A 72,089-nucleotide genomic window follows, 5' to 3' on the forward strand; every position below is an offset into this window, starting at 1 on the left:
AAAATTTAATTACAAAATCATTGAGTGAAATGTTTTAAAGGGTCTGCTACATTTTTCTTCTTTTTTTTATAACACTGTAATCATATACCGTGTGTGTGTGTAAGTGTATATGTATATGTGTATATATAATCAAAATCAATACATTTAAAGTTCTGTGTCAAGATGCTTGTAGTGTTTAAACTAAAACTGATAGTCTAGCTTGGAAACATAGTTTCACAATGATTTAAAGAGCTATCCAAGTTTTAATTTTAGGAACCTGATGAAGAGATAACACGATATTGTCAGCTAGTCATATTTTCTTCTTTATATTAGCTACGAGAAGTAACATTATTAAAATAAATATTCTCCCCAAATTTGTAGATCTTTTATTTCATTCCAAAATATATTAACAAATCCTTCTTAAAAAATTGGGCACAATTATTGTATAACTTAATTCACAACAAACACAAAGAAGCCATGGGAAAAGATGTTCATTCATTAGAGATCTAAAATGGAGATTGGTGCAACTTAATTTCCAGTTCTACTACTGGTAGATTATGGATGGTAGCAGAAAGAAACAAACCTTTGCTGGCTTGGTTAGCTTAGCTGTAGAGAGGAAATTCTGCCCTAATTCCTGCCCTTTTGCATTTCTCAATGTATTAGTTACTATTGAATACTAAGTAGAAATTCAGTTTTTTTACACTCACTTAGGCAGGAGACACATAAGAACTGATACTGTATCTTACTGTCATTTGCACTCTTAGAAGACAATCATTTAGTTCCACCATCCCTAAAGTATAACATTTTTAATATATGGAAATCTTCATAGGAGCCTTTACAGATTTGTATATTGACAGTGCATTTGCATCCTTTGAAAAACTGTGTCTCAGAATTATCTTACATCAAAACCTTTATCTTCTGTATGCAAAATAGAGATTTTGCTAAAATAATACTGTCTGAATGTACTAACCTTCTTTCAAGATCTACTGGTAAAATGATACTTTCTAGCTGCAATAAAGATACAGGTAATAACTCCTGGCTACACATCTTTTTTGACTCAGACAATCCAAAATATACCTGGGTCAAGATCTTAATTGTGAGAGATGTTGTCCGGTGCATGCTTCATTGGGTCACATGTTTAGAAAAGCATCTAATCCACTTTAGTAGAAACCATGTAAAAGTTATTTAACACACACAATTAACTGAAAGAGGCCTACCAGATTTTAAACTGCTGTTTATGTTTTGAATTGTTCCATTTGTTTAAGTGATAACTTCATGATAAGTCTTCCTCGTTCTTTCTTTCCCTAGTTTATTTTTTGAGTAAAATCTAGTATTTATAAATGTTACTGAGTTGTAATTTACCCATTGGAGTACAATTCTTAAAATCATTAAAATAAATTAAAAGTTAAATGAACCCAGACCAGCTGGCAGCCTAGCCAGTCCTTAGACATTCCACAGTGTATAGCAGTATTATAACCATAGCTAAGTCATCTGATATCTGAATCTAAGGTCTGGTATTGGTGATGCCTATTTTCTTTGCTGGCAGGCACACTACTGGCAAAGCAGAATAAAAGAAGCAATTGGTAACACTGGGTGGAAATAATCCATTGTAGTCAAGATGCTGAAAAAATGCAATAAGAACAGCCATTTCAATTACAGTTTATTAACAGAAGCATGTTGCTGTTCTAAAGTGATATGTGTTCAGTCTTGATTTAAATGCTTAGAAGATGCTACATGATTATATATGCCAGCAGGTTATTGCAGGATTTGGATATTTTTCAGCTAGAGGCTTAACACATGAGGTAGCTTTAGATATTATCAGAATTGAAAAGCCATGTATCTTACACTTTCAATGTTGGCTCTGGAAGTAGGATGATGGAGAGGAAACCCATCCATTTTATACATATCAGAATGGGAATTTTAAAATAATACCTTGTTAACCAATGCAAAGACTTGAGTACCAGAGCTGGATATATGTACTTCTTATTTTTATGATCCTTATTGCAAAAACCTCTGTCAACTATAGGTTAGTAATCAAATACTTAGAACAGTTTTACAATTAATAATTGTACTATTCTGATCTACTTGAAATAAATACATGAGCTAAATGTTTTGTATCTTAACCTGCACAGTGAAAAAATGCCTTAGTTTACAATATTTTTATGCTGAAAAAAAAACAGGTCACAGTGCAATAATGTGTATATGATCCATCTATCCTCCTAGTTTCTAAACCTATTTATCCAGAGCAGAGTTTCAGGGAAGCTAGAACTTATCCCAGCAAGCATTAGGTACAAGGTAGGAGCAATCCCTGGACAGGGCAACTGCCTATCACATGGTGAAAGGACACACACACATCAGGGTGATTTTAGCATCTCCAATGCACAGATAAAAGTAAACATAATGGCTACATTATAAGTGGGATAGTTAAAGCTAAAATTCAGGTCCTCCAATTTGAGAGTTGTCAGTATTCTATTTCTGTTTACAGAATTTCCTCACACTGAGGGATTTTTTTTTTTATTTTCCAACTTTAATGACGAGTGGCTCCTTTTATAATACCCCCGGAAGTGCTCTAGGTGCTCGTTGACTTACTTCCGGCAGCACTTCCGGGTGTGGCAGAAACCTCGCCCAAGAGGGCCCATCAGTTATTGTTGCAGCATTCCCTTGTGGCACCCTCAGATCCCAACAGGGCTGTAACCAAGAGGCACCACTGTCATCCAGGGGGACTGCCACCAAGCATTCAGGGGGAGGTACTGTGCTGCCCATGGCTGTTCCCCCGGAGCAAGTACAGAGGGGGCATCCTGGCCGGGCATGGGTCCCGGCCAGCCACCAATATATATGTGTATAGGGGGAGGGGGGAGGGGATTTGATAAGACGAGGTTTGGAGGGTATTAGTCAAAAGTCTTATTTATTATTTTCATGTTCTTCTTTTCAAGCCTCCATTTGCTAGGTTCATGTCCAAAGGTCTGTCAATGGTGTTTTCATTGGATATCCATGTTTCAGCCAGTTCTCTGTCACTTTTAGTATTAGCTTTAATTCCCCCATATCCACCTATCCTACCCTCCTTATTTTCTATACAGTATATTGCCTTGGTTTCCTGTAAGTCTAATCATTTTCCCCTAATGACGATTCCTGGTACTAACTGAAAACGTAGAAATGAAAGACTGTGTTAAAGATACAGGATTCATTTCATTTCCAGCAACAAACATAAATACTGTATGTATGTATGTATACCTTGTATGTATACCTCGTATACCTTGAGATACGAGTGCCCCAATGCACGAGTTTTTTGAGATATGAGCCGTCACTAGGTCGATTTTTTGTCTTGAGTTACGAGCCAAAATTCGAAACACGAGCCGTCAAAGAGCTTGTCCCCACACATTCCGAGTAACTGACGACAGAGGAGTTGACGGAACTACATATGCAGCAACATATGGAGGTTCTGCAGGAGATCAGAATCGTGGAGGAGGTTATCTCTTAAAGTGAGATAAAGGAAGTGTTTGCAATGTGGGAAAAAGTTTCAAACTTTAAAGAAAAGAAACACTCTGAAAAAATTACAACTGATCATGCAGCAGCGCTATTTAATGACATTTGCCTTATGCTTGACTTTATTGAAAAGAAACTGAACGTGCAGCCGCGCTATTTAATGTCACTTGCCTACTGCCTGACTTTACTGAAAAGAAACTGAACGTGCAGCCGCGCTATTTAATGACACTTGCCTAACGCCTGACTTTACTGAAAAGAAACTGAACGTGCAGCCGCGCTATTTAATGACACTTGCCTAACGCCTGACTTTACTGAAAGGAAACTGAACGTGCAGCCGCGCTATTTAATGACACTTGCCTAACGCCTGACTTTACTGAAAAGAAACTGAACGTGCAGCCGCGCTATTTAATGACACTTGCCTAACGCCTGACTTTACTGAAAAGAAACTGAACGTGCAGCCGCGCTATTTAATGACACTTGCCTAACTCATTTCAGAAACATTCTAAAGGGGAGCACTAAACAAAGCTCCTTGGACAGGTTTCTATTGAAACGCCCTGCGAATGAAAGTGATGAAAGCATGGCAAAAAAGAAAAAAACTAGTGAAGAAGAAAATTAAGTTAAGCAAACGTGAAGTGAAAGAAAAAAACATTACAATATGCTAATCGGGTTTGCCAACGTCTGTTTATTTCTTTAGATTCTCTTTTATGTATTAGGTTTTATTTTGTTTGTATACAATATTTGTTCATTATAAATACATTTTTCTTATGTTGAAAACATTTAACAAAAAATTGGGGTGGTTTTTTTGGGGGCTGGCATGAATTAATCTCATTTCAATTAATTTCAATGGGGAAAATTAATTTGAGATGCAAGCATTTTGACTTACGAGCTCGGTCACGGAACAAATTAAACTCTTATCTCATGGTATCACTATACATATAATGTGTGCTCATGGGACACAGCTTATGGGCTTTGGTGATAGTAATTACCTGTTGGACCAGGGGCTGGCTCTGTGTGCTAATACCTTCGCTTCTTCTCCCTGTACAGAACAGAAGACTGACAGCCACTCTATCGCTGACATAACTTCCATTGTCCGACATCCTGTATCCTCCCCTTCCTGCCTCATGACCTTGAAAACCTAGAAAATGGTCATTTTGTTCGTAATTTGAGGCTGAACTCTGGCCTGCAAAGACAACTCCGCTATTACTGCTTGTTTTTTTTTCTTTGTTGCTTATATATCCAATTTTATGGGGTCACCAAAGTGATGTCCCTCTTTATCTGTGTCTGTCATATCTTTTACAATATAATAGAGATTAATAAAAACAAACCTGAAGTTTAAGGATAGTTTAGGTAAACCCCAGTCTCCTCATTTGTTATGGGGAATAATCCTGGATTGAGATCTTCACCAGTTATATACTCTTGCAGTGAATGTCCAAATAAATTTAGTCAACCCACATAGTTTGAGAGGTTCTCTTCATTTTTCATCTCCTCTACTAGTATACTTGATTTTTTTTATTATCCATCTTGTCAATGCTGGGAAAATGTCAGGGGCAGTTTTATTATATGTACATGGGCAAAGCTCATCCTTAAAAATCTTAGTACTAGGTAAAGAATAGACTTATAGTAATGAAACTTCCTCTAAATAACTTAATTCCTTTTCAAGTCCTACTTACTCTAACTTCTTCACCATAACTGAGCCTTTGTAAATACATATTTCACTTTATCCATTCAACCTGGCAGACTTGTGTTTATGTGTGTATGTAAGTGTATATGGCAGCATGATGACACAGTGGTTAGTGATAATGTCTACAGATCTGGTGTCTTGGGTCACTTTGCCCAGTCACTGCATGTCTATGTGCATTCAGTGTGTTCTTCCCATGTTTATATGCATTTGTTCTTTTTTCCCCCATATGCCAAGGAATGGTAAGTTTGATTGCAAATGTTAAATTGGCTCTGTGTGTGAGTGTGTGTGTGTGAGTGTGCAAGGGTATGCACTGCAATGGATGGAATCACAGTTTGTCTAATGTTGCTTTCTGTCTTTTACCCACTTCTGTTGGTGTAAGATCTGTCCACAACAATCACCCCTTCCCCCCGACCCCAACCATTGAATTTAGCAGTAGTGAGAATGTTCTGGTGTACATACATACAAATGCCTTGCAAAAATATTTAGCCCCTTAGCAAAGTCTATAATTTTGGAAAAGAAATTCTAAAATTCTTTACTGAAATTATGTTTTCTGTGATATTTATTTTTTAAAATGTGACATTGTTAGAAAGAAATCATAAGAAGAAAAGTGATATATACCATTTTCATACGTGCTCAATTCACACAGTTTAATATTTTGAAGAACCAACTTCTTAAAGTCCTTTAGGGTAAGTATGTACTAGATTTGTGCACTATACACATATATAGTATCTTTTATATATATATTTATATATATATATATTTTATATATATCCTATATACATCGGACTTCCAACACAACTCGGAGTCCTGCCACATGCAAATGTTCGCTGATGACACTGCTATCGTGGGCTGCATCAGGAGTGGGCAGGAGGAGGAGTATAGGGACCTAATCAATGACTTTGTTAAATGGTGCGACTCAAACCACCTGCACCTGAACACCAGCAAAACCAAGGAGCTGGTGGTGGATTTTAGGAGGCCCAGACCCCTCATGGACCCCGTGATCATCAGAGGTGACTGTGTGCAGATGGTGCAGACCTATAAATACCTGGGAGTGCAGCTGGATGATAAATTAGACTGGACTGCCAATACTGATGCTCTGTGTAAGAAAGGACAGAGCCGGTTATACTTCCTTAGAAGGCTGGCGTCCTTCAACATCTGCAATAAGATGGTGCAGATGTTCTATCAGACGGTTGTGGCGAGCGCCCTCTTCTACGCGGTGGTGTGCTGGGGAGGCAGCATTAAGAAGAAAGACGCCTCACGCCTGGGCAAACTGGTGAGGAAGGCAGGGTCTATTGTTGGCATGGAGCTAGACAGTTTGACATCTGTGGCAGAGTGACGGGCGCTCAGCAGGCTCCTATCAATTATGGAAAATCCACTGCATCCACTAAACAGTGTCATCTCTAGACAGAAGAGCAGCTTCAGCGACAGACTGCTGTCACTGTCCTGCTCCACTGACAGACTGAGAAGATCGTTCCTCCCCCAAACTATGCGACTCTTCAATTCCACCCAGGGGTGTAAACGTTAACATTATATAAAGTTATTGTCTGTTTTTACTTGCATTATTATCAATCTTTAATTTAATATTGTTTTTTGTATCAGTAAGGTGCTGCTGGAGTATGTGAATTTCCCCTTGGGATTAATAAAGTATCTATCTATCTATCTATCTATCTATCTATCTAATTGCACACTAATCAATTCTTCCTGGAAGACTTGCTCCGGAATGTACAGGTTAACTGGATAATACTTGTGCACAGCAATTTTCAATAGTTATTGTAATAGTAATTGATTGATGTCATTATATTTCAATGTATATATGGTGTATTTTGTTGTGTGGTCAGATTTACATTTGTGCCACCCATATAACATCTCTTTTAACTTTGGCCAGAAATTTGTATATTGGTCTTATCTGACCCACAAAACCTTTTCTTACATCACCACAGCTCATTCTTATTTTATGCTTTAAGATACCTCTTCTTGAGTAATGGCTTCTTTTTTGCCAACCTTCAAAACAATCGAGTGTTATGCAAGCTCCTAATGCTCTCCAGACTGGAGAGACTCTGAAGGACTGGAAAATGACAAATATCATCCCATTATATAAAAAGGGTGACATGGCAGATCCAAATAACTATAGGCCAGTAAGCTTAACATGCATCACAGGAAAATTAATGGAAGGAATTATTAAGGATAAGATTGAGCAACACCAGGCAAGGACAGGAGTTATTCTGAACAGTCAGCATGGGTTCAGAAGAGAAGTGTTTTACTAACATGCTGGAATTCTATAAGGCAACAAAAGGATACGATCAAAGTGGAGCATATGATATTATTTATCTTGACTTTCAGAAAGCGTTTGATAAGGTGCCACATGAGAGGTTGGGCATCAAATTAAAAGAAGTCGGAGTTCAGGGTGATGTTTTTAGATGGGTGCAGAATTGGCTCAGACACAGGAAGCAGAGGGTGATGGTGCGAGGAACCTCATCAGAACTGGCCGATGTTAAGAGTGGTGTTCCACAGGGGTCAGTGTTAGGGCCAATGCTATTTTTAATATATATAAATGATTTAGATAGGAATATAAGTAACAAGGGCGGCACGGTGGCGCAGTGGGTAGCGCTGCTGCCTCGCAGTTGGGAGATCTGGGGACCTGGGTTCGATTCCCGGGTCCTCCCTGCGTGGAGTTTGCATGTTCTCCCCATGTCTGCGTGGGTTTCCTCCGGGCGCTCCGGTTTCCTTCCACAGTCCAAAGACATGCAGGTTAGGTGGATTGGCGATTCTAAATTGGCCCTAGTGTGTGCTTGGTGTGTGGGTGTGTTTGTGTGTGTCCTGCGGTGGGTTGGCACCCTGCCCAGGATTGTTTCCTGCCTTGTGCCCTGTGTTGGCTGGGATTGGCTCCAGCAGACCCCCGTGACCCTGTGTTCGGATTCAGTGGGTTGGAAAATGGATGGATGGATATAAGTAACAAGCTGGTTACGTTTGCAGATGATACCAAGATAGGCGTATTAGCATATAATTTGGAATCCGTTATATCATTACAGAAGGACTTGGATAGCATACAGGCTTGGGCAGATTTGTGGCAGATGAAATTTAATGTCAGTAAATGTAAAGTATTACACATAGGAAGTAAAAATGTTAGGTTTTAATACACAATGGGCGGTCAGAAAATCGGGAGTACACCTTATGAGAAGGATTTAGGAGTAATAGTGGACTCTAAGATATAGACTACCCGACAGTGTTCAGAAGCCATTAAGAAGGCAATCAGAATGTTAGGTTATATAACACGATGTGTGGAGTACAAGTCCAAGGAGGTTAAGCTCAACAGTTATAATGCATTACTGAGGCTTTATCTGGAATACTGTGTACAATTTTTGGCTACAAAAAGGTTAGCGGCACTAGAAAAGGTCCAGAGAAGAGCGACTAGGCTGATTCCAGGGATACAGGTGTTGAATTATGAGGAAAGCTTAAAAGAGCTGAGCCTATACAGTTTAGCAAAAGAAGATTAAGAGGTGACATGATTGGAGTGTTTAAAATTATGAAGGGAATTAGTACAGTGCAGTGGTAGTGCTGCTGCCTCGCAGTTAGGAGACCAGGTTCACTTCCTGGGTCTTCCCTGCATGGAGTTTGCATGTTCTCCCCGTGTCTGCGTGGGTTTCCTCCGGGCGCTCCGGTTTCCTCCCACAGTCCAAAGACATGCACGTTAGGTGGATTGGCGATTCTAAATTGGCCCTAGTGTGTGCTTGGTGTGTGGGTGTGTTTGTGTGTGTCCTGCGGTGGGTTGGCACCCTGCCCGGGACTGGTTCCTTCCTTGTGCCCTGTGTTGGCTGGGATTGGCTCCAGCAGACCCCCGTGACCCTGTGTTTGGATTCAGCAGGTTGGAAAATGGATGGATTAGTACAGTGGATCGAGACTGTTATTTTAAAATGAGTTCATCAAGAACACGGGGACACAGTTGGAAACTTGTTAAGGGTAAATTTCGCGCAAACTTTAGGCAGTTTTTCTTTACACAAAGAACGATAGATACTTGGAATAAACTACCAAGTAGTGTGGTAGACAGTAAGGCATTAGGGACTTTCAAAACTCAACTTGATGTTTTTTTGGAAGAAATAAGTGGATAGGACTGGCGAGCTTTGCTGGGCTGAATGGCTTGTTCTTGTCTAGAGTGTTCTAATGTTCTAATATGGTTGACTAGTGCATCTTTGTTATAGCCTCAGTTACTGAGTTCTGTTGCTCTTTCAAAGTGTTTGGTGGTCACGCTATAGCTTCCCTCACAAGTCACCTACTTGGTTGCACAGAGAGTTTTGAGGGACATCCTTTTCTAGGCTGTGCTTGCATATCTAGACACAGATTATGTTTCCTAATAATTGAACCATCAGGGCCACATAGAAAATTATAAACACTTTATACTGTTTCCTAATGCATTTGTATTCATTTATCTCTTACATCTTTAGAATGTTCTACTGAATGTGTCTTGATTCTTTGGAAAATAAATCTCTTCATTCCTTAATCAAAGTACAATGTATGAACTTTCTTCAACAGCTGGCATTTCTCTTAAACATCAATAGTCAATCTGAAGCTCCAGGGAAAGGAAAAGCTGGTGTCAGATTTAGTGGGAAACATAAATTGGTGTCATAATCAGCCAAAAATGTTCAAAGCAGCATTAGTAAAAAATAACCTGGTCCATTTTTCAAGCTATAGGCAACAAATGGAATAACTTAAAGAAATACTGGACTTTTCTAAATACAGTGCACATATCCAAGATATCCTGAATGGGTTTAACAAACAATTTAAAGAATTTGAAAGACTGAAAAACAGCATCCTGTGGTGTTAACCCTAACCCTGTGATGTTAACATTAAAGTACAACAAGCCGGCCTTAAACTTTAATCATGTGATGTGCAAGCTGATTCATTCCTTCCATTCAGGCAAGAAAAAGGTACAGATTTCTTTCAAGTGAATGCTTTCCAAACCCATGTAATGACATAAATATTTTGCAGCACATACAAATGTGAAAGTGTGTTCTCCAATTTGATGTTTGTGAAGAATTGCTACAGAAGTTGTCTCAGATTATTTTGTGCTTCACCTTCTGAGACTGGCAACTACAGAAACTGAGGTAATTATTCCGGCTTTGGTTAATGCAGCAAATTATCTGCAATTGTGACAATGATAGAAAGAAATCTTAAGAAGAAAACAGAAATATACCATTTTCATATCTGCTCAATTCCCACAATTTAATAATTTGAAGAGTCACTTTTACAGCAATAACAAGTCCTTTAGGGTAAGTAGAGTAAGTATGTACTAGCCTTTTAGAGTTTATGTTTTTCAATACACTGTATCAGTATATGCTCCTAACCTCAATACATTAAAAAGTGAGTATTTGTTAGTAAAATATATTTGAATTTGATATTTTTGAATTAGAGAAAAGCCAAGCATGGCTAACACGGTACAACACCCTAGTACTACAGACATTTTTGAATTAGAAATTGTGATATTTATTATTTCCTTTTGGTTACTTTTTGTGAATGTGTAATTCAGAAAATAACTGCACTAACCTGAACTAAAACTTTCCTGACATCAGAAATCTTGGTAAGGGTAGTTTAGGTAAAGTCTAAATTTAGTTAGAATATTTACTCATGAATTATAATATATTATTAAAATGTTTAGCAAAAAAGTCAAGTTACATAAATTCCTTTTTTTCAAAACTTGTATAAACATCTTGAAAGGCCTTAAAAGCTCATTAAAACCATCGATTCACCTAACTTATATCATTTATAGTGTGGGTAAGATGATCAACAGACTTTACAGGGCTGTTTTACTCCAAAAAGGAAGGTCCATGGGGAGCCTAAAGTGCATAGGTATCCATTACAGGAGGCTCTGTCTGTTAGATTTCAGTGTCCTGGAAAAACTAAATAAATAGAGAGACCAGAAATATTCGGGGTGTCTTTTTAAATAAATTTTAGGGCTCAGAAAAATAGATTGCAGATTGTCAATAACCAATAAGCAAATCTGGTGTTATCAATAAGTAAAATCAATACCAAAATGATCAGAAACCTCATAGTTCTAATTTTATGCTAAAATTAATGATATTTTAACTTTGAAAACACAAACACACATTCATTTTCAAATTCTTCTTTTAGATGTTGTAAAGCACTGGCTATTTAAAGAGTCATATGATGGCATCATGTATTATGACCCTCTGAACCATGTCCCTAACTATTGCTTATAGTCTCATGGTAAGTGTTATGATTTGATTATGTTATAAATTTATTACAGCTTTGTTTTTCATATTGGACATTCTGGTTTGTGTAACAGTTTTGAAGGGTGCTGAATCTTATTTTGATAACATTTTGTTGTAAACACTTTTATTTAATGTTGTTTAAAATATTTTAACATGTTTCAGCGATGCCATTTTGTTTTCTGTAGGTGCCACAAATTTGAGTTTAATGTGTGTACAGTTGCTAGCCATGTTGCTATGCAGGATGACTAGAGGTTGAAACCTGTGTCATGAATTTAATGATATAAAAGTTACCTCAAAGATTTTGTGGTTTTCTGAGTTTTGGATGTAAACCTATAGTGCTTAGTGCATTTTTTCGATCTTGTGGTTACAACTTAGTTCTTTGTTTTCTTTTGACTTCTTTTGACTCTTGATTTCAGGCATTTTTTATAAGGCATGATGACAGATCAGTTAGACATTCTGGCTTTGAACTTTGCAAGGCTTTAGAGTGTGTTTCATCTCCTGATTCTTCCTCATTAAAAATCTGCCTCAACATTTTCTGTTGTGGAATAGTAAGAGAAGCATAAAATATCTATGACCACAAAAACAAAATAGTGTTATTGTTATACAAAACATAATGATGAAAAGTATCGGTTAATGTCTAGAAACAATGCTTTTTAATAGTTAATTTCTTAGTGGTTTGAATAGAGATGGACTAATTTATTTTCTGACTGTAATAACTGTTTTTTCAGCTTGAAACTAAGCACTAATGAAAGGGAAAGCAAAGTTTTATTTAATCATTAATTAACCAAGATCAACCACTGTCACTATTTCACCAGCTGATATTATTTTTGATTATATTCTTACATCGTTTTATCTTCACTAATGTGATATATGTTCTTTTCCCATGTGAAATTGTATTGTAAAGTTAATCACTTTCTATAAATTAAAAAATATATATATATATCTTGCTTGCACTGGCGCTTTTCATTGCAGTCTATGGGGAGTTAAGGAAAAGCTTAAAAACTTAACAAATACTGAACATGCATTTTTCACCCAAGACAGTTGTCAAGTATTGATACACACACATCATTGTGTAATAGTTTATACATGTCATTTTTGAAGAAAAAAACACCAGTATTATGAGATTCAGGTATTTGAAAAGAAGACCAGCCTTACGTAGTAGCTCAGCACTTAGTATTCATGCACAACAACCTTTCACCTGCCCAGGGAGGTGTTTCCCCCTGACAGACCAAAAACAAATCACAGTAAATTTTTCATGCCACATGATTGGTTTTGTTTTGAGTTAATTCCATATTTACATGAGAAAATTAATGATTATTTCTAGATCCCTTTTGTTGTCACAAACATGTATCAGAAACATGGAAGGCACGGATCAATACTCGACAACTGTCCTGGCTTGAAAAATGGATGTATTTGGTAAGTTTTTAAGCTTTTCCTTTGTGTCCTATACCATTCGTTGTAAAGTGCCAGAATTTAAAAGTAAGCACTTAACCTTAGAATACAATTTCATGTGGGAAATGCAAATATACCATTTTTGTGAAGAAATAACTTCAAATAAATTAATCTTGAAAAATACCAAACTTATTCTTTAAAATTGTACAATTCATGCTGTAGGTGTATTAAAATAAACAAAACAATTATACCTAGAACAACCAAGCAAAGTTTAACTTTGAATTGTAATAACTCACAGGTTGCCAGACAATACTATAGATCATTAAAGATGTCACATTCTTAATACAGGTTTCTTCTTTTGGCTTTGGTTTTTCATTCTTTTATGGCTAGGAAAGAGTTTTATTGCTTTCTCGCACCATGTTCTGGCAAAAAAGAAAAATTAGGAGGTGCTATATTGGTTGCAACTATCCCCTATATGGAAATACAATAACACTACAATGTTAAAAAAGGAAAAAGCACATGTGTGACATGAAAGAACTGGATCACAGATGCATAGTTCTCAGAAAAGATTTGGGTATGTTCTCCTCCACTCCATTGATAGAAGAAGAAACCATGTTAAAGACTGTCTTTTCACTCCCCCTGTGCACTCTTAAATTTTTCCATGTAAGAGTTTCACTATGCTTGTTTGTTTCACACAATATTTCTTTGATACTGGGAGAGCTATATGTTATTCATTTTAAGGATAAAAGTTACCTTTATCATTATGGTGTAAGGTACATAACTGAAACAGAAGAACAGGTTCTGTGGAAAGACCAAATCATACAGAACGTTGTTCAAGTATAATAAATGGATGTGCGTGAGTATAGCTATTTTTTGAAGGATGCCAATGCCCAAATTTTGTTATTTAATCAGATACGTATTAGGTTGATTATGATTATGAATAATTCTTGCTGTAAAGATTATAAATACATTCAACTTACACCTCTTTCTTAACAATGCACTGTAAAAATATAGCTGTTAATTTTACACTGTAAAAGTTTTAAATAGTGAAGGTAAACAATTAAAAAGTAAAACGAAGTACTCAGTAACACAGAAACAATGAAATGAAACTTATAGACTGATATAATATTTTTTACATTGTTAACCTGCAAAATAATAGTAACCCTGAGATTATGCTGTTAGAAAGAAATTTTTAGTCTACATTCCATTCTGCGGCACCAAGCTGTTTAAAGAACAGTTGCTATTTCTTTAAATAGTTGTTGTTGCGTGTATATATATATATATATATATAGAGAGAGAGAGAGAGAGAGAGAGAGAGAGAGAGACCCTGTGACCCTGTGTTCGGATTCAGCGGGTTGGATAATGGATGGATGGATATATATAGAGAGAGAGAGAGACAGACAGACAGACAGACAGACAGACAGACAGCGAGAGAGAGTACATACAATTTTTTTGCAGAAAATAAGTGGTTAAAACTCTTAGTCTCCTCTGATTTGATACACTGTAAAAAATTCCTGTAAAAAATACATTACACAAACCATATATTTTCACAGTAGAAAAACTGTAATGTAATAAATTGTTAAAGCAATAATTGTATGTACAGTATATTCAAATTTAAGCAGTATTTTAATTGTCAATTATGAATTGTTCCAATATGCAATGGAATTTTATGATTAATTGTTGTATTGTGGTAAAATTACAGTGATGCTTCATCAAAACATTAAGGTTAACATTAACAATTCAACTTACCTCAATTTACTCCAAAAATGACTCCATGAAGTTAACTTTAAACAGCTACCTTTTATTAATTTAACTCAAAATGATCATAGTGGCTTTATGTGCCTATTTCTTCAATATTACTTTAAATTAATGTGCTCTCTTGGTAAAATAAGCTTGCGTGATTGCTCTATAAAGTATGATGACATTTTTCAGAACTTTTTCAACATTTTCTGGTTTTGTTTTCTTGGCACCATTTCTAATTTGCATACAGTTACAAAATTTGCATAAGGGAACTCCCCTTTTTACCATATTGTTCTTGGTGACCTGCACACCTTTGCACAGTGGGGAAAAAACTTAAACAGAGTTAGCAAACTTATTTTTCCCCAAGTGCTGAAGGTTTTTTTGAGGGTGTGGAAGCTGATTATTGGTGGGATAGTTATGATAAACTGGCACACTTTCCTTCTCCATCAGACAACATGACATACAGTAACTTCTTTAAACATTGAATTATTTTTAGTGTATAATAGTTGATAGTTTAACTCATTCTGTAGGTGGTAATTAAACTATAAAACAAGCCGTGTTCATAAAAGTGAGAACCAAAGAGAAGTATTTTTGTAGGTTCTGGATTAATTTTATCTCAGTACAGAGTGATCTATTTACAATTAAGAAGGTATGTTGGCCTACTGTTCCTCAGAAATTATGTTAAAAAATTTGAAGACTAGTTCACCTCTTGATAAATTTTGGGAAAAAAATCATAGTGAATGTGGACTTTCAAGTGAAAAAACATTTAGGATATCATTTTGCTTCCATATGCTTATGTTTGGGGTAAGGTAACAATGTGATCTTCACAGGTGGCACTTTGGCCAGGGAGGCATTTTCATGCTACCATATTTTTTTCAAATTTATGAAGTAATCTTCTTCTTCTTGTTTTAGCTGCTCCCATTAGGGGTTACCACAGTGGATCATCTTCTTCCATATCTTCGTGTCCTCTATATCTTGCTCTGTCATTCCCACCACCTTCATGTCTTCTCTCACCACACCCATAAACCTTCTCTTAGGCCTTTCTCTTTTCCTCTTGCCTGGCAGTTCTATCTTTAACATCCTTTCCCAATATATCCAAATTTATGAATTAATAGTAGAAAAAATAATTATGGACCTTAAAAATTTTATACACACCTGGTTCCTTTTGTATATACTACCTTTAAAAACTGTAATATATATTTTCAATTTAAAACTTTCAAATTTCCAATAATGCAGTTCACAAAGTCTCAATACTTTATAAGCTTTCAAAAATCAAAATAGTGCATGTGCATTTTTGATGAAGCCTGTATCACAATACAATATGTATTACATGTGGATTAAATGTGGCATGTCATGCCTAGTAAAGACATTTAGAGGCTCTGCAAAAATGTACCTTGCCTTAGGAGTCATTATTTAAAGTGCTGGTCCTGATAATGTGAATGCAGATTATTCCTTGTTAATGCCACCAAAACAAAATATTAAAATAGGCTAAATATGAATACTACTTTAAGACTTTAACAAACTTTGTACCACATATTGATGATTTGTGTTCTTCTCATTACTTTCCTGCATCCGGCGCCGCCGTGAGTGGCAGCCTTTTCAGCAGCTTGTGAATTTCCCATTGGGATTAATAAAGTATCTATCTATCTATCTATCTATCTATCTATCTATCTATCTATCTATCTATCTATCTATCTATCTATCTATCTATCTATCTATCTATCTATCTATCTATCTATCTATCTATCTATCTATCTATCTATCATTAAGATTGTCCTTTTACAATTATCATGTCAGAAACCTAAAACAGTTGCATTATTAAATTATTTTACATTATACATTTATACATTATGTGGTTTGCACGTACCCCATATAGTTGACTTCACAATGCCTCTCTTCTCCCACAGTGAAAATTATTTATACACCTAATAAGTATGTTTGCAGGGGTCGACAATTTTATCACTGTGGTGTTTCAAAGTTTTCATTTTGATGCCATTTAGATCTATGTTTTCTATTACATTTCATGTGTACTTAATTTATTGTAGTATTTTCCATATTGATGTTTTTAGTGCCCTAATTATTTAATTTTTAAATTTATATTGCTTCACACCTGGTCCCTGTTTAAAACTGCTATCTTCATCAAAGGTTTAGATGATCACACATCTTAAAGATCAGGTTTTAATAGATAGATTTGGATGTGGCTTCTTTTCACCAGGATGAGTTTTTTCATCCTGCATATCTTCATGTAAGCTTGGAAGAAAGAGCTTGGTGAGAAACTAGTGAGAACAGCACTAGTGAATCACTGCTCATTATGAAGTATCTGGAGCTATGTCTGGCTTCAAAATAACAGGTATAACTCTGCTCTCATTGTGTTAAATTCACTCTTGTTGGAAGTTTGTATTTCTTCCTGTTCTGCCATATAAACAAAAGGTGACAAGCCGACAGAGAGAGTAAAAAAGGAGGACCAAGAGACAAGCATGAAAGAATGAGCATGGGTCAAAACTGGGAAGTCAGTTTTTAGGCAACCAAAACCAAATATTAGGCTAAAAGAAAAGAAAATAAAGTCAGCTTATGATCAAAAACCTAGAATTTTAAAGGTTTCAAAGAGTTTATCCAACAATCTAGGTTCTTGTAGATATTTTGATGCTGGCTTTTATACTATTGGGATAGTGACACAACATTTGAAACCACTTACAGAATTACATATAAAAGCTTATTTAAGGAGAAATACGTTTTTTAAAGTAAGTTAACTCATAATGCCTCCTTTGACATTCACCTGTCTTGCATTGTGACCTCTCTTCTGTCTGCATGTGTTGTAAATATATCTTTAATGACACCTCTTCATCATCTAAAAACCCAAACTATCACCTCATTCACTTTAAATGTGTTCATTGTCTGTCTTACTCCTCATAAATTGTATTCTATATATCTAGCTATTGATTCCAACTGTCATGTCCATCCCTTAAATTACCCCTAATTAATTTCTTTGCATGTGTTGGGATTGTCATCTATTTTCTTTTTTCTGACTTGTTGTCTTCCATTTTGTCTATTAATATTCCTGGACCGCTTTACTCATTCACAGTCTTTCCCAATTCGTAGCACAGTGGGCATATCAATGTATCATCCAACCCCAATATAGTTTTCTGTCTAGCTAGTTGGGAGCTGATTGGATGATGACTGGTGTCTTGATCATAATGGCTTTTAAGGGGCATTCTTCTTTATTTTTTCTATGCCACATCTATGTTGCGTCTCTCCCTCGTCTGTACTTGCTTTCAGTAATTCTAGATCTGTTGGCCATCTCTTTAAACTGGGCTAGGACAATGGAGAGTGAATATAAAGAAGAATGGAACAGGGTGGATAAGGGCAAGGTACTGTGGGACAGTGGTTTGACTTTGACTTTTTTCTTGTAAATTTGACAAATACTAATGTTTGCTGTTCATATTCTTATTTTTGTGTAATCTACATATTTAAAATCTGACAACAAAACATACATTTATGTTTTTTGTTAAATTGATAGGGTGCTTTAATATATAAATAATACAGTATATACTCGAAGGTAAAAATTATCCAGAGCATATTTAATTTGCACACTTTTCATTATGCTTAAATCAGCTTTGAATACTTTCAGCTCACTGTCAACCATCTTTTAAATTATCCTGAAGGAGTTGTCATGCTCTTGTTTTTCATCAAATGCTTTTAATAAGTAACAAGAAATAGGCACTTGTCTTTCTCTCATTGATCAACTTTATTATAAAAATAAATCTGTCTACAGTAGTTAATGCATTGATTTTAGCTTTCTTTCTATGATGTTCTGTTTCTGATTCTTTGTGTGTTAAAATCTTTCTAAAAGTCAATGTATCTAGACATTTGCTTTGAATAATTAATTTTGAATTTTAAAAAGCTCAAGAAAATCTATATTTGTTGTGATGTACCGAACCATGCTTTCTGCATAAAATCTGCCTAAAATCTCAAGTTTCAGTCAAAGACCCAGTACTGTACAACCTAGACATCTGACAATGTGCAAATGATGTTCAGTGTAACTAACTAACAGAGGTTCAACCAACATGTAAATTATTCAGATTGGGCAAGTAGGGTTTATAAGTGACATTCAAACAAATTTTACTTTTACCACTTACATACTGACCAGTGACATGCGGTGAAGTTCATAGCTGGTGAGGCACTGACTCCTTCAGAGTGAGATTTACAAATATATGAACCCAAAAGAGTAGCTTATTCACTATGCAGTTGGCAGCATGCACATTGATTACTGGTTATGTTTCATATATCATCAGTATTCTTTACACACACATAGGTAAGGTAAATATTTGTCTGGGAAAGAATGTTACATTTATAGTGGTGAGAGAGAGTGGAGATAATGCATTTGCTCTGCACCGTCCATGTGTTCTAAATTTACCGTTGCAATTCCACAATTCATACTCATTCAATACAAATGAAATAATAGAGTAGTGTACCAAAAAAAAAAAAAAAAAGGATTTCAATTTTGACCTTAAAACCGTTTATGGTCTTACCTTTATTTGTAAATGAAGTCCATGCACCTATCCGAAAAAATCTCCCTAATTTCTTGTAAAAGTCCTCCTTATTTTCCTTTAGTTTTAAAAATCTTAATCTTCCATTTTGGCAGTCAGCCGGAACAAAAAATAAAAATAAATGGACTGCTGCAGTGCACTTGACTATCTGATATCTCTTAACTTATTGGCGCCCAGACCATCTGCATAGAAGAATAGCAGAAACGGGCACCTGTTGGGTTCACATCCTCTCCCTTCAGTGCATCATGGTACTGTCTGCCTCACCTTGTGCCTTTTCACTGCGGTTTAATGTCCAATCAGCAAAACTGAATATGTCACACACATTCATTAAAGATATTAGCCAGACTGTGGAAAGTCAGGGTATATAATAAACGTGTCTGCACACATTATTTTGGTGACATACACAGAGAGAGAGACAGCAACTGGTACGTGCCAATTGCAGGCATCAACCCAGTGTGTGAGGTATAGTGCAGTCTAAGGTGAGGCTCGGCTTGTTGCTACCGCACCTTGCGTTTCTATCTTATATTTGAACAGGAAATGCTCCAATTCAGCAACTTTGACTATAAAAATTATTAAAGTTATTGGAATCATACAGAAAACAAACTTACAGCACAGACCAGTGGACACATTTATTTTATGTTATCATTATTAGTTTTTGTTACTTTTCATGATGACTCACCTGCCTCCCTTGACGGTACGTCCCTGATCCTGACTATAACAGCATGAAAAAGTTTCTGTCTCAACCATGCTAAGTCAACTGAAGTGGAGGAATTTGTTAGTAAAACAATCACACAATAGTTGGTATACAGATAAGCAAGTGAGCATGCAGTATTTAAAGGACAGTTGTTGTCAGAACAGAAAAAATAAACAGTAGAAAAACAGCAGTGAGGGCAAAATACCGCCTGAATACAAGGAACATTAAATTTAACCTCTGGTAAGGTGATCCACCATCTCCTTTAAATGTTTTCCTGATTTCCAATAAGCTAATAAGATATTGCTATAAATTTTGGGCCTGCTTCTTAATATCAATCTCAGTCAGGCTTTTTCACTTTCATTAAATTAGTCACTCCTCATGACTCACTTATTTCTTTTTTCCAAATGATTATAGTATTATATTTTGGCTAAGTGGCTCAATGGTCAGTGGTGCTGATTAAGACTATAAAGTCATGAGGTTCATGAACGTTGTTTTTCTTCCACATCTCAAAGATGTGATGATGACCATGAATAGACCTGGTTTGAATGAATTTTGCCATGCATCCAAGAGCATCAGAATTTGCTCCATACCATAAATTGGATTGTATGGGTTCAAAAGTGAAAACAGTGTCCTCCATAATGTTTGGGATAAAGACACATTTCTCCTCAATTTACCCCTCTTTTCCACAATTTAAAATTACAAATCAAACAATTCAGATATAAGATTAAAGTACACATTGCAGACATTAATTTAAGGGTAATTGTATGCATTTCGGGCTTACCATGTACAGATGACAATACTTTTAATACATGGTCCAACCATTTCATGGGACCATAATGTTTGGGACATAGCCATGGTTGGTATATTAAAGCAGTCATATTTACTCCTTTGTTGCATATCCTTTGCATGCAATGACTGCTTGAAGTCTGCGATTCACAGACATCACCATGTGCTGAGTATCTTCTCTGGTGATGCTCTGCTAAGCCTCTAAAGCTGCCACCTTCAGCTCTTGCTTGCAAACATTATAGAGGACACAGTATATGGCACCCTTGAAATCTGGGAGTGAGAAAGACTGAAAATAAACACAATGAAATAGTTAAATACATCCTTGTTAAAGGTAATTTTACCACACTAGGTTCCCTAAACACAATATTATTATCAAGCATCTGCGAGTGCAGGTTTTACCTTAAAATATCTGAAAATATTGGGCTGTTGTTTTTGTCAGGGGCACATCAAAGAAAATATTCATAGCATCAGAGTCAGTGAAGTTTGCCCAAACACAACTTCCAGCTTTACAACAACTTCTTAGAGATACTAATAACTGGCACTGTATGTTTTAATGTGGAACTTTTTCTATAGAAATGGTGATGAAAATGGCCCTTTTCACTTCAGTAGCAGTGGAGCATCATGCCACGCCATTGCTTATGTTCCCAATGGATGAGCTGTCCTGCAATCTCCCTTTATTGCATGTGTAATTTGTAAAACACAATGCAACTTGTCTTGAAAAGATAAGTCAACTTTTTCAGATGTATTCACTGTACATAGGTATCCACAGACACACAGGCACACCATGCTCAAATCAGTTTTTCTGAATTTAACTTGAATTTAATTTCTGAGCCCATGACAGTGAATTTCTTAGCCCATCACCAAACTTCCATTTAATAAAAAATATAATGAAATAAACTGAAATAAATCTAATATAAATTAATTAAATTAAACAAAATGTGAAAAACACAACAAAGGCAAGGGCCATAAAGACTAGCAAAAAACTAAGAAAAAAAGACTTCATATTTAAATACTTAAAGGGAACAGAATCATAAACAATGAAAAACTGAACAAAATTCCTTAGACACAGCAAACTGTTAATAACAAAAGCAAAGACAAAGCCACTGGAAACTTTGAGACAAAACCCTCTGTAGGGTTCAAAATACTAAGCAATGTTCTCAAAAAAGTTAAGCACTACCAATAGAAAACTACATGTCCCCCAAGTGATAAGTACCATAATGGAAAACTAAATTTCTCAATTGAGATAAAGTCCTAAATATAATACTTAATGTTTTAGGAGAAGCACCAAGAAGTATAGTGCCCAATAGTACAGTAGTGAATGCTAACTAATGCAACAACGAAAATAAACGAGTGCTTTTACAAAAATCTCCGGTGACTATGTCCCTAATGACTGCAGCAACTTAGAGTTCTAATTTAGCATGAGGCCCTGCCTCTTCAAGCAAAGACCATAAATGAAAGTAATTAGTAAAAACAGGGCCAGAGAATAACTTAAACCACAAAGAACATGAATTTAAGAGAAAGGAACTTCCTAACTGGCAGATCACAGTATGTACAGTCTGGCAGCATCACCTCCTTCACTCTGACCCTTACATTGGCAGTCCACAGGTTAGTGCACTGAGCCCCCATCTGTACTCCTTGTTCATCTATAAAGCTCCAGCTCCATCTTTTAATTTAATGATGACACCACTACCATAAACCTGATTACCAACAATGATGGGTCAGCCTGTAGAGAAAATGTTTACCTGCTAACTCAGTGGTGCCAGGACAACAATCTCATCCTTAAATGTCATCAAAAATCATGGAGCTAGTCATAGGCTTTAGATAGCACAAGACAGAGCACACATTGGAGAAGTGCTCTGAAGATTGTTTCCCTTTTTAAATTTCTTGGAGTACTCATCACTGATGAACTGAAGTGGATGTAACACATTTTGGCTATTATCCTAAAAACATACCCATGCACTTACTTTTAGAAACATCTGAGGAAAACTCAGATTTCTACATCTGTTCTCACAAACCTCTACAGGTGCACAGTCGAGTCCATCCTCACATCACACCACAAGCACAGGATCTGGTTGCCTCAAGGTCATAAAGCACTGAAGTGGGTAGTTAAAGTGGCAAAGAACAATACCAGTACCTGGCTCTTTGTCTTTAGGATATCTAAAACATTTGCCTTTGAAGGTAAACGGTTAAATTGAAGACCTCAGCCATCCTGCACAGCCATTTTTCTCATCTCCTCCTTTCTGGCAAACAGTACAGGGTCATTCACACTTGCCCCAATAAATTCATAAAGTGTTTCTATCCACAGGGTGTATGATTACCAAAGAGTCAGTTATAATAACAAATTTTGTACACATGCTTTGTAAATACAGTATATAATGTATACATGTGTATAGTAGACAGTATATGTATAATTTTACATATGTTGCACTCTATGCCTGCTTATTTATTTATTTATTTACTTATTTATGATGTATGTGAATGTGCATTAATTTTTGCTGGAATTGTATCACCATCACTATTTAAGGGAGACAAGCATGTGAGAACTTCATTGTGCACATAATAATAAACTTGAATTTGGAGTGTTAATCTTAAAATGCAGCTGACCTATGAACACAGCATTCTAGACTTTAAAAACTAAGAAAAACTCTGAATGTGTGTGTATTTCTTTGTATATAGTTTGCAATATTCTTCTATATATGTTGCATGCCTTTTAACATTCAACATTCTGAAACCTGCTTAATACAACTCAGGGTTGCAAGGGACCACTGCCTATCCTTAATAAGATGTCTTACATGTCCCACTGGACACATTTTGTTTAGAAAACAAGGACATTTTTATTTAGGAGCAAAACAAACAAATTAAGATCATAGCACCAAATTTGCTAATGTATTTGTCATCATCTTTAAAGAGAAAATCCAAGTGTAGTCATAATAAAACAAAAGTTAATACCAGTATTCTTTTCAAAATGTACTATTGTTGATTGCTTGAGTGCAAATCTCTCAAAAGATTTTTCCTTTAATAGGTTAAAATTTCAGATGCTGCTAACACCATACATATGCTATTATGGCTGCCATGATGTTACCAATCATATGGAACATGCATCATGTGCCTAGCAATCACACTGCATCACAGTGACTGAACATACAAAGGGTGGCAGCCATGAAATCTAGAATCACAAAATGGCAGTGTATATGCAAACAAATACATAAAATGCTGATGTAATGATGTCACCAAAATAGCAATAAAAAACACAAAGAAGTGGGAAATAAAAATGAATGACATGTGAAAAATGAACATTTTCCTAACAGTCACAGTAGTGTTACAATTCAGCCTGATCACTACCCATGGCTTCATATTTTTTGACTTTTTCTTTTATTTTGTTCAGTAAATCTTTCTTCCTTACATGTCTGGTTGCTGAAGGCACAGACTAAGCAGATACAGTATAGTGGTTAATAACTCCTTACCAATATGTTGGTCACTAGAAGAGAGCTAATAAAAGAGACAGTCCTGCAGCACTGCAAACCTCTGGCTTTGCCTTATGCCCCTTTCAGGGTTTAGGCTCTGCTCTTCCAATTATCTCTGCATTTGTGAATTTAGGCTTTTGTATTTTAGTCTCTGGTTTTGGATTTTTTTTTAACTCAAGATATTACGTCTTACTTAATGGTCCTTAGATTTTGTTTTTAAATTTGATTTGGTTTTGAACATTTCATGGTTATGCCAGAATTTGTTTTTTCACTCTCAGTATTTCCTTCAAGTATGTAGAAATTAACTTATTGCTTTATTTTATTATTTTATTATATTTTTGGGCTTCTGTTTAAAGATTGGATTTATACTTAATTACATTTTAATTTAGTGATATTTGGTTCGTCATCATTTCTTTGTTAATTTTATAATAAATTATCCCTGAATTTTCTTTCTGCTCTCTTATTTTGTGGAATGAAAGTAATTTCTTTTTAATATACTAAACATTAAAATGTGAATGGTGTTTTCTAATTAAGTACTTCAATATTATGATTAGTTTTTTAAAGACCTTAAGAATAAGTAGTACATTTTTTTATTAATTTCTTCTGGAAGTTTCTTCAGATGATCTTGTGGCATCACACAAAAGGTAGACTCTAACCCTAGATGAGACCTTAGTTCATCATAAGATGTTCTAACAGAGACATCCGCACAAGACTCAAATAGAACTAACACATGTTTTGGGGAAGAAATAGGAAAACTGTAGGACATAGAGACAAATCACTGAAGTCAGAGACAGAGAGAGAGTAAAAGAACATACATTTTTCACAACACAAAATGACCAGGAGCTCAATTCAGGTTAGGATGCTAGATCTATGAGGTAGAAGCACTGACCATTGTGCTTTTGTGAACTGGTGAGAAAAACATGAGATGAACAAGCCAGGCCAGGATCTTTACTGGCTTGTCTAGAGATAGAACAGCCTGAACCCAAACTCTACAGGCAGGCTTTGGCCATCACAGACCCAAGAAGGAGTAGTGGCTTTGAGACCTCAGCACAAATACTTTAAATATTCCAAATACATGAAAATGCTCCTCAAGGGAGAGGATGACCAAACACTTCTGGCTTAATCAAACAAAGATGAACAAATAATTTTATAAATTAAGAGTGTAAATATAAAAACAAAAGAAGAGCAAAACAGGGGAAAACAAGACAAAAATAAGGTAAAAGGATATGCCTAAAAAAACAATATAAGGCAAACTAGCGCAAATTGAAATCCAATAATTAAATTCCAGAAATCAGAAGCAAAATAATCATAAAACGGAAAAATTCAAAGAAAAATACTCAGAAACAAAAAGAACTCCATGACAATCATTGAACCTCTACTGGGACAAATTCTTCCAGCAGCCATGATGGCCCGGCCTCTTGTGGTTATACCCACAAAAAAGTAGGAACATATTTAACCATATAATACATTCAGTCGATCCTAAATAATACCTGAACATAATGATATGAACAAAGTTTACATAAATACAAAAATACAACAATAACAATAAAATGGATAACACATAAACCAGGAAACAAAAGGAGGCTGATATATAACATGTGCAGCAATGTCTATTAGCCATACTATATTTGTACCCACTGTACAGTAGGGTTTTGCAGTATACTGGTATTAGAAAAGTACCCAAACCCAAAAAACCCAAATTTTAAAACTGCATGTAACATACATTTTGAGATTTTTGGTGTTGGAAGTAAGCATCAGTTTTCTCCTCAAAGCGAGGGAGGTGAGCAAATGTGCAGCACACCAGGGAGGCTGGAGTATGATAGGGTGGGGGTGGGGAGGTGTGGGGGATTATTTGTTATTTGCTTTAATTTTGGTGTCGGTACTGACGACTGAAAGCTGGTATTGATACCAAAATCTAAATTTTTGTACGAATACAATACTACTGTTCAGTGCACTGGGCTCTTAAGGGAAAAAAACAACATTTAATAAAAATAAACTGAATAAGATTTCACAAAGCAAACAATAATCTTATAGATTATCCAATTGAGGACAAATTACAAATAAAGAAAACTTAAAGGAGACTAAAAATTTTATAGTTGATAGAATACTGGATTAGCAGTAATAATTTTAAAATAGTCACCAGTAGTTAGAAATCCTTATTTTTTCCTAATTTGTAATTAAAAACAGACAAACTGTGACTTTCTTGATTTGTTCAGTAACTAGAATTATTAATAGTTGTGGTGGGCAGCTGGGAGCTGTGCCCAGCCGGGACGCCTAGAAGGATCGGGAGAGGGACTACGCCTCCCCCGGACCACGAGAGGGCAGCCACCCTGGTTTGTATGGGGGCCACGGGAACTGAGCATGGAAGCTCAACCCTATAGGGGTCTGTGGTCACTGCCAGGGGGCGCCCAGAAGATTGTGAAGCCCTGGACATCAGCACTTCCGCCACACCCAGAGGTGCTGCAGGAAGCTCATCAGGAGACACCTGGAGCACATCCGGGTGGGAATAAAAGGGGCCGCCTCCCTTCAGTCAGTAGCTGGAATCGGGTGGAAGCAGACGAAGCTTGGTGGAGAGGAGTGGAGGCGGGGAAGGAAGGCTGTACATTGAAGAGGCCCGGACTGAGGGTGTGTGGTGTAGAGGCACTGGGTTGTGTGCGGGACTGATTATTTGTAAATAGTTTTAATAAATGTGCATGGTGTTTGGAACATTGGTGTCTGCCTGTCTGTGCCGAGGCTGATCTTCCACATAGTGTACCTGTGTTGTAACTGGAATCTGCTCCACCATACTGGCTGAAGAACACTTACATGATAGATAGAAAAAACCCTGTGGTATTTCTGCCTCAAAGTAAACTCAGTGATAGGTTTAGAAAAAGATCATATACAAGCTGGAAAGATGAGATCATCAAGTTGTTTATGAAGAAGTGTGTATTTATACTGTCATGTCCTCATTAGGTGCAATATACAGTTGTGTATGTACAAATAGTTGGCCTTGCCTAACTCCCACCATATGGAAAATAAGGAGACCTTTTTATGTAAAATTCAAATAAATATATTTTGTCACACATGTGTGAATAGGGGTCCCAGTCAAGGAAGGTGATACCACTCTTGAAGAAGAGCCCCAATTAGGGTGAAACATGCGTTGTGTACTCTTTGTATTGTTTGGCAGGTACTCTGTAACATGCCTACAATCTGCTTCTTGCAGCTGAGAGGGCGTGGTGTGACTGATGTTTACCGACTGGCCATCCAATCACAAGTGTGACCTGGTAGGTGACCGCCCAAATAATCACATTGTGAACAAACCTATGAATATATATATGTGTATATATATTTATATATTTAGTTAGGTCCATTAGTATTTGAACAGTGACACAATTTTCATTATTTTCGCTCTGTACACACCCACAATGGATTTGAAATTAAGAAATCCTTATGTGATTAAAATGTAGGCTTTCAACTTTAATTTAACGGGTTTTACCAAAAATATCATATGAGCTGTTTAGGAATGATAGACATTTTTATATATGGTCCCCCTATTTTCAGGGGCTCAAAAGTTTTTGAACATTTGACTGACAAGCTATTCCATAGGCAAGTGTAAGCAGCTCTCTCATTATTTCATTAAATATTAAGCTGATAAAAGGCCTGGAATTTATTCCAAGTGTGGAATTTGTATTTGGAAGCTGTCAGTGTGAACTCTTAATATGAGGTCCAAAGAGCTGTCCATACACGTAAAAACAAGCCATCATTAGACTGAAAACAAAACAAACCCGTTAGAGAGATAGCAGAAACTCCATGAGTGGTCAAATCAACCATTAGGTACATTCTTATAAAGAAGAAACACACTGATGAACTCTGCCACACCAGAAGGTCTGGAAAACCACAGCAGACCACTGTTCTGGATGATTGCATAATTTTATCCTTGGTCAAGAAGAACCCTTTCACAACATTTAGCCAAACCAAGAACACCCTCTGAGAGGTAGGCCTATCATTGCCAAATTCTATAGTCAAGAGATGTCTTCATGAAATTAAAAACAGAGGGTTTACCACAAGGTGCAAAACAAATGGTAATCCTTAAGAGTAGGAAGGACAGCTTAGACTTTGCCAGAAAACATTTTTTTTAAAGCCTGCCCAGTTCTGGAACAAATTTCTTTGGACAAAGGAAACTAAGTTCAATATACACAGTACCAGAATGTTGGAAAGAGAAGAGTGTGGAGAAGAGAAGAAATGGTTTATGATCCAATGAATACCACATGATCTGTGAAACATGGTGAAGCTAGTGTGCCTTGTCTGTTGTCTCGGTGTATGCGCCAGCCGCAGTGAGTGATGTCTCCGTGAGTGAGACATTTTAGTCAAAACTTCGCTCGGTGGTTGATGGGTGCCTGTGAGGTCACACTCCTCTGGTCATGGGTGACTTCAATGCAACCACTGGCACTGACAGGGCTGTCTATGAGGATTGCCTCCATCCCCATGGGTCTGGTGACTGTGGTGAAAGTGGCTCCATGTTCCTTGACTTTGCAAAATGTCAGGGGCTGCGAATCACTGGATCCTGGTTCCAGCACCCTGAGCCGCATCATTGGACTTGGTACTCCAATACTGGTGGGGCAGTGAAGGAGATCGATAAAATCCTATTGGGCAGATGCTGGAGGCTCTTGCAAAACTGCAGGATGTACAGAAGTGCCCAGTTTGTGAATTCTGACCACAGACTTGTTGTTGCTACTCTGAAGATCCAGCTTAGGTGCAGTAGGTTACCACCTACTAGGAAAATGAGGCTGGACTTGGCCAGACTCCAAGAACAGGCTGTTTCTAATGAGTTTGCACGCAGTTTGTGTGAGGAACTTGCAGATTTGGGTACGACTGCCAATCCTAATATGATGTGGGAAACCTTTCGTGATAAGACCCTGAGGGTTGCTGAGGGTTGTTTTGGTGTTACCGGTGTTCCCAGAAGGAGGTGTTTCATCTCGCTGGGCACCCTGGATATCATCGAGAGTGGACACAATTCACAGCTTGATGGAAACTCTGGTCTGTACTGGGAACTGAGAAGGATGGCTGTGAGGGCTCTGAGGGCTAATAAGGAGGCGTTTGTTAGAGGAATCTGTGTGCAAGTAACACACAATCTTTGGTCTAATGACCCACATCCTGCTTACAGAGGAATCGAAGCATTACGCACTTCCAAATTTGTTCCTCTGAGAGTCACAGTCAGGGCGGCTAATGGAAGGTCCTTATGGATGACACTGCAGTCGTGACCTGCTGGGCTGGCTACTTTGAGCAGCTGTTCAAAGCTGATCCTCTGGATAGGATGTTGGATATCTCTGGGTCCACGGTTCTTGAGACTGATCCTCCAATTAGCTGTAAACCACTCAATTTCACTGAGATTGCACAGGTGGTGAACCAGTTGAGGGAGGGGAAGGCTGCAGGGATCTGTGGTATCCGGGGTGAACTTCTCCAGGCTGGTGGTAAGGCTGTCCTCCTGGCATTGCAAGCAGTCTTTGCTTCCATTTGGGAGATTGGCGTCATCCCAACTAAGTAGACAATGGGACTTGTTGTCCCTATCTGGAAAGGGAATGGTGATTGCCTGGATTGCGGCACCTACAAGGCAATAACACTGCTCTCGGTGCCATGTTTTGTCCTTGCTACGGTCATCCTCAATAGGACCCGTGATCACTTGCTCACCTACCAGCGACCAGAGCAGTTTGGTTTTACGACTAAGAAGTCTAACATCAACTGCATTCTGGCACTGAGGGTTCTCATGGAGCGCAAATGCGAATATCGGCAGAATTTCTTTGCAGCTTTTGTTGATTTTTGTAAAGCGTTCGACTGAGTTGATCGAGCTGCCCTGTGGGACATCCTGGGTTTGCAGGATCCCCTCAAGGTTGCTGGATTTCATGGCCAGCCTGTACACTGGTACTGTGAGTGGTGTGCAGAGTGGAGGCAGAACCTCTGTGTTTTTCCCAGTTGATTCTGGGGTTCGTCATGGGTGTGTTCTTGCTCCTACACTATTCAATTCTATGGACTGGGTGTTGGGCAAGGTCGTGGGGTCTAGCGGCTGTGGGGCATCTGTTGGTGAAGAAAGTTTCACTGATCTTGACTTTGCTGATGACGCTGGGATTTTTGCAGAGTCAATGGAGGTTATTCAGGGCTCTCGAGAGACTGAGCAAGGAGTCGGAGTGTCTGGGCTTGCGAGTGTCCTGGACAAAAACCAAGATCCAGGCTGTTAATGACCTCTTGGGCGCATCCATCAGCAGTGTATCTGTCTGCGGAGAGAGTGTCAACTTTGTCAAGAGGTTTACTTAACCTAGAAGTGACATTCATGTCTCTGGTGACTCTTCCTATGAAGTCAGTAGACGGATTGGAAGAGAATGGGGGTCATGAGGTCGCAGGAAAGGGATATGTGGCGCTCCCAAAATCTGTGAAAAAGGACAAAGGTCTAAGTCTTTAGAGTCCTGTTGCTTCCTGTCTTGCTATATGGTTGTGAGACATGGATGCATTCCAGTGACCCGAGACAAAGACTGGACTCCTTTGGTATTGTGTCTTTTTGAAGAATCCGTGGGTACCACTGGTTTGACTTTCTGTCAAATGAGTGGTTGCTCATGGAGTCCTGAATGAGGGACATTCAGTTACGTCACTATGGCCATATGGTGGGATTCCCAGAGTGGCTGAACCAGGCCAAGGGGACACCCACGTAACACCTGGCTGTGGCAGATAGAGGGTCATTTCTGGAGGGTGGGGACTGGACCTGTGTGTCTGCCTGGGGGTTGCCAACCAGAATTCTGAGCTTTTTTGTTGTTTGGTGGGTGCTGCAATGCACTGTACCAGTGCATGCTCCCCAACCTGACTTGACCTGCAGAATATGAAAAGACAACACAGAGACATTACAATGAAAACGTTACTGATCTTATGACAAAAACATATGACACAAAACAATTTATGAAAGTGTATTTCCAAAGTCAGAATAGTAGTGGTAGGCACTGAAAAACAGATTGCAGAAAGCAAGCCAACTGGATCCGTCTCTTCAGTTTGAAAGTATCGCATGCAACATTTCATTGAAGACATTCATCTCTCATACACTCTGCATATACAGATACTAGCACACAGTCTCCTGTCTATAACATATGACTAGAACCAAAGAGTTTGATTTTCATAAAAATTCCAAGTGATGCAAGAGGGCAGCAGGATGACCAAATAGCTGTCCTTGAATGGGAAAGTGTATTCAGGACCACAACCCAGTATTGTCCAACTTTGGACTTGATGAATTTAGTGGACTTATTATGGACGACAGATGCTTCTATTAATGGATAGACTAATACAGAGAAGAAGTGAAAGGGAGAAGAAGAGGGAAGACTGCTCTAGTGCTACAGAGTGATCTGTGGGTCTGAGAGGTGTCTTGGTGCTTTGCTTTGTCTATACTGTTAATTTTTATTTATTTATTTTTTTTGTTAGTCAGAGCAATAAATTAAAAAGGCAGAGATATAGAGATTAAAAGTGCAGCACTTTTCAATAGACTTAAACCAATGTGACAGATATGTCTCTATGCTATCAGAAAAAAAACAGACACCAAACCTGGACAGGTCACCAGTCTGTCACAGACTTTTACCTGGAAATAAAGTTTACATATCAAGTCAGATTTCCTTTAGTCGATGGTTGCTGGCATTTTCAAAAATGCTAGAGGAGTGTAAACAAACAATAACACGATAGACTATGGTCAGAACTATACAGAGCATATCCTTATAGGCAGCATTATGGTGAAGGGAACTGTCCTGCAGTAACAAAACTCCTTGAGATGGTCATCTTTACTGTTTCTACACCCTCTTACATTGGGAAAATCTAATCACTTAAATCTGCACTTCCTTTCTACTTAGGTGTATGCACCAGTTTATGATACTTTTTTGTATTTTCTTTCTGTATATGTGTGTGCCTCAAGATAGATAGATAGATAGATAGATAGATAGATAGATAGATAGATAGATAGATAGATAGATAGATAGATAGATAGATAGATAGATAGATAGTCTTTTCTGATCTTTCTAATAGATAGATAGATAGATAGATAGATAGATAGATAGATAGATAGATAGATAGATAGATAGATAGATAGATAGATAGATAGATAGATAGATAGATAGATAGATAGATAGACGTGAAACAGGTACAACATAACAAGCTGACAGGTAAACAGATAGAAACATAGATTTTTACACTATCAATTCTAATTCCCTATTTAGAAGTCCATCTGTTTCTTTCTCAATATTACAATGGCAACCTTGTTCTGACAGATGTCTGAAGATGACTGTTTGTCCTCAGCATATGTCCAAAACCATCACTTATCTTTTGTGTCACCATATATCTTACTGTTTGTTAGCAGGATGCAGGGTACTAAGGTTGAGATACTGCATGTCAGTACTCTCCATGAAGATTAGACATACAAAATAGCAATACTATTCTGATTATAGTTCTTTTCTTCTGACATTAAACCTGTTTACAGCAAATTTCTAAAAACAGCATTGCTAATGCTTCCAAGTGAAGACAATGTTCCTATTCCTCAATAGGATTGTATTTTAAGAGTTCTGATTTATGTTACTTGACATCCTACATTAGTCCTAACTGTTATCTGTGTGTGTGTGAGTGTTTGCATTAGGCTTTAGGTGATATTTTTTCCTTTTATGTTATATGCTGTAGAAACTCTTCCTTTTGTAATGAATTTGCCAGCCTCTCCTGAAGCAGAGTGTGTGTCTCTTGATCTGTTAGTGTGTTACATAAGTATCCACTGTAACAGAAGCAGTGAATACCTTCTAATGTCCATGCCAGTTAATTTACTCCACTGTTCTATCTTGCATCTAGTGCTGGGTCACAAAATGACAGAGCTCTGTTTCAGTGCCATATTTTCGGGTGGCTAAGCTTCTGTGTATTTTATTCACAATGACATTTCCTCAGCTCTGCCTGCTTCTTTTTAAAGTGATACTCATAAGCTGTTATGAAACAACCTCTCATGTCTGTAGACAATTTACTTAAAACAATTTACTTTTTAGTGTGTATGGTTTCATAAAGCAGTTTTCAAATATTAAACAAGCAGAAGTATGTGGTAAGTGAGCTGCTCAGTGCTCAGAGTTGGGACAAATACTGTTGTTGAACTTTGGAACGATTGTCCATTAAATGTTGTAATGGCTAGTTTCTTTATATCTTTACATAGCAGACATATAGATTTATTTTTTTAAGTGGAATCCAGTGTCAAACTACACAAGCCTTTAACTGATCTATTACCTCAGAGACGTCTCCGGCCAAGTTACTTAAAATAAAGAATCTAAAGGCCGCGGTATATCATCCTCAAACCTACAGTCTAGCTGAGAGATTTAATCAGACCCTAAAAAAGATGCTTGGCAAGGTGGTCAGCGGGGATGGAAGGAGCTGGGATCAACTCCTCCCCCTTGTGCTCTTTGCCTTCAGGGAAGTCCTTCAAGCCTCGATGGGGTTCTCACCATTTGAATTATTATATGGACGACAACCCCAGGGCATATTGAACATTTTGAAAGAAGGTTGGGAAGGAGAGGCTCTCCCCTCAACTAATATTTTAGAATATATCACACAGTTACGCAATAGATTTGGGAAAATTCAACCTATTCTAAAAAGTCACATGGAGGAGGCACAAGCAGCATAGGCCTGCAATTATGACCGTGGCACGACGCTCTGGGAGTTCCAACCGGGGGATCGGGTCATGGTGTTGGTTCCCACCTCCAATTCTGAACTACTTGCCCATTGCCAGGGACCATACAAGGTTAAGGAGAGGAAAGGGCTCCTCGACTATTTGGTGAAACAGTCCAATCGTCAGCCGAGCGAGCGGATATATCATGTGAATATGCTGAAACCGTGGAAGGAAAAGGATCCAGATCCCTCTTCCGGCCAGCCCCACTCATTCTTTGCTCAGACCAACACCCTTAACTTTGGCTCTAACTTAAACACTCGACAAAGACGAGAGCTCGAAGCAGTTATCTTGTCCATCCCGGAAGTGGTAGACGAAAAACCTGGAAGGACTTGTCTGATCGCCCACCACATTGTGACTGAACCTGCGGTTATAGTCCGAGAGCACCCCTATTATCTTCCCGAGGCAAAGAAGGCTGAAGTGGAACTTGAAATCAAGCGCATGCTGGACTTAGGAGTCATAGAGGAGAGTTATAGTCCCTGGTCCTGTCCAATAGTCTTGGTTACTAAGCCCGATGGGAGCTGGAAGTTTTGCAACGACTTTAATTGACTTAATCAGGTCTCCCAATTTGACACTTATCCTATGCCTCAAGTGGAAGACCTCCTTGAGAGACTTGGACAGGCGGAATATTTGACCACACTTGACATGACCAAGGGGTACTGGCAGGTTCCTTTAACAGACTCCGCGAAGGTCAAGACTGCGCTTAGCACCCCTAGTGGACACTGGCAGTATCGTGTCCTTCCATTCGGGTTGCATGGGGCTCCTGCGACTTTCCAGCATCTGGTGGACAAAGTGCTACACCCCCATAACCTGTATTGTGCTGCCTATCTAGATGACATTTTCATCTATTCCAGCATGTGGAAGGAACACCTCAGCCCGTCCGAGCGGTATTATGGGCGCTGGGTGACGTCGGTCTTCGGATCAATCCAAAAAAATGTTTTTTTGGGTTGAAGGAAGCCAAATATTTAGGCTACCTGGAGGGTCACTGTACTGTGAAGCCACAGTGGTCCAAAGTAGATGCCATTTTAAAATGGCCCCATCCGTGATCCAAGTGGCAGGTCCAAGTGTTTCTCGGCTTACCCGGGTACTACCGCCGGTTTGTGCCTCGCTTTTCAGAGAGAGCGGCACCCTTGAGTAATTTTACAAAGAAGAGGGCCCCCAACACTGTGGTATGGACTGATGTGACAGAAGCTGCATTTAGTGACTTAAACTGGTCCCTGGCGTCAGCATCTGTTTTGAAAGCACCTAACTTTGTGCTTCCTTTCATTCTCCAAATGGATGCTTCGACACAGGCCTAGGAGCATTGCTGAGCCAAAGCGTCGATGGTGCTGAACACCCCGTCATGTTCCTGAGCCGGAAACTGCTGGATCGGGAGACCAGGTATGTGGCGGTGGAAAGAGAGGCTCTTGCAATCAAGTGGGTGATTACACAGTTGAGGTACTACCTCCTGAGTCGGGAGTTTACACTTGTTATGGACCATGCACCTTTACAGTGGATGGCTCTACACAAGGAGTCCGACCCTCGAGTCAGTAGGTGGTTCCTTGATCTGCAGCACATTCATCGGAATGGCTCTCTCCACACCAACGCTGATGCTCTCTCTCACGTTCACGACCTCTCGGTGCAGGACACCCAACCTGACAGGTCTGGGCCTTCCTGTAACACACTTGTGATTAGGGACAACCAAAGGGCCTGAATAAATGTAGTTCCACGCCAAACCAGGGAAGTGGCGAAGTGCGCTAATTCTCTCTCTCAATTCCTTGCAGACCATTCTCGGGAAATCCCGCCCTGTTCTGGGGCAGCCAACGATGTCACTTCCGGTCCTGATGACATCATTTCCCCTGCGAGGATTTAAAAGCCACCATCTTAAGATGATACTCAGTTCTGTTTGGACTCCATTGTATGAACATGTCTGTTTTTGGACAGATTTTGCAGCCAGGAAATATTATATGGGTGGCTGCCCCAAACTTTCCCAATGTCTCTGGGTTATTCTTGTTACAGGGTTTGAATAGAAAAAACTAAGATGGTGGTGCCCATTAAACTCAAAACCAAAAATAAGTAAATTAAAAGGGACAACATACTAGTAGATAAGAAAGACAGAATGAGAGAAAGGTGTCAAGGATTATTGTGACTTCCCACAGACTCTACAGAACATTTGACCAAACAGATACTGGGAGCACCAGACCGTCTACCCAGCAAAAGTGAGTGGTCATGGAGGGGGAGTAAGGCAAAATCTAGATATAAAGCAAAATTACAAAAGAATACTAGACACACCATATGAAAAAAATTCTAAAGGGAACTGAAATGTCTTTCGCATTTTCTCTTCTGAGCATGATTGACACACAGGTACTTGTTATGGTCAAGCCAGGGTTCCTCCACTAGTATATGTTTAAATTGCTTCTTTTTGTCTTCTTCGTTCACTTTTCATTATCGATCAGTTTTCCATTGTTTGTTATATTATAATATTGTTCTTTTCATTTTTTAACTGTCTAATTATGTGTGAACTGTTAATTTTATTCTGTTCAGTTATTTTGTAATATCTATGTGTTTTTTGCCATTCTCTTATGCTCTTTGTATTTTGTGGGTGCATCTCCAAAAGGCTTCTGCGAACAATTTTATTGTATTCTTCCTGTTCCTCCAATAAATCCTTCTTTTATGAAGTTTCTTCATTGCCTGTACAATGATCTCTTCCCTTGTTGGGCATTTTGAGTGTTTTTCAAGACATTTTATAGTGTCTTTTTTGAACTTTGATGTTTAAGCACAATGCAGCCGAGTGTAGGGTGAAGCCAGCCAGTCTAGTGGAAGTTAAATTGCCTTCCGGTGCACCTTCTCTGGACAAGAGGGTGGGATTCATGCCTGTTTCCTTGGCTGTTTTTGAAGGCTTCATACCACTTCAGTCACATAAATCATGACCATAGTATTGCCAGGCACAAAAACATGGAGGGTAGGGGTTAATGGGATTGAAAGGCTTATAGGCAGTCTCCAGATCATTCTCCATTCACAGCTGGATTTATGCACAGGCTAGCCAGGGCTGCAACCTAAGGAGCCATGGGCTACAGGGGCCCTGAAATGATATATGAACAAATACTTTTTGTTACCCCTTGAACTCCTTTACCATCTTCCCTGAAAAAACATGTCCACCATTAATTTCATGCCTTGTACTCATCTTCAGTGAGTACACTGTAAGTAAAATACTGCCAGTACACTGAGTAAAATAATCTTCATTTATTTGTGCTTGTTGCTTTTGTGTTTGTGGGACTGTGCTGTGCCTGCAGGACATGGGGAAGACCTGCCCCACAGGTGAGGACAATAAAAGTTTATTTGTTTTTATACGTGTGCCTCCCGTGCCTGTCTGTGTCAGGTCGGTGCTCATATAGCGCCTTTATCACAACTGATAACAGGTGGCCTGGAAGTCTCTTCTGTTCTGGAATGGTGGGTTTAGCAATAAAAGGATATAATTGTTGTTCTTTCAGGTTTGAAAATGGCAGATTTTGAGGTCAGAATGAGGACCAAGTGATTAAAAGGAACTAGTAAGTCAAAACCCTGCAGGGGTCAAAAGTCAGAAAGCAAAAAAGGAAAACCCAAAACTAAACCCAAAAATGTTTTTTGAACAAATACCACACTAAAGTCCTGTCTCACTAAATTAATTTGAAAGCTGGCTACATGTTTTGCTTTTCCAATGCTTTTGTAATTTTTTATTTTGATCAGTACATTTTTCTTTAAGTTTTTAATTTTCTCCTTGTTCCCTAAACTATTCTAGTTTTATTTTCAATTTGAATTTATAGTTTCATGTTTTTCTGAGCCATATCATTAAATTTAATATTATATTTTTTGTTTAATTGTGATGCCATTTCATGTTTCTCTAGATACTACCATTTTGTTTAGGATCAGGGACTCATCATGTTATGATCCTTCCTGGTTACAAGTTCAAATAATGGGTGCAGGCTTCAAAACAAAGAAAAGCCACAGCTCTCCCATTGGCCGGCGTCAAAAGATATTACCTCACCTTCGCAGGCAGCCTCACACAAAACACTAGAGGCAGGCTTACGACCTGCTCAAGCCCAAAGACGGAGCAAAGACTTTTAAAGTCAAAATGCCCACAAAAGCAAGAGAAAGAACCATGAAAAAAAAACCTCTAGTCCAACAATAAAATAAAGTTCCTTTAGATTAATTATATTTAAAGAATTCAAAAGCATGTATGCAAAAAAGAAAAAAAAATGTGTTAGCTAGTGGGCATCTAAGATTGTGGATAAAACATGACCCTAGTGTTATATTGATTTTCTTTTTGAAGTTCACATTTTAATATTGGCTTTAATATTTTTAACCTTGAGGTTTATTTAATCCTCTGAGTTAGTCACACAGTCCCATTGAGTTTGTCTAGCGTTTTGCGTTATAATCTTTGATATTCTTTTTGCTAACGTAATCTATCTTAAATAGCTCTGGCTTTTAAGTGTCAGAGTGAATTTCTGTGTATTTAATGTTTCATTATTGTATTTGTTAAATTTTAGTTTTTATTTTCAATATATTTATCTTATTTCTGTTGGCTTCATTTTAATACTGTAATTGTACAGGTATACTGTCTCTTTCTTATATTCATTGTTTTTTGTAGGTGGAGCCACAGGAGTTGACTTCCCTGATACCATGGCTTCTGAGCCCTCCCTCTGGCTAATTATGTCTGCTAATATTTGAGATAATTTGTTACTAATGGAAAGCTGTTAGTTTTACTATCTGTATTGGATTTACTGGTTTTGGTTACCCTCTTGCTATGTTTTAAGACTTCTGATGTTTTCAATCACATAGTTTGTATTGTTTGCTGTGAATTAACTTTCTAGACTTTCCGCGCTTTGTTTAAAAATTTGACCTTATTTGCTGTTTTTGTTAATAAATATTTATAGGGATTCTTTATTTGTCCTTTTTACACAAGATGGGGTTTATGGTCATTTCTCCTCTTGTGGATATTCAAGTTTATTTTTGATACCTCAGTCTTTTATAGGCCTACGAAGTCTGAGGCAAGCCATTGGTATTGGCATTAAGCCCATTGGGGTAAAGCCTTTTCCAGGCAGGCAAAGGAGGTCCGTCCTGTCCAGTGAAACCTTTTGGAGGCCTCACACATCTTTCGCCATGTGGAAAGCTCCACTTCATAACACTGGCATGCTGACATCACCTGGCATGATTTCTGGTTTCTTATAGCAACCGTAGTCACTGACAATATGGAGAATCCACAAAAGTAAAGCCAAAAAGAGAGACAAAGGATATATGAAAATCAGACAAGGGTCAAAACCCAAAAAAAGGATTAGAAAAACGGAGTGCACAAACCACAAAACATTATTCAGAAATCAAAGTCAAAATACTTAGTCTCTAGTCTATGCATTTTCCATGGTTCCTGATACAACAATATTTGACAACAAAAAATACATCTTCAACCATATACACGAATGAAAGGTAAGCAAGCCAACACCTTTTTAAAAGTGACCACAATGTTGTTGTGCATCAAAGTGCAGGCATGTCACTAGTGTGACCACTAGTGGGCATCACTAAGAAGCAGTCCTAGAACAGCACCAGCTCCAATTAAAAAAAAAGATCTATATTTATTAACCGTATATTTACAGGTTTCTTCTTAAGGTAATCCAGAGTTTCTTACACTTCATTTTGGGTCACAGGTTGCTGCCTGTTGCATCGAGTAAGGTTGTGTGTCACAGTTGGGTCAGGTATGGTTTGCAAAGTGTGTCTCTGTGGGTTTTTGTGGATTGTTTAAGCATTGCTCCACTATTATGGTTGTTGGCAGTTCTTTAAGTGGATACCTCCCAACCCCGTCCTTGATAATCTGTGGTGATTCTCCCCCTGCTCTGTTGAGTCTTAAAGATACTAAGAAGAGTGAGATTGAGTCACAAGAAAAATGTTTAAGAAATTCTGCAGTAAACACAACTTCACTGTAGCCAGGAAGCACTTCTAGGTTAGGTGGAACCCCACTGTGACTGGGGGGGCAGCTTCCCCTAGCAACACCAAGGACCTTAGTGGGCTAACCACAAAACTACAACTTCCATGCAGCCCAGCAGGTGTCCAAATGGGAGCCATACCAAATGGCTAATGCTTCCAGGAATATCATGGAAATATTTGGCTCTGTGAAGAATGTTCCTTCTGTCTTTCCATTACAATGGACTCCTGTTCAGGGATGATTCATTTATCCCGCCCGTCCGTCTGCATCCTCCTTTATACTGGCAACTGAATATTGCTTCCAACAACATGTCAGAGAATGGAAGAAAACAAAAGATGACACTCTTATAACAAAATAAATGTGTATTTATAAATTTAAAAATAGTGTCCATCAATCCGACGATGATGCTGTCCATCAATATGTCCATCTCCCCCTCCTGTGTTTACGGTGATAGGAGAGCAGATCAATTCGGAAAGGCAGACCCGGGGGCACAATGGGCAAGGGAATTGCTCCCCAGGCACAGTGGGTTGGTTTCAATGGCGATGTCTTGCCATTCTATTCTTTTCTTGTTGATGTGCCCTTGTTGTTCAAAGTGATGGTCTCATTCATTTATTGTCAGTCTCCAAATTGCACAGTCCTCAGTTAGTGTCTCAAGCTATATATGAGGAGTGGAGCAGACATTTTTGGTCTACCTTGAGATTGGGATCCTTTAGCAACTTCACCATACAGTACCATCCGGGGAAGCCATGACTCACCCACGCGGATAACGTGCCTGGTTTAGCGGAGGACGTGGTTGAGCAGCATGGCCTCATTGCTAGTTGATGAGCAGTGTTCCAGAATTTTAGTGTGTGGAACCCTGTCCTCCCAAGTGATGCCCAGTTTCTGGAAGAATAGGACGTGGAACACTTTGAGTGTGCAGATTTGCTTGCAGTAGTAAGTCCAGGACAAGCATCAATAAAGGAGTGTTGATATACATACTGCTTGATATACCACAACCAGGGTTGCCCTGCAGAGATTTCAGTTACAGAAGACACATTTGCGTAGGCAGCCAAATGCATAGGAGGCTAGTCAGAGGCGGTTTGCAATTTCCTCAGTTACAGAGGCATCACTAGGAAATTATGCTTCCAAGGCAGGGGAAGGATTATGTGTTCCCCATTGTCTTGTTGCCAATCTTGATGTCCACTGGAGGATCTTTGTGATGGAATGCAGTTTGAAGGGTCAGTGTCTTGAAGGTGCTGATTTCCTGGCCCATCCAAGAATATGGTCCACAACAGTCCACTGAAGGCTTTCCTGGTGAAGAGCTACGCTGGCAACATTGTCAACATACTGGAGCTCATAAATTATTGTCAAGGAGGTTTTTGAGTGGGCTGACAATTTTTGGAGGTTGCCGTATTGCCATCCAGTTGGTACTGGATCTGCACTCAATCAATGGCATCCAATGCATTTCTGAAGATAAGAGTGATGGCGACAAGGCAAATGTTTTAAAGCATCAGAGCAAGACACAGCCTTGCTTGACACCAATAGTGATTTAGAAAGGTGCAGATGTTTCCTCACCAACAAGGACCTTCACCCACATTCTGTTATGGAAGAGACAGAGCATAGTGAGGAATTTTGGGTGTCACCCAAACTTACAGAGTGCATCCCAAAGCATCTCACAGTTGACGGTGTCAAATGCTTTCTGCAGGTCGATGAAGGCAAATCTGATGTCTCACTGGTGTTCCCGAGCCTTCTCTAGGAATTTATGGATGACGAAGATCATGTCAATTTTGCTGCGTTTGGGATGAAAGCCAGCTTGCTACTCCGGAAATACTCTTCCTGTTACTTGATGACGTAGCCAGAGAAGCCATGGCCAAGGATGTTCCCAGCAACATCCAGCAGTAAAATTGCATGGCTGTTGCCACATTTTGATAGGTCTCCCTTCTTCTAGTAGATGGCAACAATGGTAGCATGTTTCCATGAATTTTGCCAAGCTTCCAGCACACAGTGAAGAAATCTGTCAATTTCACAAGAAGACTAAGTCCGTCTTATTTATATCTTTCGGAAGGTATAGTATCTTCACCAGCAGCTTTCTTGTTCTTAAGGGCTTGGTTGGAAGTTTGGACTTCGTGGAGAGTTGGATATTCATCTAGTTCAGGGATCAGGGGGAGTGTGGGGATCTTCTCAAGGACAGAAGGATTCGCTGGGTTAATTTGGTTCAACAATTCTCGAAAGTGCTCCGCCCAGTGATCCAAGATTTGTTGCTTGTCTTTGAGGAGTGTCATGCCATCTGCAGTTTGTACTGCAATTACATTACGTCGAGAAGGACAATAAACACATAGGTCTTGTTTTCATCTGCGTAGATTTGGATTTGGCATTGTTACCCATCAGTTTTCCTAGCTTTCATGGAGTCTGCATTATATATTTTTTTCACTTCTGCAGGAGGGAAACTGATGACAGATTTGCAAGATGAGCTTGGAATGCTGTGTTCTTGGCCTTACGAGTGGGAGAATTTTGTCTGTGGCCTCCTCAAACCAGTCTGGACTCCAAGGGCTTTCTTGAAGGAGGACTACATGGCTGTGAGCAGGGATTTACACAGTTCATCAGCATCAGAATCGATAGTCATAATGTCACCATCCGTGATTGGGATTTGGTTGTGTTCAAACTGCTTGTGAAGTTGACATGTCAATGTGTTTCTGTTGTCAATGGTTGCAAGAGATGAAATGTTGAGGTGGGGCTTGGAGGATTGTCTTCTGTTAGCTGGTCTAAGTACAGTGTGGAGGATGGACCAGACAAGTCTGTGGTCTGTCTAGCGTTATTCTTCTTGCATCGCTCATGTGATCAAGAAATCCTGGAGATCACACTGACGGACAATCATATAGTCCAGAAGGTGCCAGCTCTTTGATCAATGAAGCAGCCATGTTGTCTTGTGTTTGTTGTGGAGCTGAAACATTCTGTTGGTAATGGGCAGTTGGTGCTCGGCACAGAAGGATAAGAGACGGAGCCTGATCACATTATTCCTAACGAGGAGAAACAATGAGGAAGATAGATGTAAAGAAGAACCGATGCAAATGAGTTGTTGATATCGATGGTAGTGAGGGTGCACAATCTTCAGTCACACCAGTTCACTTCATGTCAGGAATCCATGTAACAAACCAGGTGTAAGATGACAGGGTAGGGCAGGAAGGTGCACCACTTGGGATGGACCCTTGCTGGGAGGGGTGTGGGTTGTTGAGTCAGTCTTAGTTAGGACCTCACCTCTGACCTTGCTGCCATGGGTGGCCATACCAGGAGTACATGACTCCTGACGGCATCTTTCAGGGTATCATTGAATCACAGAATGATTAAGGCGATGACTCAATGGAGGGAAAATAAAACAATTAGCCTCAGTCAGTCCTGCCCAGTGATGATGAAAGACAAGCCACAGGAGCAAAACTGAAATTACGGACCAGGAGATAAAGGAGTAAACAAGAAGCTAAATGTGTCAAGATCAAACAGCCAGAAAAGTAAAAAAAAAAAAACCAAAACAAAACCAAGAAATCAGTCAAAATTACATGCCAAGAACTGACTGTCTATGAAGATTCTGTACTATTTAAAAGCTCTTGTGCTATTGTGCTACCATCTGAAACCGTGGCACTGCAATCGCATTACACAGTGAACGTCTGGAAGTCACATGACAGCCATTAGGCATCAGTGCTGCAAAAATATTCAAAATGGTCATAACCAAAATGATGCATGTAATCGCAATATGGTAATGTCGCAAAATAAATGATGAAAAATATTAATGCATTCAGAAACACAATAAATGTGCAAGAAAATCACACAAAAGGGAATCAGGAATCAAGAAAGTAGAAACTATGATTCAACCAGCAGAAGATCACATATGTGGTGAGAAGGCACTCTACGGCAGTTAAAGGGTTACTGAAAACCAGTCTAGCCAGTTTAAATGAAAAGTAACAAACTGAGACATATTTCTCTGAGCTACTTCTGTTGAAAGGTGGCAGATCTAGTGAAGTAAGGTAGCCCTTGCAATGCTCTTTACCTTTTCTTTTCTCTTTCGTTCTCTTGCTCGGGGGTCAGTTTTCCTTTCCACTTTGCAGGTCATTTGCTTTAGTTGTAAAATGTCCAGGCAAGTCACTTATGAAGTGTACATTTCTAGTCCCTGAAGGGCGGCTTTTCAGAGTAGTGAAAAATACATACACGGTAGTAAAATGTGTTATCAGAGGCTTCACCATTTTTTTGGTTCCACTCAAGTGCATCCCCATAACAAAACTATTTTAGATACACTAATGAGTAAATTCCACTAATGTATGGAGTTCCGGTTGAGCGAATGCTGGCGGGACTGGTTGCCACTGCTCGCAAGTAACTTTTTAACTTTTTTACAATTAGTTATGATTTAATGGACTGAGCATCTGTTCTCATTTGGCAGACTTATTCTTCATGCATTATTTCTTAGTGTCCTCGCCTACATGTGGACTGGTAGGATATTTATTTGGTTTGTGTTTGTTTGGTCTCTCCTGTACCTCGCTATCCAACCTGCGACAGGCCTGCTCCAGTATTCAGCTGCTGAGGTCCTCCAACTGCATTTCCACCTGTCTGAGCCACTGCTGACTGCACTGTACCTCCCCCCGGATCTCCCCCATCGAAGATACATCCATCGTGGGTCCCGCCACAGTCTCCAAGCTGACACCTCGAAAATAATAAATTCTATCTGGGCCAACTCTCAACACTCGCCACATACATCGGCTGGGTTGCTGATCATAGTGTGTTACCCAGCCTAGCTCGGTCGGCTAACACCACTGCCAAACGTGACAACACTATTGTCAACTCCAATTTATTGAACATCTGTTCACTTACAAGCAATGGGCTTCTCATCCAGGATCTCCTCACTGATCATAAGTTTGACTTTTTCTGTCTAAACGAAACATGGCACCAACCTCATGAATTTTCTCAACTTAAGGAATCCACTCCCCCAGGGTTTGTTTACATTTGTCCACTCCGTGGCTCAGGCCAGGGATTTTTCACAAGAAGTGGAAAGTCCTGCCATTGTCTGTTCCTGCCTTCAGCTCCTTTGAATCCATTGCGTATCAACTGACTGGACCTATTCCTACTATAATTGCAATTGTTTACCACCCCCTTAAATCAAATAATGACTTTTGGAATGACTTTGCTGCTTTTCTTACACACCTATCTGCTGTTTCACCAAACATAATACTGCTGGGGGATTTTAATATACACATGGATAATACTAATGTCCCTCTTACTAGAAACTTTACATCCTGCCTTGAGAGTTTTAGATTCCAGCAGCATACTGATGTTCCCACTCACTCTAAAGGACATATCTTGGACTTGATCTGCTGTTCTGGAGTTACCCACCTTGATTGTACAGCAGATGAACTCCCCATAACTGATCCTTTCATTTAATGTTAAACTTACTCTTTCCATTACTAAGCTTCCCCGTCTCATGTCTGTAATGATAGTCGATTAATAAGGTCTATTAAGGAATACTTACAATATGATTAGTAATGCCTAGTATTAGTATGCATTATATAGATTGGATGTGGACTCAAGAACCTGTAGTAAAAGTAATGCCTCTAAGTACTATCTATTAAAAAGTTATTATCTCTTTCAATCCTGTGTAATGATTAAACTATGAACCTAACAAGATCACCACAATGTCTTTCTGTAAAATTAAGAATATTAACTTGGATTTTCTTTCCTCTAGTATTGATTCCCTCATGGACATTCATAATCTATCCACTTCTGAATAAATGGTCTCACACTATAACATTGGACTCTATGGTATTCTTAACTCACTATCTCTGTTAAAAACTAGATCTGTTTCTTTCACTTTTTCTGCCCTCTGGTTCATGCCTGAAGTTCGGCTTTTGAAAGCCAAAGGCAGGCAACTTGAACAGTTACATAAAAAACTGGACTCTTTGTTCACAATGCATAAAAATCATATACTATGTTACAAGGACTGTATTGCTCAAACTAAATCGAACTGTTATGCTCACATAATTTCTTCCAATAAAGGTAACACCAAGTCACTGTATTCACTGCTTAATAATATCACACAACCCCCAGATTCCCTACCATCTCACTTTTATTCAACTGCTTTTTGTAATTCCCTTATGTCCTTCTTTAATGAAAAAAATCCAGAGGATACACCAGTATCTCGGTATGGATTCCTCCAGTACTTCATTTGAATTCCATTCACCAACTCACTCATTTTCCTCCTCCCAGCTTCCTACTTTCTCAGAAATCTCAGATCTTGTCCGTAAGTCTAAGCCATCCATTTGTCAGTTGAATCCTCTTCCAACAGTTCTGGTCCATGCTTGCCTCCCTTCTTTGGTCCCTCTTATTTCTGCTATAAATCACTCCTCTCTCATAATAGGAACTGTTCCTTCCTCTTTCAAAACTGCTACAATAACCCCAATACTGAAAAAACCTGGTGTCGATCCTACATATTTCAGTAATTTTCATCCTATTTCTAACCTACCCTTCCATCTCGAAATTTGTGAACAAATAGTAGCTATTCAACTTCATTCCCATTTATCTCATAATAATCTGTACGAACAGTTCCAGTCTGGTTTTCTCTCCATCCATAGTACAGAATCGTCACTTATCAAAATTACTAACAACCTCCTTATGGCAGCCGATTCTGGTTTAATCACTATTCTCATCATTCTTGATCTGAGTGCTGCATTTGACACTATTTGTCACACTACTCTTCTCAATAGATTATCTTCAATTGGCATTACCCACATTCCACTAGATTGGTTCAGATCCTATCTCTTAGGCCACACTCAGTTCATTTAGCTCAAAACTTTTACATCCCAACCCACTGTTGTTAATTCAGGTGTGCCCCAGGGCTCTGTCCTGGGGCCCCTCCTCTTCATCATTTACCTCCTTCCCTTATGCAATATCTTTTGTAAATATAACAGTAATTTACTGTTATGTTGATGACACCCAGCTCTACCTCACTAGCAAACCTACCTTTTCCTTCCCACCCTCCTCATTTATTGACTGGATAGCAGAAATTGAATCCTGGTTTTCCTCAAATTTTCTTAAATTAAACAGTGACAAAACTGATGTTCTCCTCATTGGTACAAAATCAACATTATCCAAAATTAATAATTTTTTCTTTATTATTGATAATTCCTCTGTTTCTCCTTCCCCACAGGTCAAGAGTCTGGGTGTCATCCTGACACTACTGTATCTTTTCAGTCCCACATCAATAACATCTTCTGGTCTGCATATTTTTACCTGCATAACATTAATCGTATTTGCCCCACCCTCACTCTCCACACCACTGCTATCCTTATTCACAGCCTTGTCACTTCTTGCCTGGATTATTGCAATTCCCTCTTCTCTGGTCTTTCTCGTAAATCTCTTTATAAGTTTCAACTGGTCCAGATCTCAGCTGCCCGCATCATTACTATAAGCCCGTCTATTCACCATATCACTCCCATCTTGCAGCAGCTTCACTTGCTTCCGGTTTAGTTCCACATTGACTTTCAAATGCTCCTGTTAACATTCAAGGCTATCCACAACCGTGCCCCTCCATATCTGTCCAACCTCATCCATGTTGCTGGTTCCTCCCGCACCTTTAGATCCTCTTCTTCCATCCACTTGACTGTCCCCTTCATCCATCTTACCACTATGGGGAGCAGAGCATTCAGTTGCTCTGCTCCCCAGCTCTGGGACTCATTACCATCCAAGCTTAGAAATACTAATTCATTTTCACTTTTCAAATTCAAACTTAAAACTCATCTGTTTAAGACTGCTTTTTCTCTTTCATTACAATTGCTCTGTCTGATTTTAATTTTTTTTATATATTTCTTTGTATTTTCAGTTTTTGTTTATAATATGATTTTTATCTATTGTTCGGTGTATTTGAGTGTTTAGAAAGGTGCCTATGAATAAATAAAATGTATTATTATTATTAATAATTATTTATTAAATATTAAATATTTACTAAATTGATTACATTTTTTTTTATTGGAAATCACTATTATATCCAATGACCCATCCATCAATTTTTCAAACCTGCATATCCTAAGCAGGGTTGTGGGCCCATCACCACAAGCATCAAGCTCAAGGCAGGAACAATCCCTGGACAGGTCACCAGTCCACCACTTGGTGTCCAATGACCCATGATCATTAACTAAGTAGTCATTAATTCTCTTTGTTGTGTCCTGAGAACCTGATTCTTTATTTACTTTTAGCAAATCTTTGACACATGCCATGATAACAGAAGAAATGTCAACCCTCTAGATTTTCTAATTCACTTTCATGGTTTTTCACTGACTGAAGATTTACAAGCACCCACCTCCAGCTTCTGGGATATAACCACATAGCAGTTAGATACTCTTATCTGCCTCACTGTATTTTATTATACCTCTCTTCTACATCTACCTCAGTAAAAATGTAAAAATCTGAAATTAAATTAATTTTAGCATTTATTAAAGCTAATAAAATTATACCAGTTTCACAGGCGTTAAACACGTGTCCAAATCTCATACAGCAGGATGTGTTCTGCAACCATATATGGAGAATTTAATGCACTCTTTTCAAATCAAAAACAAAAAAATATATCTTTCTATAGCGCTGATTTCTGTTTCTGTGGATCCTGTCACCTTCTTCTCACAAATCCCATGAGTTGAGTTTATTGAGAATTATTAAGCTTTATGACATAGTCCAACTTTTTCATATTTACTGATTAGTTTTTTATGATGTTTTCAGTGTTCTGGTCCATCTCAAAAATATAAGAGCTGTTTCATTTTTCTCCATTTTGGATAAAATACAGTATTATGTATGTCATAGAACATTTGATAAATATTTTAAAAAATCAAAATATTTAATTAATGTAGCTATTGTCTAGTTTGGTTTTCTTGGAAAGTCATACTCATCTGTCTGTCCATAAGTAATTGATGTCCTTCCTAAGAAGGCACTCCTCTAAAATACCTAAATTACTGTTTGATTGTTGATTGTAACCACAGTTTTCCAGCACAGTGAACAGAACAGCAGGCTCAGTTTAGTGTATTTTTTTTTTGTATTTCTTAAATTATGTATATGATACCTTCAGGAGCCAGAAAGTAACCCAGCTGTCATTTTACTGCTGAAAGATTAGTTGATGCAAGGAAGATGACATGTGTTAGCTAAAAATACCACAGTTTTTTGTGAAATAGCCACAAGCCCATGAGTCAGGAGTTACAGATAATATCTTAAAAGTCTATCTTCTGACTAAATGCAAGCTAAAACTGAAAATAAGAAAACAATTACTGAACTTGTTCTAGTTTAATTTGCAAAGAAGAGAAGGTCTTACATCATACTATAATTTCCAATTATGTCCATACAAAGAACTTCTTGCAAATTTTGAAGGTTTTTTTTTTTGTAGTTATTGTCCAGGCTTTCCATTCATAATTTAGCTCAAGACAGACATTAAACAAGCCCAATTTTCTAACTGTTAAGCAAAATCTGAAAATGTGATGGGACAATTAACAATTTATCCTGTCAAACATTAAATTGTTTTTAAAATTTTCACAATACTAAAGTCTAAGTTCATAAACAGAAGAGTGGAAGATCAAGACTGTAAAACCTTTGAGACTTCAAGTTCTTCAAAACTAAAAACAACACAGGGGAGGGGACAAACAAATAATGCAAATAAATATATAAACAAACTAAACTTTATATGCAACCATGAGCTTAGCTTGCATGGATCCACTTGCCCAGTTCCAAAATACCACAGCCCTCTCAATTCTCATTTCCCTTCAGTCTGTCTTTCTCCACATTAGGACTCTATTATTGAGCTTGTCAGGAAAAACTGAAAGTTGTAATAGGTACAAGAAAACTCATATTTTTTGATAATCAGGAAGAATAGTCTAAGGTTCACAAGATCATAAAATCTAACCAAAATCTTAACCAATACCAAATGTCAAAATTAATAATTAAGTTTTTAACAAACTAGGTGAAATTCTTTGTTTTTAGAATTGCTATCTAGGTCAAGGTAATCCCTTTGATGTAACTCAAATGTTGGATAGCAGTTATAAAAGATGGCAATGTGATAATGTCACATATTGAAAATCCATCAGACCAAGTCACTAGCATCAGGCATCCATCCATCCATCCATCCATCCATTGTCTCCCGCTTATCCGAGGTCGGGTCGCGGGGGCAGCAGCTTGAGCAGAGATGCCCAGACTTCCCTCTCCCCGGCCACTTCTTCTAGCTCTTCCGGGAGAATCCCAAGGCGTTCCCAGGCCAGTCGAGAGACATAGTCCCTCCAGCGTGTCCTGGGTCTTCCCCGGGGCCTCCTCCCGGTTGGACGTGCCTGGAACACCTCACCAGGGAGGCGTCCAGGAGGCATCCTGATCAGATGCCCGAGCCACCTCATCTGACTCCTCTCGATGCGGAGGAGCAGCAGCTCTACTCTGAGCCCCTCCCGGATGACTGAGCTTCTCACCCTATCTTTAAGGGAAAGCCCAGACACCCTGCGGAGGAAACTCATTTCAGCCACTTGTATTCGCGATCTCGTTCTTTCGGTCACTACCCATAGCTCATGACCATAGGTGAGGGTAGGAACATAGATCGACTGGTAAATTGAGAGCTTCGCCTTGCGGCTCAGCTCCTTTTTCACCACGACAGACCGATGCAACGCCCGCATTACTGCGGATGCCGCACCGATCCGCCTGTCGATCTCACGCTCCATTCTTCCCTCACTCGTGAACAAGACCCCGAGATACTTGAACTCCTCCACTTGGGGCAGGATCTCGCTACCAACCCTGAGAGGGCACTCCACCCTTTTCCGGTTGAGGACCATGGTCTCGGATTTGGAGGTGCTGATTCTCATCCCAGCCGCTTCACACTCGGCTGCGAACCGATCCAGAGAGAGCTGAAGATCACGGCCTGATGAAGCAAACAGGACAACATCATCTGCAAAAAGCAGTGACCCAATCCTGAGCCCACCAAACCGAACCCCCTCAACACCCTGGCTGCGCCTAGAAATTCTGTCCATAAAAGTTATGAACAGAATCGGTGACAAAGGGCAGCCCTGGCGGAGTCCAACTCTCACTGGAAACGGGTTCGACTTACTGCCGGCAATGCGGACCAAGCTCTGGCACTGATCGTACAGGGACTGAACAGCCCTTATCAGGGGGGCCGGTACCCCATACTCTCGGAGTACCCCCCACAGGATTCCCCGAGGGACACAGTCGAATGCCTTTTCTAAGTCCACAAAACACATGTAGACTAGTTGGGCAAACTCCCATGCACCCTCCAGGACCCTGCTAAGGGTATAGAGCTGGTCCACTGTTCCGCGACCAGGACGAAAACCACACTGTTCCTCCTGAATCCGAGGCTCGACTATCCGACGGACCCTCCTCTCCAGGACCCCTGAATAGACTTTTCCAGGGAGGCTGAGGAGTGTGATCCCTCTGTAGTTGGAACACACCCTCCGATCCCCCTTCTTAAAGAGGGGGACCACCACCCCGGTCTGCCAATCCAGAGGCACTGTCCCTGATGTCCATGCGATGTTGCAGAGGCGTGTCAGCCAAGACAGTCCTACAACATCCAGAGCCTTGAGGAACTCCGGGCGTATCTCATCCACCCCCGGGGCCCTGCCACCAAGGAGTTTTTTGACCACCTCGGTGACCTCAGTCCCAGAGATGGGGGAGCCCACCTCTGAGTCCCCAGGCTCTGCTTCCTCATTGGAAGGCATGTTAATGGGATTGAGGAGGTCTTCGAAGTATTCCCCCCACCGACCCACAACGTCCCGAGTCGAGGTCAGCAGCGCACCATCCCCACCATATACAGTGTTGACACTGCACTGCCTCCCCTTCCTGAGACGCCGGATGGTAGACCAGAATCTCCTCGAAGCCGTCCGAAAGTCATTCTCCATGGCCTCCCCAAACTCCTCCCACGCCCGAGTTTTTGCCTCAGCAACCACCAAAGCCGCATTCCGCTTGGCCTGCCGGTACCTATCAGCTGCCTCCGGGGTCCCACAGGACAAAAGGGTCCTGTAGGACTCCTTCTTCAGCTTGACGGCATCCTTCACCGCCGGTGTCCACCAGCGGGTTCGGGGATTGCCGCCACGACAGGCACCAACCACCTTATGGCCACAGCTCCGGTCAGCTGCCTCAACAATAGAGGCACGGAACATGGCCCATTCGGACTCAATGTCCCCCACCTCCCTCGGGATGTGGTCAAAGTTCTGCTGGAGGTGGGAGTTGAAGCTACTTCTGACAGGGGGCTCTGCCAGACGTTCCCAGCAGACCCTCACAACACGTTTGGGCCTACCACGCCTGACCGGCATCCTCCCCCACCATCGAAGCCAACTCACCACCAGGTGGTGATCAGTTGACAGCTCCGCCCCTCTCTTCACCCGAGTGTCCAAGACATGTGGCCGCAAGTCCGACGACACGACCACAAAGTCGATCATCGAACTGAGGCCTAGGGTGTCCTGGTGCCAAGTGCACATATGAACACCCCTATGCTTGAACATGGTGTTCGTTATGGACAATCCGTGACGAGCACAGAAGTCCAATAACAAAACACCGCTCGGGTTCAGATCGGGGGGGCCATTCCTCCCAATCACGCCCTTCCAGGTCTCACTGTCATTGCCCACGTGAGCATTGAAGTCTCCCAGCAGAACGAGGGAGTCCCCAGAAGGTATGCCCTCTAGCACCCCCTCCAGGGACTCCAAAAAGGGTGGGTACTCCGAACTGCTGTTCGGTGCATACGCACAAACAACAGTTAGGACCCGTCCCCCCACCCGAAGGCGAAGGGAGGCTACCCTCTCGTCCACCGGGGTAAACCCCAATGTACAGGCTCCAAGTTGGGGGGCAATAAGTATACCCACACCTGCTCGGCGCCTCTCACCAGGGGCAACTCCAGAGTGGTAGAGAGTCCAGCCCCTCTCAAGGAGATTGGTTCCAGAGTCCAAGCTGTGCGTCGAGGTGAGCCCGACTATATCTAGCCGGAACCTCTCAACTTCGCGCACTAGCTCAGGCTCCTTCCCCTTCAGAGAGGTGACATTCCACGTCCCAAGAGCCAGTTTCTGTAGCCGAGGATCGGACCGCCAAGGTCCCCGCCTTCGGCCACCACCCAACTCACACTGCACCCGACCTCCTTGGCCCCTCCCATAGGTGGTGAGCCCATGGGAAGGCATCAGGCATCATTGCCAAAATAATAATACAGCACTCATGGAAACAATACATGAAATGGAAGCACCCACAGGAAAACATTAAATAAATTGATGGTGTGATGATGTCCCAAAAATACTGATTAAAATGAACAACAATAATAACATACAAAATGTTTAAAAACTAGTGAGATCCTGACAGCTGTCTTATATTGAGTAACTGGAAAACTCTGATCATTACCATTTTATATTTGGAACAAGACACACTATGCTATCTAAAATTAGAAAAAAAATAAAATTTACTCAGCTAAGATTTACTTTGCAACAGTGCTGACTAGTAATGCACCTGGTGATTTCTGTTGGACTTCATAAATCTGGGAAAACTCTGCATAAACAAGGCTTCTGTGCTTTATGGAATCACCCCAGGGTGTTGAAAACACATGCCAGCCAGCTCTGTGGGATCCTATAACACCTGTTCTCCCTTTCCCCGAATTTGCAGAAGGTTCCCCAGCTCTGGAAAACATCCTGTGTGAACCCAATGACAAGGAAAGATCATTCCAGTGATCCCAAGGACTTCAGACCAGTTGCTCTACATCATGAAGACCTGTGAGAAACTGGTCTTAAAACAGCTGCGGCCTCTGGTTTCAGAACATCTGGATTTTCTGCAGTGTGCCTATCAGACACATACAGTATAGGTGTGGAAGATGATCTCATCTGTATGGTCCACAGAGCCTGCTCCCACTTGAATAAAGCCGGCACCACAGCCAGGATAATGTTCTTTGACTTTTCCAGTGCTTTTAGCCCCTTTCTGCCTCATCGACTGGGAGAACATCTCAAGGCTTTGCATCTTGATGCGTGGACTGCCTGACCATCAGGCAGCAGCTTGTGAGGCTGACTGACTGTGTGTCAGAAATGGTGGTGTGTAATACTGGAGCTCCTCAGGAAACTATCCTGTCTCCCTTCCTGTTTACCCTCTACAAAGCAGATTTACAGCACAATACCAGTACTTACCATCTATAGAAATTTGCTGATGACTCATCTATCATAGGCTGCATTAATAATAGATAGATAGATAGATAGATAGATAGATAGATAGATAGATAGATAGATAGATAGATAGATAGATAGATAGATAGATAGATAGATAGATAGATAGATAGATAGATAGATAGATACTTTATTAATCCCAATGGGAAATTCACATATAATACTTAATAATAATGGAGATGAGTCAAAGTATAGGAAATTGTGGAAGGCTTCTTCTTGTTGTGCAGGGACAACAACTTGCAACTCAACATCAGCAAGACAAAAGAGCTGGTGGTGGACTTCAGGTGTGTCAAGAACCTGCTGAAATATGTCACTATCCGGAGGAGGATGTGGAAGTGCTACAGAGCTACAAGTACCTGGAGGTCCATATAAGTAACAAACTGGACTGGTCTGACAACACAGTAGTGCAGTATAAGAAGGGCCAGAGCCAAATGGACTTGCTAAGGAGACTCAGGTCTTTTGATGTGTGCAGCAAGCTACTGGACATGTTCTATCAGTCTGTCGTAGCCAGTGTGGTGTTCTATGCTGCAGTCTCCTGGGGAAGCAACTTGAGCTCAAAAGAAGCACAATGCCTGAATAAACTTATCAGGAAAGCCTGCACCATCACTGGATGAACAATGGACACACTGGAAGCTTTTGAAGAAAGAGGATGGTAGCAAAATTGGATGCCATTATGAAAAATACCCCCCCATCCCTTCCAGGAGGTGTTCTCTTGAAGCATGTTTCGCCACAGGCTTTTTCCACCACTGTGTGCTCAGAAGCGCCTCTGGGTTTTTTTTCTGCCCACAGCTATCAGGCATTTCAATACTTCCACCCAGGGTATTTGTTAAATTTATTTTGATACCATTTTGACATATCTGAACAATATGCATTTATTTATTCATTTAAATTTATATTTACTTATTTTTATTTACATATTGATTGATTGGCTGTATTATTTTTGAATCTGTATCCTTGATTTTATGTTTCTGCTGCTGTATGTTTGTGAGTTTCCCCTTGGGATTAATAAAGTTTATCTAATCTAATCTAATCTAATCTAATCTAATCTAATCTAATCTAATATAATATAATATAATATAATATAATATAATATAATATAATATAATATAATATAATCTGATCTAACAAGCAAAAATGTCATTTGAGCACACTAAATAGCTCTTTACCTCAGCACCCGTTACTAGCACATACTGACGTCCTCTTTAATACTAGATTTCTAATAGAATGCTCAATGAGAATACTGAGTGATTGCTATTTAATCAGTTGGATTAATATTGTTAAAAAACATCACAGTAACAGTAATTCTTCCTTGCTGCAAAACTAAATCAGTATTGTTTCCTTTCTAAAACACTATTTGGGAAACTCAGAATTTGGACCTGCCACCCAGCAATCTGCAAACCTTGGTCCAACTATTTTGATTGGCGTCACACTTTACATAAGCTTGGAACAAACCTTGCTGGCAAACGAGAAGAATATCTTTCAATGTGTGTTTGTCTTCTTACAAGATTTTTGATTTTTTTTTTTGTATATAAGCAGTGATTTATTCTAATGTTTTGGATTTTTGGAAGTTACAGAGCCATTGAAAGGCAGAATCTCTTCTCCTGTTTTCCATCTGCTTATTGATGTAGATATTTTGCCTGACTTACAAGGTTTACCTGTCTACCTGTACTTGTCCCTATTCATTTGGAAAATGCTTATTTGTTTTCTTTAACTCTTTTATAATATATGCTATTTTTTTCTTTTTTTTTCCTGTTTACCCACTCATACCCCCAACTTTATAAGGTAGTAATATGCAGTGCATCCGGAAAGTATTCACAGCGCATCACTTTTTCCACATTTTGTTATGTTACAGCCTTATTCCAAAATGGATTAAATTCATTTTCTCCTCAGAATTCTACACACAACACCCCATAATGACAACATGAAAAAAGTTTACTTGAGGTTTTTGCAAATTTATTAAAAATAAAAAAATTGAGAAAGCACATGTACATAAGTATTCACAGCCTTTGCCTTGAAGCTCAAAATTGAGCTCAGGTGCATCCTGTTTCCCCTGATCATCCTTGAGATGTTTCTCCAGCTTAATTGGAGTCCACCTGTGGTAAATTCAGTTGATTGGACATGATTTGGAAAGGCACACACCTGTCTATATAAGGTCCCACAGTTGACAGTTCATGTCAGAGCACAAACCAAGCATGAAGTCAAAGGAATTGTCTGTAGACCTCCGAGACAGGATTGTCTCGAGGCACAAATCTGGGGAAGGTTACAAAAACATTTATGCTGCTTTGAAGGTCCCAATGAGCACAGTGGCCTCCATCATCCGTAAGTGGAAGAAGTTCGAAACCACCAGGACTCTTCCTAGAGCTGGCCGGCCATCTAAACTGAGCGATCGGGGGAGAAAAGCCTTAGTCAGGGAGGTGACCAAGAACCCGATGGTCACTTTGTCAGAGCTCCAGAGGTCCTCTGTGGAGAGAGGAGAACCTTCCAGAAGGACAACCATCTCTGCAGCAATCCACCAATCAGGCCTGTATGGTAGAGTGGCCAGACGGAAGCCACTCCTTAGTAAAAGGCACATGGCAGCCTGCCGGGAGTTTGCCAAAAGGCACCTGAAGGACTCTCCGACCATGAGAAAGAAAATTCTCTGGTCTGATGAGACAAAGATTGAACTCTTTGGTGTCAATGCCAGGCGTCACGTTTGGAGGAAACCAGGCACCGCTCATCACCAGGCCAATACCATCCCTACAGTGAAGCTTGGTGGTGGCAGCATCATACTGTGGGGATGTTTTTCAACGGCAGGAACTGGGAGACTAGTCAGGATAAAGGGAAAGATGACTGCAGCAATGTACAGAGACAGCCTGGATGAAAACCTGCTCTAGAGCGCTCTTGACCTCAGACTGGGGCAACGGTTCATCTTTCAGCAGGACAACGACCCTAAGCACACAGCCAAGATATCAAAGGAGTGGCTTCAGGACAACTCTGTGAATGTCCTTGAGTGGCCCAGCCACAGCCCAGACTTGAATCTGATTGAACATCTCTGGAGAGATCTTAAAATGGCTGTGCACCGACGCTTCCCATCCAACCTGATGGAGCTTGAGAGGTGCTGAAAAGAGGAATGGGTGAAACTGGCCAAGGATAGGTGTGCCAAGCTTGTGGCATCATATTCAAAAAGACTTCAGGCTGTAATTGCTGCCAAAGGTGCATCGACAAAGTATTGAGCAAAGGCTGTGAATACTTATGTACATGTGATTTCTCATTTTTTTTATTTTTAATAAATTTGCAAAAACCTCAAGTAAACTTTTATCACATTGTCATTATGGGGTGTTGTGTGTAGAATTCTGAGGAAAAATATGAATTTAATCCATTTTGGAATAAGGCTGTAACATAACAAAATGTTGAAAAAGTGATGCGCTGTGAATACTTTCCAGATGCACTGTATTATTAGGTGTTGCTTCATTCTTAAGTCTTGGGGCTAGTTTGTAAAATGGCAGGAGATAGCTTTCACGCATGCTGCTAATTGACACAGCTTAGATCTATAGTATTTGCCATCATTGCCATCTTTGAAAAGAAAGTGATCACTGTTATAAAGAAGGTACTTTCATAGAGGTTTCAGTTCCACCCATACACTTTCAAACCTGCTCAGTCTCGTCTCATGTCCTAGCATCTATATATATAATTCACTAAGCAGCCGACCAGGGCACGCAAGACAACCATGGGATACGCACGACATAGCCTCGCCCGCCAACTCACAGAGCCCCGCCCACCAACTCTAAGACCATGGGATATGATGACAACTCACAGAGCCACACCCACCATCATCATGCATCATACTGTGCAACCTCTTCACCAAGTAAAAACACCTGTTCATCTCTCTCCAGTTCCTCATCCATTGCAACTATCGCAGCAGCTAAGCTTTCAGCCACGTGAGATTGAGCAATAACAGGTCTGTGATGACCTTAGATGTCCGGGGCTGCATGCGCGCTACACTTAATGGATCAACGTGTGTCTACCCGGTGCCGAGAGGCGTGGGTAAGCCGTTGAACCCCATTCGTGATGGGGACCGGGGCTTGCAATTGTTCCCTACGAACGAGGAATTCCCAGTAAGTGCGGGTCATAAGTTCGCACTGATTAAGTCCCTGCCCTTTGTACACACCGCCCATCGCTACTACCAATTGGATGGTTTAGTGAGGTCCTCGGATCGGCCCTGCCGCGGTTGCTCGCAGCCTCTGGCGGAGCACCGAGAAGATGATCGAACTTGACTATCTAGAGGAAGTAAAAGTCGTAATTCCGTAGGTGAACCTGCGGAAGGATCATTACTGGTTGTGCCGACCCGTCATTGAATGGTTAGGACCCGAAACCTCTCGGGCCTGCTTCCCCGCCCTCTCTCCGGAGAGATGGAGGGGGCGGAAAGGGCGTCCTCCCTGGGAGGTGGGGGCGCGGCGGCGGTCCTCCAGTTTTCAGTCACAGACAATTGTATGTTGCTCTCTCCAGAGTTCCATCTTTTCATTCACTTACAGTCGTATCCTCAAACCCACCCCATTTGGACAACTGTGTCTTTCAGGAAGTGTTCACCCATCAATACATAATTATGTGGTGTATGCTATGCCACGGGTTGGCTAGTTTTTAATGATTCTCCTGTTCTCCTTATGTCATTAAAGTTTTCTTGTAATATTCAATATTTTGATTCCAACATGCTAAAGAGGTGCAAGTGTAGGTGACTGAAGACAAGTGAGTGTGCTCTGTGATGGACTGGTATCTTGCCTAGTGCTTAACATGTTTCGATCTCCCATGAAAATGAACTGGAGTATGATGGTCTATGTGTAGTGTGCAGAAATGTAATCAATAGTTTGTAAATGAAGTCAGAGGACAAAAAAACTTTTGATTAATATGACACTGTGATCTGTGAGCCTGATTACCTTTAATACAGTAAAGGTTGGCTTACATACATACATTTTAGCAATACGCTGCATTGCAATACATACATAAGACTTGCTCATTGAGACCACAAGTACAATAATCTTTGCAGGAAGAGATAACAATCTGAGCTCTTATAAAATTAGGAACTTAAGAAGGTTATTGAGTGTAACAGCTGCAATAAGGTAGCCATATATAGAACGGTAAATGAATGTGCTAAGTTAGTAACAAGAAGATCTAATCCATATACAGCAATAGAACCAAGGACTATTATGATGGTTCAAAAGACTGTAATGGCCTTATTGAAATTAAACCTGCAAAAATGAACAGACTAAAGACATCCTGTACCAGGGAAAATGCCTCTGACTCTCCAAAGATGGATATACAATCAGTAAAAACGCTACTGAAGAATTGTAAGACTATGGTACTGTTCTAAGGCTTCTTTCTGAGTTTTTTTTAAAGAAAAGAAAAAGAAGAAAGACAAGAGCAAAAAAAAAAATCACTTTTTAAATATAATTAAATAATTACCAGCATAACAGAGTCAATCATAGTCCTGGCAGGCTTATTCTAAAATTATATTAATACATTCTTGCCATGTTTTAACATAAGTTTTGGACATATCCTCTAAGAGATAATTAGGTATTTTTTTGCAATTTAAGATAAAACAGAAGATCATATACCGACTAAGTTGGAATTCTTTCAATTAAGTGAAATAGGTCTACATGCTAGTTGTGTGGTTTACTATAACAATTGATTTCTCCCTGTGCATTTTAATTCCATCTGGGAGTACTCTAAATATCATCGTAAAAGGATTAGGACTGATTGTGACCAACACTAAGGCTGTTTGAGAACTATGTAAACATTTTTGTCCTAAATTACATAAGTTATTGCATTCCCAAAACATTTGGCCTAGTGATGATTTAAATGTGGTAAATATTATTGATTACAATTTTTAGTTGAATTATGGAGTGTTTGGCACATATTAGAATGTATTCCATGGACTGTAAGTACAGTTTGTACTGTTTTTTGAGAGGCTAACTGAAAGGTCCTTTTCCACTGTTTGTGTTCTGCCAAGGATAACACAGTGCTAGCAGTTCACTTGGTCTGCAGCATAGGCAAAGCCCACCTGATTTTTTTAAATTTTCAGACATCCCTAATACAAAAGGATGCTGGCAAAAAAGGATCTGTAGTTGGACCATAAATCTTTAACACAACAAGAGTTAAAACTAGACAATCAAAATCAAAACACTAGGTGAACTTGTTATAATTCTTAAACCGTAATTCATTTATGAAGAGATGCACACACTTATTTTTCACAACGCAACAGGAACAGTAAATGGCAGTGCCCACGAATAAACAAAATAGTGTCACTATAAAAAAAAACACAACAATAACAATTATTAATACATGTCCGGAGACAATAACTTATAATAATCACCATGCAGGGAGCTTTCTGGATTTTCAAAACCTTTCAAAATGTCAAACAGCCTTGAAACAAAAATATGTTCAGAGCAGGAAAATGTATTTTTATCTGAATTGTAACAATTTGTAAATATAGGCATTAAAGGCTATATTTAAAAACAAGTAAAAATAACCATTCTTTTGAATCATATTTTTCTTGTCTTAATATCTCTGCTCATATTGGATACAGCAAGCCACTGTCAATTATACTTTAAATAGTTATGCAAACATATGTGTTATTTTTGCTATCTGTACATATAGAGTTTGCTTGAATATATACACCAATATACAGTACTGTGTACTGTATTATATCTCCTACTGGGAATATGAGCAGCAGAACAAAGGTCTTTTGAAATATAAACATTCAAAGAAAAACTAGAAAACATGATTAGAACTCATATATATGTATATATGAGTATATATATATAGTATATATATATATATATATATATATATATATATATATATATATATATATATATATATATATATATATATATATCATATATATATACAGTATAAAGATCTGTAATACTTATTGGGTCAATATTGTAAATGTTTAAATAATATGGTAAAAATGGATCAGCTACCACACTTACTGCTGAAATTTGCCAGAATGGCTTTCTGCCTGAGTATTGTTTTGTTGGAAATAGTGCACACATCACGATAAAACTGTGAGAACATTAAAATATGACTAAATAAAATTATTTTCAGTTTTGGATTAATCCATCCATCCATCCATTTTCCAACCCGCTGAATCCGAACACAGGGTCACGGGGTTCTGCTGGAGCCAATCCCAGCCAACACAGGGCACAAGGCAGGAACCAATCCTGGGCAGGGTGCCAACCCACCGCAGTTTGGATTAATCTCCTTTCCTTTTTTTATGTCCACGCCTTTCTGATCCAAACTGACATACATACAGTATATCATCAGTAAACTGAACTGCGGTTAAATGTACTGCAAGTCTCTTGTCTGCAGTTCAGTACACAAACTGATTCTTTTGGTAAACTAGTTCAGTGTACTGTAATGTCAGTCAATTGTCTGCAGATCATACCTCAGATCAGTACATGAACTCAGTTTTTTGGTGAACTAATTCATTGTACTGTACTATGAGTCGCTTGTCTGCACTTCATGAATGAACTTGCAATGATTCTCCAGATTAATAGGGGGCATACTGGTTCATTCAATCAGCCCATGTACTGATACAGTCATAGTCACTCAGTCAGGGTGAACCGATCAATGGGTGGTGCTTGATGTCATCTACCAAGTCAGTCATTGGCTAGTTGTCATCATGACTGTTTTGCTGAAAAAATTTACTGATAGGCTAATTGGCAAAGACAGTAGCCATTTAAGTGACGTTAATAAGATAGCTCCTGACTGTTGTGGAATACTGTATAAAATGTAGCATGCACTGCACACGCCTCTAAAAGATTAATTCTTTAATGTCAGTGAACCAGTACATTCATTCAGAGACCAAGACAAAGTACAAAAGAACTAGTTTCTTCGTTTACTGCACATCACTAATAGTGCTGAAACATACAGTATGTATGTAATGATGGACTACTTTTTAAAAAAGAAACATTCCAAAGAAAACCCATCTCGTAGTTCTGTTTTAAATTCATCAAATGAGTTAATTTCTAAAACAAAATCTAAATCTAGAAAGTATGACAATTCATACATAGAGTTCAGATTTGTGCTGTCTAAGAAAAAAGGTTGATTTGGTTATCCCAAATGAGTTCTTTGTTGGGAAATTCCATCAAACGAATGTCTAAAGCTATCCAAATAGAAAATATATTTAGAAAAAAAGCATCCAGCTGATGTTGGGAAACATGTTGACCTTTTCCAAAGGAAAGCTTCACTGCTTGTGAAACAAGCAAGTACTTTCACACAGAAAGGAGCAGTTTCAGAGAGGGCACTAAAGGCATCTTTTTTGGTGTTGTATCCAATTTCCCTTTTGAAGAAAGCTCACACAGTTGGAGAAGATCTGATATTACTAGTGACCAAAGACATAGTTGGGGAATTGCTTGGTGATGAAGCTGCCCGTAAAATGAACACTGTCCCTTTGTCAGACAACACAGTGTGTAGACTGATATCTGACATGGCTGAGGATGTAACAGACCAATTACAGGAACAGCTAAAAAACATCCTTTGGTTTGTGTTGCAGTTGGATGAAAGCACAGATGTAGCTAGAGCAGCACAGATTATTGTCTAAGTCAGATTTATTGGAGATAGAGAGCTTGTCGAGGAGCTTTTATTCTAAAAAGAGATTCAGGGGAAGACAACGGTTCAGGACATTTTTCTAATTTTGGATGTGTTCATGCAGGCAAATTTAATTGATTTGGTCTTATAGCATAGGCGTCTGTAAGAATGGAGCCGCTGCCATGACAGGCAAGCATAGTGGAGTGATCATGTTAATAAAGGCCAGAGCTCCAGATGCCGTGGATATACTAAATTGTTGGAGGACAAATTGCAACAAGTGCATCAAGATGTTGTTAAAGTTGTAAATAGTATCAAAGCATGTCCTCTTAAACACAGGCTGTTTGCTAAACTGTGCAGTGACATGAGCAACAGTTTTGAAATCCTTCTGTTAAATCCTGAGGTCTGGTGACTGTCTTACGGGGCAGTTTTACAACGAGTGTTGGATCTCCACAAAGCTGCGTGAATTACTCTCGTCTGACAACTCCCAGTTTGCTAGCTGTCTTTACAACCAGTCGTGGGTTCTGAAGCTTGTGTATTTGGCCGACATATTTCAGTTTTTAAATACCTTGAATCATAGCATGCAGGGCCGCAATCACAGCATACTCAATTTGCAAGTTGCACGTTTGTGCATTTATATAGAAAATCAGACTTTGGGAGATAAAGCTAAATGAAGGAAATATTGTAACGTTAACACTCCTTCTCCAAGAGCTAGGAACATCCAATGCGCCTGCAGACACTGGCGTAGCAATGGATTGTGCAGATTATGCAAAGCACAAGGGCCTTACAAGCTTGGGGTGCCCACTTGGGGACGTATAGATTTTTTTTTATTTTTAATTACTTAACTAAATCAGCGATTTTAACAGTCTCAATGCAGTGGCTTTAACGTTTAATGTCTTGTTACCATCAACTCTGACCTTGAAGGCTGACAACAAATTGTATGCTGCTGCAGATCTTCTCGTTGAACACTATTGTTGTCATTTTGTGCATGTTTTAAATTGATCCTGTCAACCAAGTTGACTGTTTTTGAAGTAGATGAACTGTTGCTGGTAGATCACTGTGTACTGTCGTCTACTTCCAGTGACATTTGCATTACTGTTGCTGCATGTGAACGATCGTTCTCCAAGTTAAAACTCATCAATAATGACCTCAGAAGCACCATGTCGCAATACAAACTTAATGACTTAATTGTACTCTCAATCGAAAACAAGCGTGTCAGACAACTTGACGTGTCAAACATTTTTGAGCCTTTTGCGCAACAGAAGGCACGCAAGCAAGTATTTTAAGGTACCCGCTGTGGCAACCCCTAATGGGAGCAGCCGAAAGATGAAGAAGAAGTGATATTATAAGTAATATGATTTGTGACTTGACAATCAGTTCCATTTTTGTAAGCTTTTGTAAACATATCTTTAATCTGTTTTATTGTGTACCTTAGTATGGCTTACTGTGCATTAGTGTCACTACTGTGAGGATTTGTGGCGTGACCACTTTATGATGTCCATTTTCTCAGTACTTGTGTAAAATGGGTCTATTGTGTAGTAGTATCCTGTCAGCCAGTGTTGTTGTTTTAATTTGTTACAAACTGAAATTGTTTCATTTTATAACACAGAACAGTTTCTACTTTCTAGCTTATGTTACATTTTAATCATCTTCTTTCACAAAGTTGTCTTGGAAAAGTAAGCGGGTCCACATTTAACATATATTTATGTATGACTACTACTACCCACATCTCCTACATTCCATTCTCACAATTTATTTATTTTTTTATTGCAGAGGCTGTAATAAAGCGATTTAAAAAGTTATTACAAATTCCATTTAGAGAGCCAGTTGGTTTGTCACCAGCGTGTGATCTGATAGTGTCGGGGTCGTGGACGCCACTGCCCAGCTGGCCCCTAGGATCTAGTTACGAATAAATTACTAACAGTTATGCTAGACAGGAGGGGCCCACCTCAGGGTGCTGCACAGAGGCCTTCAGCAAGCTAGCTACGCCCTGCCTGCAGACATCATCCTACCTATAATATTGTCACATCTGACCTACCTGAAGGAATACTTCAGTGACTATTTCTCAGACTTGTACAATCATCATTTAAACTGGATCAGAAATTCATTTGAATGCAGAACTGAATAGGTTTGTCTTGATTTGGAGTCACAGGAGGAATTAATTTAAATAGCCAATTATGGAAGCTTGCAATCATCTGCCATTGCCCTGTCAGAATTTTGAGCAATCTCAGAAACGAATACTCAGACTTGAGTGAAAAAGCCATCTTATAATTTGCAACAACATACTTGTGTCACGTAGGTTTTCCTGCATTGAAAGTACTGAAAGCAAAAACAGAGCATGTCTAAATGTGGAAAATAATTTGAGATAAGCCAACTATAACACAGAGTGGACAAACTGCAAGAACATCCAAGCTCAAAAGTCGCACTAAGCTTAGGGTGAGTTTAATTTATTTGTTTTTTATGAGCACTCTATTTTTTCCATAGTAAACGTGCCTTGTTTTATATTGTTTGGTTACTTGCACTTTACAGGAAGTAGGTCTGTAGATAGATAGATAGATAGATAGATAGATAGATAGATAGATAGATAGATAGATAGATACTTTATTAATCCCAAGGGGAAATTCACATACTCCAGCAGCAGCATACTGATAAAGACAATATTAAATTAAAGAGTGATAACAATGCAGGTATACAGACAGACAATATCTTTGTATAATGTTAACATTTACTCCCCCAGGTGGAATTGAAGAGTCTCATAGTGTGGGGTAGGAACAATCTCCTCAGTCTCTCAGTGGAGCAGGACAGTGACAGCAGTCTGTCGCTGAAGCTGCTCCTCTGTCTGGAAATGATAATGTCTGTATACCAGTTTATTAAAGACTTGTGGGCTATGTAATTTTTTGGAAGGTGATAGGTAGGGTGTCCTCAGCCTAAGGTAAGTATATATATTTTTTTTGTTCTTTATTTCGCCTTATACAATTTCTTGTAATAGGGATTTGCTAGTTTTCGCATACCCCTTGGGGTCAGAGCGCATATTAGGGGGGTCTTAATAATATTTCTTTGCATTTATATAGCGCTTTTCTCACTACTCAAAGCGCTCAGCAATTGCAGGTTAAGGGCCTTGCTGAAGGGCCCAACAGAGCAGAGTCTCTTTTGGCATTTACGGGATTGGAACTGGCAACCTTCCGATTGCCAGTGCATATCCCTAGCCTCAGAGCCACCACTCCATCCTTGGCATTGTAGAAGGGTACAGCCCGGACACAGACAGGCAGACACATTGCAAGCCATCACCACACGTTTATTTACAAGTCACTACTATTATTTACAATGTCTTAAGTGCACCACACAAACCCCCACCGACTCCCAAAGTCCAGGCTTCCAGCAGCCACTTTCTTCTCTCTCTTCCAACACAACACTCAGGGCCTCTCCTGCCGCCTCCTCTGACCTCGTCCGCCTCCTCACCCGACTCCAGCCTTGATTGCAGGGTGGCGGCTCGTTATATAGGCGGCTGATTGAGGGCCGCACCCGGCCACCTGCCACAGCATCTAAAAGGTTGGGAACCCCTGGATTTGGGAATTTAACTCCTAGAGCTATAAAGAGTCTTACATATGTATTAGTAAGCAGCTCCATTCCAATACTGCTTAGAAATCTTTAGATGTGCAGCTAGACTCTGCATGTAACTTTACAGTCTTGCAAAATACTTATGCAGGCCTGAATTCCTGTAGTCAGGCTATTCAGATCCAGCTTTTAGTATTGTCATTTTTTGAGCTTAACTAGGAATGTTCAAGCACAGTGCAACAGCACAATTAGCCGTCTACCTATAAGCAGCACCTGGACTTTGAAAACAGTTATTAGGCAAAACTGTAATGGACAAGGTGGATTCAGAAAAAGCATGGAAGGATGAATGGTTTCAAGGTGGGAGAGTTCCTTGAAGATTTTCATGTGAAATGAGATCTTGACAGGCTTAAAATTAACTCCCCTCTTTGATTATTAACATAAAACAATAATTTGTTTTAATCTTCAGAGCAGACAGTATACTTTATGCACTGCTGCAGGCAAAACTAATTTCAATTCAGTATTAATAACCATTTACATGTTTTTATATTAACAACCATTTTAACACATAAAGTGAACTAAAAGGTGGATGATGAACTGAGATGCTCTGAAAAAACAGAATTTAGGATAAGCAGTTACCCAGGCCAGAATCTAATATAATGATTTAAATTTTTTCCAAGATCTAAACCTGGTGTCTGAGTAAGATACTTTGGGTTGAAAATTGATTTTTTTCTTTAGGCATCACAGACATCACAAAGTGCTACTGCCCTTTAGAGAGACTAAAGATATGATGGCTTTTTCCACCCCAGTGCTCATCAGCTGTAGCATTTCCTTTTATTACATTACATGGAGTTAGACTGGTTTAGCTGCAAGGTCACTACAATGTATTTAGACTAAACTGTAGCCTATTTAGCCTTCACAGTAGGCTTTACTGAATCTTGAAATAGCCATCTATTTGTTTTTGAAACAAGTTGAACTGTACATTACGCTGATATATATTTGATCCACAAGAAGATGTTTATCTAGGGTATGTCCTAAGATGAGGCAGTGAAACCTCTCATGATCAAAGATAACTGGCTTACAAGAAAGAGTACAGTATATATGCCATGTCAACTTACCAATTTAACTTTTAACCGAATGTATGACTTCCTCTGACAATGTATAGAATTTGCAGATATTAGTTAATTGTTCAAAAATTGAGGACTAGTTTGTTGAACCATTGATTTAATAGTAAATATGGAGCATTTAAGGAAATACAGCAGGTTTCACAAACTTTCCAGCAGCACTACATTCTCAATATATCCATCCATCCATCCATTTTCCAACCCGCTGAATCCGAACACAGGGTCACGGGGGTCTGCTGGAGCCAATTCCAGCCAACACAGGGCACAAGGCAGGAACCAATCCTGGGCAGGGTGCCAACCCACCGCAGGACACACACCCACACACCCAGCACACACTAGGGCCAATTTAGAATCGCCAGTCCACCTAACCTGCATGTCTTTGGACTGTGGGAGGAAACCGGAGCGCCCGGAGGAAACCCACGCAGACACGGGGAGAACATGCAAACTCCACGCAGGGAGGACCCGGGAAGCGAACCCGGGTCCCCAGGTCACCCAACTGCGAGGCAGCAGTGCTATCCACTGCGCCACCGTGCCGCCCTACTCAATATATATACTCATATAATATCATTAATTCATCTTAAGTGAAAGGACAAAGAAATATTACTGAAATATCTGACTCCAGCAATAAATCACAACTTTAGTCTCTTGTTGTCCAAATGAAGTTGGTTATTAAGCACTTTGCAACAGACCCATTGACATGAAATGGCTGCTTACTGAAAAATGAAAGGTTAATGCGCTAGTATTGTTAACATTATATTAACAGAATATTATGGAAAAAGAAACACTTGATTCAGGAGCAGATTCAATGAGCAGACTAGACTTCAGAAAGTGTTCTGATGAACAGCTGATGTAAGCTATATTATCAAATGCAAACACATTTTCGTATAAGCAAATTTCACTTTTTTGCTTTGTGCACCACCATTGGACATTGGAATGAACTGTTGTCATGACAACAGAGCTTAGAGGCCTTATAGGGAGCTTCAAACCAAGAGGATATGAAATGCTGCTATTGTTCTTACACCAGACATAGATTATTACCTCATCCATGCTTGGGGTTCTCTACAGTAAACAACTACATGCCCAGTCAAGTAGTCAGTAGGATACCTCCTTAGAAACTTGAGAGATTATTTTGACTTAATGGAGTTAGTCCGCAAGAAGAATGGCTTGATATTTTTAGCTGGTGTAATAGGTTAGTGCTTGGATGCTGACAATATTGCAAACATTTTTCTAAGAAAAGCCCCCACATGAGAGCACAGCAAGTAATAGTGAATAGTGAGGATTAATTTTTACTTGTCAATCACTATGGTAAATAAGGTATTAAAAACTCAGTAACACCAAGCCAATGTCAATTGTTTATTTAATAGCAAGCATTTATTCATTGGGGTTAACAGAATCCCCTGATAAGTAACCTGTGATCATAAAAAAATTAGTTTTTTTAAAAAGCTGGTCTCCATTCAGGAGGAAAAGCAATATAAAAAGTGATGAGGAAACAGAACAGTGAGAGCCATGATGAAGCAAGGGAAACAAAAAATGTACAGCAAAATGTTGGGGTACCTGGTGGAATAATTACTGAGCAGGGCAACCAAATGTCTGCTATTTTAACTTATTTTATAATTTCCTTCTCTGGTATCCTTTAATGAATGTATTATGAAGGATACCATGCCATTAGCTAAAAGGTAAATCTATGTGTTAGTACAGTACATTCTTTTCCTGCTTTCCCAGATTCCCTCTTACATTCCAAAGATGCGCATATTTGTTGAATGTGCAATTCTAAATCAGCAAAGTTCAAATCCTGGATTGGTCACTGTCTAAGTGGAGTTTGAGCTTTATCTCCTGTACGGGTTTTTCTATTATATGTTCTGGTAGTCTGGTTTTCTACCAACATTCCAAAGAGATAAGTTAATTGGTGACTCTAAACTGGTCCCTTATAATTGTTATGGCTATGTAAGTGTAATCCAGTGCCTTTTAATTCTGCTTTGCACCCAATGCTGCTGGACTAGTGTGACACCAGACTACATAGTGGGGTTCTTGTAGTTCGGGACCGATGGGAATCAGAGAAGTCAGACATGAAGACACGGACACAAAAAGGTGGTATTTCCAAAGCAAAAGTGGGTTTTATTTACAGGTGCAGAAAAACACAAAAATAATGACCCAATCAAAAACAGTGAATTATATTTACAGTGAAGCTGTCAGTCTCAAAAATGAAAAAAAAAGACAAAAAGGTATATACACAAAATTGTAGTCTTCCTAAAGAAATGAAATAAGCAGGAAGAAACTACCCACAATAAAAATAAAAAAAAAAATCCACAGAAATATTTGCAAGGAAAAAAAAGGGTATATATAAGAAAAACAAAAAGTGCACCTCAAACCCAAAGTATAAGATACCTTCACCAAAACAATATTACAACTAGAAGATATCTATATAAAAATATTTACAAATACTGTATATACACAAGCCATTGTCTGGTATACCAAGGAATGAGCTATACCACCACACTATCGAGTCAAAAGACAAACCCCGAGAGACAGGAAGTGCCGGGGAACAAATCTTCAGCCAGTCCTGCGACATGCTGTTCCCTTTCACCAACTGTGACTGACGCAGGTGCCTTCTGTACAGGTACTCCTCTCAGTCCTTGAAAGGAATGTATTAAATAGGGTTAGTGGCCTTGCGTGCGCATGAGCAGGAGCCTGACCGCAGTCTGACACACTCCCATCGGATGAATCAGTTACATTCTGTTAAAGTAAGTTATTTTTCTTGGGGATCTCCTACTCACACTAAGGCATGCACAAACTTAACTAAATGCTTCGCACCTTTTCCTTTGCACAACGGCAGGTGGCTAAAAAGAAGTGCTCAGCATGATGACAGGGTACACGCTTGTCCTCCAGCAAGTGGGCTGTGAGAAACACCAGGAGGGGCATCACAGGCTTGAATGTGGGGTGAAAACTTACTAGATTTCATGAACAGTCCATAACAAATGTCATGTTTGAGTACAAGCTTGTTTATAAGCAGATCTGGTACTTGATTGCATTGGGCCAAAGAATAGTGGTTTACACTTCAGTTGTGCCATCCGATCTCTGAGCTTATGCTGTGGACAATCAAGTGATAAGTGTTGCTGATCTGCTAACAGATCACAGAGGATCAGCAGAACAAACCCTAGGGACCCAAACTGTCAGGAGAATGTAGACTGTCCAACTGTAGCTTCTATATAATACTGTAGAATACAAGTCACTAGGGAGAGAGTGGCATAATGCTAATACAGGCTGAGCTGGCAGTGCAAGCCAAGTGTGTATACCTGAAAGAGCAGAAGGAAAGAGAGGCACATTAATAAAAATGTAGAAACTTCAACATTCTTTAAGTTAGTGAAGCCTAAAATACAAAAACATCAGTAAATGACAAAGGAAGGAAAAATACAGGCAACATTCCATATTAGACAAAGTCAAAAGAAGGTAGCATTCGGGAACTTTGTTTAAATATTAACATGAAGTATGTTTAGATGTTTTATTGATTTTGTGTAACTGTATTATTCCTTTCGTATTTTCAAATTATTTCTGTCAATTTTGTTTATTATAACTACATTTTGTATTGTGTCTTTAAATGAAGCTATTTTCTTTGTGGGTGGAGCCCCAAGAGGCAGGGCCATCCAGACATCAAATGGAAACCATTAGTGTGTTGTTGAAATTTGTGTGTACTGTATTGCTGCTAATTGTTTGATTTTTTTCCTCTCTTCTTTTCATTTAAAGGATTATGATTTCTGGATTGTTTGTTTTAACTTTGCTTATGATTGCCTTTTTTAGGAATTCCTTTATGCCTCTTTTTTGACTTCAAACTCTTTCTTTTTATTTTTCATATTTTGTTAATAAATCTTCTTTAATAAAGATTCTTTAAATAAATCTTTAATAAAGATTCTTCATTATGAAAGTTAACTGTTATGCTTTCTTTCATGTGGCTGTTGATATAAATTTTGAAACATTAGGCCTGCTAACACGGACTCAGGCCACTATAGTTAGGATTTAGCCCATCAGAGTAAGATCTTTTTCAGGCAGACAAAGGAAGCCAAGCCTGGCAAGTGATGCCATTTATGAAGTAATTTAGAGACTTCACACCCTTTCTGCATTCGTGGAAACTCTGATCATAACAGGCTTGTGTTCCCTTTTTACTTTTTCATTTTCCTTCTTCCTCTTAACTTCTGCATAATTGATGCTCCAATATCTGAAGAAGGTAACACAAACATGGTGAAAATGGGTGTAAGTCATCATAAAAATCCTACAAAACAGACCAAGACCTCCACCAACCTGCTCAAAACCCTAGGTAGCCAGCTCCCAGACTCCTCTGGCAGGCTTCAGCATACTAAGCCTAAAAATGGGATGCTGATTTTAAACTTTAAAAATATCTTGAATGTTTAAGAAATACGCTTCACTCACCAACTCCCCCAGCCTGCACTATGCACCAGCCACTCTGCCGTGCCTATATGTGGATTTCACTTTCACCAAACAACAAATCTTTTAATTCTCGCGGATACGCCTCTTCATTGGGAAGAAACACTACTTTTTCCTGATGGCAACATGAATTAGACGATCTACAAGTCTCCAACTTAAAGTTTAAATCCGAACAATATATTCAATCTCTTTTTGCTGTTCTGTTATTTCACAGAGTAATAATTTCCGTTTGTTTGCGCTAAAGCGATCTTTACTATTCATTTTTTTGAGATTTTCGAATTTTAGTACTTTCATTATCTCTAACCTGCCAAAATTTTATGATGTTCTACTTTGTCATCTATTGTTTGTCTTTTATTTCTGGCCTTGAGCGTGGTTAAATCTATTGGCACAAAGTCTCGTCTTGTGAGATTTGAAAGTATCTCTCTGATAAAGTCTCATCTTGTCCCAGGATTTTTTTATATAATAGAGAGATACAAAAATGTCCTTTTAAAGAGGAATCATCCAATCTCTGATTTAATAAGATAAAACAAGTAAATTAAATCAATTAAATAAATTAGTTACATAACTGAGTACGGTCATTTTTCTGCCTGCTCTGATCAGACTGTGTGTTTACTTTGTGTTAATTGTTATTTTATT

This window comes from Erpetoichthys calabaricus, chromosome 9 (genome assembly GCF_900747795.2).
Source record: "Erpetoichthys calabaricus chromosome 9, fErpCal1.3, whole genome shotgun sequence".
Taxonomy (NCBI): Eukaryota; Metazoa; Chordata; class Cladistia; order Polypteriformes; family Polypteridae; genus Erpetoichthys; species Erpetoichthys calabaricus.